Consider the following 72,089-nt stretch of genomic DNA (forward strand, 5'->3'; position numbering starts at 1 on the left):
CTTCTACTGCTAACAAATAATGAAAACAACACATCAAAGGTCAAAGGTCAAAGAGAGAAACAAAGAACCTGCCAGAGGACAAACGACGAGGTGAAACAGCCAATGAGGTCGAGCCACAGTGACGGGATGAAACGACAGCTGATATTTATTATTATTATTATTATTGTCTCATCAAATAAAAACACAAAGTCTTTGTTTTCTTTATTTTCTAAATATTATGAACCTGAACGAGAAAACAACAAACTATAAAAACTATAAACATGAAGATCTGACAACTTTATTAAAAACCATCAAAAAAACGCTGACGTGATGTGAACAGTGATGTCAGCAGTGATGTCAGCAGTGATGTCAGCAGTGATGTCAGCAGTGATGTCACTGGCTGCATGAAGCAGGAAATGGATGAGGAAAGTGATTGGTGACACAGTAGTTGCTAGGCAACCAGGCAGCGACGACTGTTTCTACCTGAGAGTCTCGAGGAGGACGCAGTACGGAGACAGCAGAGGGACAAAAGGTCAAAACACACAGCAGAAAGAAAATGAGAATAAACAATCATCAGACGTCGCTATGCTAGTCAGTTCCTTCAGTCTCTGCCATTTAGCAGCTTTGCTGGAGCTTTTGATTGTATGACATGATCTTCCTCAGCAGTCATGTTCGGAGGAAGTTCTTCAAATCTACTTTTCCAGTTTCTACACTTTCATTTAAACACCTGATGACATCATCTGTGACACGTTTCCTCACCTGCTTTTATTCTCTTTGCCCTTCAGTCGGGGGTCATGACCTTTGACCCCCTGTGGCTCCCAGGTCACCGTGTCGCCCTGCACCTTCAGCTCCGGGTGAGCCGTCGCCGCATCGAAGCCAAAGTTATACGCTGGAATAAAACATGAAGAAGAATTCAGAATTTATGATTGGTTGTTTATACAGCAGTCACATGACACACATAATCAATAATTACATCACATGACACACATAATCAATAATTACATCACATGACACACATAATCAATAATTACATCACATGACACACATAATCAATAATAACATCACATGACTTACACACATAATCAATAATAACATCACATGACTTACACACATAATCAATAATTACATCACATGACTTACACACATAATCAATAATTACATCACATGACTTACACACATAATCAATAATTACATCACATGACTTACACACATAATCAATAATTACATCACATGACTTACACACATAATCAATAATTACATCACATGACTTACACACATAATCAATAATTACATCACATGACTTACACACATAATCAATAATTACATCACATGACACACATAATCAATAATTACATCACATGACACACATAATCAATAATTACATCACATGACTTACACACATAATCAATAATAACATCACATGACTTACACACATAATCAATAATTACATCACATGACTTACACACATAATCAATAATAACATCACATGACTTACACACATAATCAATAATTACATCACATGACTTACACACATAATCAATATTGATATGTATTGATTTGTATTGATTTGTATTGATATGTATTGATATGTATTGATTTGTATTGATATGTATTGATTTGTATTGATATGTATTGATATATATGTATTGATTTGTATTGATGTGTTGATTTGTATTGATATGTATTGATATATATGTATTGATTTGTATTGATATGTATTGATATATATGTATTGATTTGTATTGATATGTATTGATATATATGTATTGATTTGTATTGATATGTATTGATATATATGTATTGATTTGTATTGATTTGTATTGATATGTATTGATTTGTATTGATTAGTATTGATTTGTATTGATATATATGTATTGATTTGTATTGATATGTATTGATATGTATTGATTTGTATTGATTTGTATTGATATATATGTATTGATTTGTATTGATATGTATTGATTTGTATTGATATATATGTATTGATTTGTATTGATATATATGTATTGATTTGTATTGATATGTATTGATTTGTATTGATTTGTATTGATATATATGTATTGATTTGTATTGATATGTATTGATTTGTATTGATATATATGTATTGATTTGTATTGATATGTATTGATATGTATTGATTTGTATTGATATGTATTGATATGTATTGATTTGTATTGATATGTATTGATTTGTATTGATATATATGTATTGATTTGTATTGATATGTATTAATATGTATTGATATGTATTGATATGTATTGATTTGTATTGATATATATGTATTGATTTGTATTGATATGTATTGATTTGTATTGATATGTATTAATATGTATTGATTTGTATTGATATATATGTATTGATTTGTATTGATATGTATTGATTTGTATTGATATGTATTGATATGTATTGATTTGTATTGATATATATGTATTGATTTGTATTGATATGTATTGATTTGTATTGATATGTATTAATATGTATTGATTTGTATTGATATGTATTGATATGTATTGATTTGTATTAATATGTATTGATATGTATTGATATGTATTGATTTGTATTGATATGTATTAATATGTATTGATATGTATTGATTTGTATTGATATGTATTGATTAGTATTGATATGTATTGATATGTATTGATATGTATTGATTTGTATTGATATGTATTGATTAGTATTGATTAGTATTGATATGTATTGATTAGTATTGATATGTATTGATTAGTATTGATATGTATTGATATGTATTGATATGTATTGATTAGTATTGATTTGTATTGATATGTATTGATTAGTATTGATATGTATTGATTAGTATTGATATGTATTGATATGTATTGATATGTATTGATTTGTATTGATTAGTATTGATTAGTATTGATATGTATTGATATGTATTGATATGTATTGATTAGTATTGATATGTATTGATTTGTATTGATTAGTATTGATATGTATTGATTTGTATTGATATGTATTGATATGTATTGATTTGTATTGATATGTATTGATTAGTATTGATATGTATTGATTTGTATTGATATGTATTGATTTGTATTGATATGTATTGATTAGTATTGATTTCTATTGTTAGTTATATTTACTTTTATGAATGATCCACTAAATAAACAATAAACAACATTCACTCGTTTGTTTACCTATGGTTTCTATGGCGACAGGCTCAGAGAACTCGCCGGCGGCGGCTTTGTTTCTCGCTCGAACACGAACGACGACGAAGCGAGAATCAAACTTCAGACCTGAAACACAAAAACAAAAAATAAATTAAATTAACGATTTTATCTCACAAATAAAAAACAGATTCAAACAAGAAGAAACAGAGAACACCTGCTTCACAGTGACCTTTGACCTCTCACCTGTGACGGTGACCTTTGACCTCTCACCTGTGACGGTGACCTTTGACCTCTCACCTGTGACGGTGACCTGTGTCTCTCGGATGTCGTGGATTTTTTCCCAGCATGCCTCTCCTGCAGCTCTCAGCGAACTGTCCTTGTTTGTTTTTCGGTATTCGAGTTCGTAGCGTTCGATTCGCCCGCCGCCGCCGCTGCCACCACCACCGCCACCGTCACCGTCGACAATAACCTCACTGGACGGTTGCCAGGCAACTGTGACAGCGTTGTCACGGACGACACAGCTGGAGGCGTCGATCTCTGGAGCTCTGGGAACTGTGAAAAATATATACCTCAAATCAAAGTAATCAATAATCAATAATTTGTTCAGGAGCTTTTGACCGTGTCACATGGTCCTCCTCAGCAGATGGAGTTAACTCAGTTGCCATGGAAACTGTAGATCTTTGAACTTTCCTTAATTCTGAGAACATTTGGACTAAAAGACACTAAACAAGAGTCTGGAAAGACCATGGAGTCAAAAGCTCTGGAACAACAGAGTAAGTGGACCTTGAGTTCAGATTCTTTGACAAATTTAAAACAAAAGAAGAAGAAGAAGAAGAAGAGTGACGAGACGAAAAACGTCAGTAAACATAAAAACATAAAATCAAACACGTTAAAGAATAAAATCAAAAAAAATAACAAAATGTTAAAAAGTAAACAAACATTTTATAAACAACAACAAAACAAACACGTTAAAAAATGCCTCACCTGGCAGGAAGTGAAGTCGCTGAAGCCCCGCCCTCTCCACGCTGAAGTCGACGGTAAATTGCGACATGTTCTCCGACACCGCCGGACGAGTCGTCAGCCGGAACGCCGGCGCCATGGTTACCCTGGTAACAAGGGGGGGCGGGAAGTCCAGCGGGTGGGCGGGGTTGAAGTGTTAATTCCAGGGGGCGGGGTTAGGAATGTTAAAGGGGCGGGGTTAGGAATGTTAAAGGGGCGGGGTTTATAACTGTTAACTTTTTATTTGTTAGTTTAAATTTGTGTTAATGTTTCAAAATAAATCAACAAAAAATAAAAACAAAAATAAAAATAAAAATAAAAATAAAAATATGATCAAATGATAAAATACAAAAACAGAAAGAAAAATAAATAAAATATAAAGACAAACATGTGACGTCATTAATACAAATAAAAACAACAAAGAATGAAAAACAGAAAAAAAACATTAAAAACATGAAAATGTGAAAAAACTCAACAGTGAATTATTGAATAAATAATAATCAATAAATAAAAACAAACCTTTCTTTGATTTGTTTTGCAGCCTGAAAGAAAAGATTGAAAGGAAATAAAAACATGTTAATGTTTAGTTAAACTAGAACTGATCACTTTCATTGATTTATTGATGATTTTCACATCAGTTTTAACCTTCAGGAATTCTTCTTCGTTGGTGATGTTCAGTGTTTGATTTGCGAACTCGAGCAGTTCTTCACACGACAGCAGAGCGAACTTTCCCTCCGACAGCTGCTTCTGCAAAACAACAAACGACTCAGAAACAAACTGGAACATTTATCAGAAAACGATCAATAACTGACAGGAACGACGTCACAAAGTATTTGGACATAAAAATGTTTTAAACAGTTTAAAAGATTTATTTGTTTATTGTTTGTATGTTTACAGAATATTAAATTCTCTACCTGGAGCTCCGCCTCCTTCCTCTGCTTCTCCTCTTTGATGGCGCCGCGAAGCTCCACCCCCTTCTCCTCGAGGGCGGAGCTTAGTCGTTCAAGCTCCGCCTCCAGCTCTGATGTCACCTTCCATGACTCCTCCTGATTGGACAGGCAGAGTTAATTTAAATTATTTTTAGTTGTCGCCCCTCCCCCCTCTCTAAGCCCCTCCCACCTCCGTTCCCTCTCAGCCTATCAGCTGCTGACCTGCAGTCCCGTTAGCGTGGTGTCAACTGTTTCCAGGAAGGTTTGGAGCTCTTCGTTCTTATTGGCTAACGTGCTGATGATCCTGCGCAGAGCTTCCTGTTTACCACAACAACAATAAAATGTTTATAAACAGAAAAAACTGAATAAAAACTAATTTTACAGACACATCGATTAAAAAACAAAACACACATTTTTAGTCAAGAACAAACTGCGTCCAGTTTCTGATCCGTTCTGTTGGATCTCAGGCCGACAGGCATTTCAATCATTTACAGGTTGACATTTGATTCCTACAAGAAACTCATCAATCAGCTCAGTACAGTCAGATGTTCTCATCTGTTCATAAAACCACCACAGCCGACGCTGCAGTCGCTTTATCATCATTAATATCTCCACTGACAATAACTCAAAGGACCTCGGAGGGCTGATGGTCTTTCTGCTCTGCCATCACTAATCTGAGCCATCGCCCAGTAATAATAATCATAATAATAATAATAACATATAATAATAATAATAATAATAACATATAATAATAATAACCATCAATAGATTCTGATGAGCTGGAAATACACTTCAACTGTAAAACACTTCATGAGTGATTATAGTCCTGCTGACAGCAAGCAGCAGAGAAAACCCTCTAATATCTAATACTGCACTCATCAATACACCTGATTACCATCGATCAATACACCCGATTACCATCAATCATCAATACACCCGATTACCATCACTCATCAATACACCTGATTACCATCAATCATCAATACACCTGATTACCATCAATCATCAATACACCCGATTACCATCACTCATCAATACACCTGATTACCATCAATCATCAATACACCCGATTACCATCACTCATCAATACACCTGATTACCATCAATCATCAATACACCTGATTACCATCACTCATCAATACACCCAATTAACTCAACATCAACCTGCCCGAAACTGACAATCAATAAAAAAATATATTAGAAATGTCAATATCTAATATCTATATCTAACAACTAATCACTCGGTCCAGAAGATCAATCAGAGCAATAAGGACCCAACTTTACCACCAAGTTACCGATCAATCTCATTAATCAATATACGAAAATCATGGCCACAGGTTATAAACATCCATGATCGATCCAGACCGAACCGAACCGTGTTAAAGGCCTCCGGTAACACGCAGAGTATCTAACATCATGTAAGTAATAACACAACCTGAACATTCGCGCCAAACCTCTGCTCACTACTGCAACATCCAGTCTGTACCAGGGTCACGGTGGGGCTCCACCCCCCTACCCCCCCCCCCCCCCCCCCCCCCCCCCCCGGACAGAACAAACAACCAACCCAGCATCTAACGGGTCCGCAGTGACGTCAGCAGACGGTTACCTGATGTTTAAGGTGAGCAGCTAATTAGCATCTCGCTGCTAACTGGTGGTGAATGTTTCAAGCTGCGGGTGTTTAAAGGAGGAAGGTTTCAGGCTTCATATTGTAATTTAATTTAACAAATGAGCTTTGAATATTTTATATCTTCTAAGATTTTATTTAAACATTGAATGTTGAATGTTGGACAAAAGTTCCTTGTTGTGTTTTACCGGATAAACAAAGTTTTATTTGTCTTCCGGTGTTTTATTTGCTTATCTGGAACCGAACCGACAGTTCTGAGATCCTCAAACATGTCAATAAAGTTTGTTTGAATGAACAGCTGATCCTCGCTGATGCTAACAGCTAGCAGCTAGCTAACCCTCTCTGTGTGTGCTCTGAGAGTCTCCTGCCCTCGGCACACTGATCAGATGTGATTATTGATCATCGATCGATCAGATTCAGATTCTTACCTTCTGAGTGTCCATCACCTGAGAGAGAGAGACACACAGAGAGAGAGAGAGAGAGAGAGAGAGAGGGAGGGGGGGACGGAGACACCGATAGGAAGTGTCTATGTGACACTATGACTTCCTGTGTGGAGTGTCAAAATAAGAGTCTGAATCTTTGCGATGTTTTCCTGATTAATAATAATCAATAATAAAAACCAATAATCTTATTTCATAAATAAAGACAAAGTGTTCAGATGATGTATTAAAACATGTAAAACAGATAAAGCACATATCCAACAACATTATTGATTAATTCTAATAATTTTAGACAGTTTCTATAAAGCTTTGACTTGTTTTGGACATTAATGTAGAAAAGTTGTTCTTACATGCTAATAATAAGTCTCCATCTATTAATAACAGCTCTATTAATTAAACTTTGATGTAAAACGACTGAGAGGAAGCTGCCCGATGTCTCCTCACCTCTTCCTCTTCCTCTTCATCACGCAGCTTTAAACCAATCATATTAAAACGAGCACACTGACAGATATTCCTGTCGCAGAGCAAGAGATGATCATTAGCCGATTAGCACATGACTCTGCTCTTCTTTTAAAAGACTTGATATCATTCATGTGTTCTTGAAACTTTACCTGAATGTAAACAAATGTGAATTATTGATTATTAAAAGGCTTGATTGGTTGGTCGATCAGTTTCAAACATACAGTCACATACTTTATCAATAAAGATCAAAAACTACACGTACTTTAAATTTTAGTCCAAACAAAGGAAATGTGAGTTTAAATAACGGCAGCAGAGTGTTTACTTTCATATTAATGATAAAACAATCAAAGACATAAAGCAGCAGAGAATCATAAACACATATGAGAAGGAGGCCTCAGGTTCAGTAATAATATTGATTAGGTGAGTCAATCATTCAGCAGTTTTATTTAGTGATCAGAAACAGTTTGTTACCGTTTGTCTGTTATTTAACTTTCAGCGTCTGTTCTTCTTCTGACGGAACCGACTCACCTGTTTAACAAAATAAAAGCAGTCGGAGGAATCGGAGGTGTTGCGGCTCACCTGCTGGACAGGTGACGTAACTGACTCTCTGGCTATGAAGAACTTTATTCTGAAAGAGTTTGCACTCGGCAGGTCAGGTCTAGAAATGATTTTACTTTGAAATGAGCGTTGTGTGATTCTCTCACTGAGAATCTGGGAATATGATGATGATGAAGATGAAGATCTGCAGGTTTATGTTGATAATATTATCTGTAATTTACTGACTGTCTTAAAGATCAACACAACAAATGTAAACCAGTATTTCATAATTAAATTTTACATTCCTGATGCAAATTTACTAAAATAAAACCAGTAAATGGAGACAAATATTCAGACAATAACTGTTAAAGCTGTGAGACTCTATTTATATTCAACTATATTTATATTCAATTATATTTATATTTATTCATATTTATATTCAACTATATTTATATTAATTCATATTTATATTCAACTATATTTATGTTAATTCATATTTATATTCAACTATATTTATATTAATTCATATTTATATTCAACTATATTTATGTTAATTCATATTTATATTAATTAATATTTATATTTATTCATATTTATATTCATTGATATTTATATTAATTCATATTTATATTCATTCATATTTCTTGTTTACACTAAAATTACAAACTATTTTTTAATTTATTTTTCTTTTATTTACTTGTTTATCTTTTATTTTAGCTATTTGTGTTTCTTTATATTTCTGTTTAATCTGATATCTTATTGTTTAATTATATCTTTGTATTGTTATAAGAACTAATAGAGGTAAAAACAATTGTTTTTATTGATTTCTGATCAGTTACTGATAAAGTTGATCATATACAAACTAAATGTTCCAACAAAATAAAAGCCTCCATGGAATCTAGCTGACTTTCAGAATAAAAGCTTCAAAGGAAACAAAGAGGCCTTCAAAATAAACTGTTTTTTTCTTTTATTTAATAATACGTGAGCTGATTCAATTGTAGACAATCGATCAATCAATAAATCAAAGGTTTGGTTGATAATCTGAGCTGAATGAGGAATCGGAGGTGTCGCGGCTCCTCTGCTGGACAGGTGACGTCACTGAACCTCCGATCTCAACTTCCTGTCTCAGCAAAAATCCCACAATCATTGATCAGTTAGTTAGTTTACAAATACGCACTTTTATTGATTCACTAAACTCACCACAGTCACAACAACACGACACCAGCTGCAGCGTCAGTCATTGATTATATCGTCTCCATGGATATTAAACAGTGTTGTGCTGCTCTCTTCATTGACCAGCATCGTTACTGTCAATCACCAGCATTGATACTGTCAATCACCAGCATTGATACTGTCAATCACCAGATGCTGCTGATCAATCAAACCCTCTTCCATCAGAGACGGGGTTCCACAGGGGTCTGTCCTCGGTCCACTGCTGTTTACATTATACATAAATAACAGAATTCCTCATAATCAATACATCAATGTCCATTTTTTGCAGATGATACGGTTTTATATGTCCCCCCCCCTCCCCCAGCTCAGACCCCGACTCGTCTCCAGTCTGATGGTTTCCAGTTATGACTCAGACTGGTTTTAAATGCAGCCATGAACCTCCAACCGCAGCCTCACAGGTTTACTGTCCTCCCTCACCGTGAACCAGGACCCGCGTCTCCTTCACAGGACGCCAGTCAGGTGAGGAACCAGGTCATTATTCGGTGGGATACTTGGACGTCCTCCGTGTCCGTTAGAGATCCGGTCCCGGACCCTGAACCATCAGGTCCATCAACAGTCACTCTCGTTTCATCTCTTGACCCAAACTTGACACTTTAACTATAAACCTTATTCAGCAGAGGCCACGTCTGAGCAGAAACACCCTAACCCTGGTCCTGGTCCTGGTCCTGGTCCTGGTGCTGGTGGATAATGGGCTCATGGGTTAATTTGCACCTTTTCTCCTTTCTGTGTGTTTTTTGCAACCTGTTGTTTGTCCTGCAGTCACGTTTTAATGCTTCAAGTTATTAAAGCTGCCTGATAATTAAACAAACCTTCATATGAAGCCTCGTTACACAGACACACATCACCTGAAAATGATTCAATCCAATAAACATTCAGGTTTATATGGTTTGGAGCTAGAAATAATAATAAGTGAGCAGTGTAGTTCTGACTGTATAATTCATCTGGTTCTCATTTCTCTTCCTCTGATAAAGTATCTGGATTTTATTGGAATCAGTTGATCTTCGTCTGCTGGATTTGACTTTAAAACTACAAAATTTTCATATGAATTTACGAAACTCAAAACTCTTTTTTAACTTCATCATTTAGTGATAAGAAGCTGTTGAGTTTCCAGTAAACAGACGGAGCAGCACGTATTTTAGAAGTGGACGGTTTCATCTTAATGTGTATCGTGTTGTGATGAAGAGGAGCGGTCTCCATCTGTTAAACCCTGTCCCCTCCCATCTATAAAGGATCCACTACCAGGACTCTTCTACAGAGCTAAACCTGTTCATGAAGGCTTTCAGGTTCAGATCAGTTCTATTTGCTGACCTGTTAAAGTCGTCTCTGAACAATATTAACCAGCCAACCAGTATGTTCTCTTCAGAATAAAACTTCCTGTCGTCTCCATCAACATCGGTCTCCATGACGACTAGATCTTTACATTTAATACTTGGCACATAAAGCAAACAGGACGTCTCCATTCAACCTGTTTATAAGGCAGCCGCTCACTTCTCATGTCTTTTATTTTGGTAGGGATGATGAGGCTGACATCTGCAGGTCTCAGAGCAGAGTCGGTATGATGGACATGATGGCGAGCGACAGGAAACTCTTCATCATAACACAAGCTGCTCTGCGTCCCGTCGTAGTTGTGATCGTTAGCATCGTTACCTCTCGGCTACTTTTTTACCTCTCTGCCGTCTTTGCAGCGGTTTCATACTGGTGCAGCCTCATACTGGTGCAGCCTCATACTGGTGCTGCTTCATACTGGTGCAGCCTCATACTGGTGCAGCCTCATACTGGTGCAGCTTCATACTGGTGCAGCCTCATACTGGTGCTGCTTCATACTGGTGCAGCTTCATACTGGTGCAGCCTCATACTGGTGCAGCCTCATACTGGTGCTGCTTCATACTGGTGAAGCTTCTTACTGGTGCAGCCTCATACTGGTGCTGCTTCATACTGGTGCAGCCTCATACTGGTGCAGCCTCATACTGGTGCAGCCTCATACTGGTGCAGCTTCATACTGGTGAAGCTTCTTACTGGTGCAGCCTCATACTGGTGCAGCCTCATACTGGTGCTGCTTCATACTGGTGCAGCTTCATACTGGTGCAGCCTCATACTGGTGCAGCCTCATACTGGTGCTGCTTCATACTGGTGAAGCTTCTTACTGGTGCAGCCTCATACTGGTGCTGCTTCATACTGGTGCAGCCTCATACTGGTGCAGCCTCATACTGGTGCAGCCTCATACTGGTGCAGCTTCATACTGGTGAAGCTTCTTACTGGTGCAGCCTCATACTGGTGCAGCCTCATACTGGTGCGGCGTCCATGACGACGTGTTGGGGGTGCAGGTTCGTTAGCAGCCGTTGCTTCAGTAGATGTGACGTCTGATTGACCAGAAACACCTGAACACACGTTCACTTCAACACAAACACCGACGAGACAAAACGATGAGATTCTACAATTAAATCAGAATATTTAAACAATATAAATTAATATTTTGAGGTAAAAGTGAAAATGTTTATTCTGAGGAGAAAGAGGGAACGTCGTCACATTTTAAGGGCAAAGTTGATGTTTATTCTTTATTTCACATCTTGAAAACTTATTTCTCACAATATTTCTGTTGTTTATGTTTATTGTTTATGTTTATTGTTTATGTTTAGTGGATGTGATGCAGCAGCAGCTTGTGTTCACATGAAAACCTTCATCATTCAGGTTTTTGTCCCTTCAGAGCCTCCGTACGGCTCTGATGAAACCGGAGAAACAAGAAGCAGCAGCCACGTTTGCACCTAAAATGTTTATCTTTATTGTTCGTTATCTGTTTAACATTTCGACTCGTTTTCCTTCAGCTTCAACAGAGAAACAGTGAAAACCAACTGAACAAGAAAAGTTACAGCCGTGAATAAAACTGTGGAAACTTTTTGGCAAAAAAAAAAAATCACTTTTCTTTTTAAATTATGTGCTTTTAAAGTTAAAAGGTTTAAGGTTTTACAGCAATAACTTACGTTTTACAGTGTTATTTGTTTCCAAGGCGATACAGAGCGGGAAAGTTTCCGCCGGCGGACGACAAACAGAACGACTCGAACTCACGAACGAGTTTCAGTCGACCGGCGGGAAACTTTCCTCCCCGGAATAAAAGCAGGTTGTGAGTCTGGAGGTCGGTTCAGGAACAGATTTCTGTCTTCAAAGAACGAAACAAACGATTCGATTTAATCATTTAATAAAGTTTTAGATTCCTGAACGCAGCCGAATCCAAACATCCGGGAGAAGAACTCTGAATATTCCCGCTTTAATTTGTCAGAAGCGACGGATCGAAGGATCGACGATCGTTTGATCGTTTGAAACGTTTCGAAGACAAAAATCTGTTCGGAACCAAAAACCTTCAAATAAGAAAAACTTCCAACAGAGCAGAAGGAGCTCAGACGCTACAGCTAGCAGAAACATCGTTATCATCATCATCATCATCGTCGTCATTATGTCACCATGGTAACTGTCATTGTTAAGGTAGGGGGCGGGGCCATGCAGGGACAAAGGCAGAGAGGGGCGGAGCTAAGCGCTACACATCATTTTAGTGGTATAAAAACATAAAAAGTTCATTTGTAAAGTTTTTTCTCGTCGATTAAAGAAGCTTGACTGACAGGTGAGAGGAGCCAATGACGGGAGGAGGGGAGGTGGGGGGGGCGGGGCTAGCACTTAAATACAGACTCACTTCCTGTACAGTTCAGTTCACAAACACTTTGACGTTTCTCCTCCGTATTTACACGACTGTCTCAGCTTTGGCCGCCGTTTTGTGTCCCGTTTCTTTTCACACTGACGTCACGATGTACGAGCCGCGTTCACCGCCGCCGCCGCTACCGCCGCCGCTACCGCCGCCTTCTCCACCTTTCGGCTCCCGTTTCTTGGTGACGGGGGTGGGGATGAGTGAGGGCCGGGTGGGCGTGGTGGACGATGACGTGGTGGTGGTGGGCGTGGCCGTGACGTCGGCGCTGCTCTTCCTCGGGCTCGGCGTGTAGTTGAAGGGGCTGACTCGGGCCGCCACGGCGCCGCTGCGCTGCTGACTGCGCTGCTGCTGTTGTTGGCGTTCAGGCGGCGGCGGCGGCGGCAGCTTGTCGTCGAGGCTCTCGCAGCTCCGGCGCAGGTTGAGGTTGGAGGAGGAGGAAGAGGAGGAGGAGGAGGGGATCTTGCTGGGGGCGGGGCTGTCGATGACGGGCGGGGCGTTGGCGGCGGTGGGAGAGCGAGCTGAACAGGAAGAGGAGGAACGCGGGTTGTTGACGGGACAGTCCTCCAGACGCACCCACACGTCCTCCGGTTGGTCGCCGCCGCTCCTGGCGGCCGACGAGTCGCCGCCGCTCTTCGCCTTCCTCCATGTTCCCTTCGACCTGGCGGCGCTCTCCTCCTCGCTCCGCCCCTTCTCGCTGGACTCCGACGAGGCCGACAGCACCGAGGACGAGCTTCCTGTCCGCTTCCACGTCCCGACGCGTGGTAACGACGTCGAGTGTTTGCCGCCGTTTCCTCCGCCGCCGCCGCCGCCGTTCTCCCGCTTCCACGTGCCGGTGCGACTGAAGCGTGACGACGTCGCTTCCTGTGGGCGTGACGGGCTCTCCGAGTGCGAGCGGTTGACGTCGTGTCTCCTCGTCGTCGCCGGCAGCGGCGTGTCCGGGCTGGACGGAGACTCGAGCGCCGCCGCCGCCGCCGACTCCTCCAGCTTCCTCTTCAGCGTCGGACTCGGCGCTTCTTTGATGAAGGTCGACTGACGGACGAGCGTCGGCTTCTCGGGCTCCGCCTTCTGCTTCTTGGCCGCCGTGGAGCCGCCGACCCTCGACGCGGACTCGCTCCTCGGGATGCCGCCGCCGCCGCTCCTCACCGCCGCGGCGCTCTGTTTGGCCGGTCTGGAGGCCGACGAGGACGACGCGCTCCCCGGAGACGCCGTGCGAGGCAGCTGCGACAGCTTTCCTCCTTTCTGATTGGCCGCCGATGAAGAGCGAGACGGCGTGGAGTCCCGTGACGACCCGCCTCTGTCGGCGCCGTCGCCGCTTCCCGGAGCTTTCGCCACGGCCGCCGCTCTGGGTTTGCTCCGCCCCCTGGCTGCGGGCTCCGCCCTCGGCTTCCCGGTGATCAGACTCCTGTAAACCTTCTTCCCGCCTCGCAGCGCCTTCGTCTCCTCCTCTTCGTCGTCCTTCTTCTTCTTGGCCTCCAGCGTGCTGCGTTCTCCCGGCTTCAGGATCCTCGCTCCTCGCTTCGCCTCCTCCTTCTCCTCCGCTTCCTCTTCTTCTTCTGCGTTGTTGTTCGGCGCCGGCAGGCGGAACGGCGAGCCGACGGATTTGAGGGACAGAACCGAGTCCGAGTCTGATGAGGGTTGGCGGGACAGAGACGAGGCGGCGGCGGCGGCGGCGGCGTTGAGGCTGCTGACGATGGAGTTGGCGCCTTCTTGGATGGCCTTCCAATCAAACGACTCGGAGTCGGGGGAGGCGGGGCTTCTCGGCGCCTCCGAAGGCTCCTCTTCAGCCAGAATGCCTTCATCTATTTTGGGAACAGGAAGCTGCGTGGCGGCGGTGGCGGGGACGGCGGCGGCGGAGGCTTTCTTCTTCTTCTTGGGCATGGCGGAGCTGATGCACTCCTGCAGCAGGTCGTCCTCCGAGTCGATGCTCAGCGAGCTGAGCGACGAGTTCCTGGAGAAGCAGACGGGCGTGTCCTCCACGTGGAACGCTTTGGGGGCGTAGCCGCTGGCCGCGGGGGGGCGGGGCTTCGACTCCGCCTGTGGCGGCGGCGGAGGAGGAGACTTGGCCGCAGCTTTGCCTCCATCTTGTTTCTCGGGCGGCGGCGGCGGCGGCGGAGCGAACTCCTTGTTGTTGTTCTCCTGGTCGATGTCGCTCAGCGAGCTGAGGGACGAGTTCCTGGAGAAGCAGACGGGCGTGTCCTCGATGGCGAACTTCTGCTTCTCGTCCGGCGCCGGCGGGTTCGTCGCCAGTTTGGTTCGAGGGAAAACCGCCGCCGTCTGCTGTTTCCTCTTCCTGCCTTCTTCTTCTTTTGTTTTCTTTTCCTCTTCGTCCTTCTCGACGCCGCCGTCGTCTTCGTCGAAGTCGAGCGAGCTCAGCGAGTCGTTGCGTGAGAAGCAGCACGGCGTGCCCTCGATGGGCGTGTAGTGTCGCGGCGAGTCGAAGGCGAATCCCGGCTTCGCTTTGGCGGCCGTCGCCGCGGCGACGCTGTACGCCGCCCGCTGGGGCATCGGCTTCACCGGCGACGTCGGCTTCTTCTTCTGCTGCTGCGGGCCGAGAGGAGGCGGGACCGGAGGAGGGAGGGGAGGCGGGAGGGGCGGGGTTTGGAGGTGCTCGCCGTTGGCCGCCGCCGCTCTGACGGGCTTCCTGGGTTTAGCTTTGGGCATGGCGGCGCTGATGCACTCGGCCAGGATGTCGTCGCCGTTCTCGCCCTCAGGAAGTCCCGCCCGCCTCCTCTGGGAGGAAGTGGGCGGGGCTACGGGTATGACCGCCGCTGCCTCCTCGTTGGGCGGAGAGTCGATGGTGAGGTCGCTGAGCGAGGTGGCGGTGGAGAAGTTCAGCGGCGTTCCCTCCACGCAGTAGACTCGCGGCACCTCCTCCGGCGGCGGCGGCACGTCCTTCCTCTGCTGTGATTGGCCGCGGCTCTGAGGCGGGAAGAGCTTGTAGACGGGAAGCTGGCTGGGTTTCCGTGGCGCCGCTTGTTGCTGTTTCTTTGGTTTCCGTGACGACTTGGGCATGGCCATGTCGATGCACGCCGCCAGGATCTCGATGTCGTCGTCGTCGTCGGATTCGTCGAGGATCTGTTTGGCCTCCTCCTCCTTCCTCTCCTCGCCGCCTCCTTCCTCCTCCTCTTTCTTCTTCATCATCTCCGCCGCGATGTACGGCTCGTCCAGACTGAGCGCGCTCAGACTGGAGGCGCGGGAGAAGCCGTGCGGCGTGCTCTCGGTGGCGAAGTGCAGCAGGACGTCGGCGCTGCTCTCCTCCTCGTCCTTCTTCTTCTTCGCCTTTTCCTCCTCTTTCGTCTTCTGAGTCGGCGGAGGGAGCGGCGGCGGCGTCTTGGCGCGGCTCGGCGGCATGGTCTGTCCCGGGCTGTCGGGCAGGTCGCTGGGGCTGACCACGCCGCTCGGCACGCCGCTGCACGGCTCGCTGGAGCGCACGGAGCTGGCGATGGAGGAGGTGGAGAAGCTGTCGAGGGAGCTGACGGACGTGCAGCGGCTGAACATCAGCGGCGTCTCCTGAGCGTACGGCTGCTCCGGAGGACTTTTAGGAGTCCTGGCGCCCGACGAGGTCACGTGATGGTGGTGATGGTGGTGGGTGTGGCCGTGATGGTGGTGGTGACCTCGCCTTCCGCGCGTGGAGGGAACGGCGGCGGCGGCGGCGGCGGTCGCCGTCTGGCTCTCCGCCTCCTTCTGCTGCCGCTGCTGCTGCTGCTCGTGCGCGTCCTTCTCGCTCACAGGAAGTGTCGGGTAGTCGTTGCCGCCGCCGCCGATGACGCTCCCGCCTCTCCTCTTCCTGCCGATGACGTCGCCGTCCTCCTCTTCCTCCTCCGAGGAGAGCGAGGACAGAGAGCTGCCTCTGGAGAAGCAGATGGGCGTGTCCTCCACGCAGTACGTCTGCGTCATCTCCTGGTTGCTTTTCGGCACCGCCCGATTGGCTGGGGGAGGGGGGCGGGGCTTGCTGGCGGAGGAGGAGGGCGGAGGGGGCAGCGAGGCGGCGGCGTTTTCTTCCGGCTTGAACAAAGGCTTGCGAGGAGCGTCGGCGCCGTACTTCAGGCTGTAGTCGATCGGCTGCTCGCTCGCCGAGTCGCCGCCGTAGTTTGACGTTCCCGTGACGACGACGTAGCGCGACGGCGGTACAGACATCATGCGACCGCCGCTCGCCGCGGAGTCGCCGCCGTCGTTCCTCCTCCTCAGCCTGGCGTCCTGCTCGTCGTCGTCGTCGCTCTCGATGCCGCCGCGGTGACTCGGACTCTGTCTCCCAGAATTCAGCTGTTCGTCGGAGTACTTGAGGCTGTAGTTGATGGGCGTGTCCAGCTCCGCGCCGTCGTCGTCCGCCATGTGGTTGGCGCTGCGGATCTTGTGCGCCAGGTCGGCGGGGTACTTCCTGTAGACGCAGCACCTGTTGGCTCCGCTCTCGTCCGACGAGTAGAACGGCTCCGACGACGACGGTTTGGTTTTGCCGCGGTTTCCGTAGCCGTCGGCGCTCGTCACGCTGTTCAGGCTGTCGCTGGACGCTCGCACGCTGGGCGAGAACACCGGCCGAGCGTACGCCGCTTCCTCGCTCGTCCTCTTCGATCCGTCTCCGTTTTTAGGGCTCGACAGCACCGGGGTGTTGGCGTACGAGCGTGTCGTGCTTCCTCCTCCTCCGCTGGCGCCGTTGCAGCCCCGCCCCTTCCTGTGCGCCGCCTTGGGACTCAGGTTGTCGATGTTGTCAAACGTCTCTGACAGCTGCTGGGCGTCCAGCTCCTCGATCAGCGCCTTCTGTTTGCGGGCGTGCAGCGAAGGGGCGCCGGCGCCCGGCGACACCACGCTGGCGTCCTTGTAGCGCGCCGGCCGGTTGGCCATCAGGTTGCGCAGGGCGGCGGCGCTGCCCATGGCGATCATCTTGTGCCGGGAGTGGATGAGGTTACGCAGCATGCCCACCGCGCCCAGCTCCCATAACGCCTCCTGGTCTTTGGCGTCTCGCGCCGACAGGTTCCAGAGCGTCCCGCAGGCGTTGGACACGATGGTCAGACTGTGAGACTTCAGGTGCTGCAGCAGCGTCGGCAGGCAGCCGTGTTCACGCAGGATCTGCCTGCAAGACGAGACGCAGGGAGAAGGTGAGTGTTTTGAGTGTTTAAGGTGACGCAGCGAGTGTTACGGGTGCGAACGGCCGGCTCACCTGTGTGCCTCGTTGGTGGCGATGAGGCTGGAGACGTTGCGCAGGATGCCGCCGCCGCTCTCGATGATGGCGAGCGTGTTGGTGTGGCTGCGGTGCGTCAGCGTTCCCACCAGAAACGCCAGAGCGCCGTCCACCGCGCAGATGTCCGCCTTGTTCTCCGTGCAGTGAGCCGACAGGTTCCAGAGCGCGCTCAGTACGGACTTCAGAGTCGACTCCTGACAGAGAAGAAGAAACACGATGAAGACCGGGTTCTGGAGCGCGCTCAGTACAGACCGCAGCATAAAGTGAAACCAAACCGATTTATTTACCTTTTGGACCTCGAGAGCGCAGCCCATCAGCGCTCGCACACTGCCGACCTCACGCAGCGTCTTCTTACTGTTGACATCAGCACGCCACGACAAGTTCCTCAGAACGCTGGCGATCACCTGCAGACAACGACACAAGATTCAGGAAACAGGAAACATCAAAGAGAACAAACAGAGAACACGTTTATATAATGTTGCTGTCATGGCGGCAACCAAAGCAACGGCCGCTGGAGCAGCGAACGAGTCCAGCAGGACACAGCAACGTGACATCACAGCAACATGACATCACAGCAACGTGACATCACAGCAACATGACATCACAGCAACGTGACATCACAGTTATGACATCACAGCAACGTGACATCACAGCAACGTGACATCACAGTTATGACATCACAGCAATAAAATAAAAACATGAAACAGAAAAACGTCTAGAAAACAAAGATCAAAGACAAAAAAGGAAAAATTTTCAAGTTCCACAAACATGTTTCAGCCTGTTGCCGCGGCAACACGATCGTACCTGCTGCAGGTCTTCACTCTCTGACTTCAGCTGGGCGACCATCGCTCTCATGCAGCCCTTCATGGAGCACAGCGTGGCCTGATGGGAAAACAACCGTCCCGTTATACGTTTTAAAGGACATGAAGGTTTGACACATGAATGACGAGCGTTTGTGTGTTTTCCTCTGACCTTATTGGCTACATCTCCAAAGGTGAGGTTAGTGAGCGCCATGCCGGCGTACCGCCGCAGCGTGACGCTGTAATGATCGCTGCTCAGACCGAACATCTCGCAGTCCACCTGCAGCAGCTCCGCCACCGCCTGCAGACCGCCTGCAGGGACAGAAAGCCCACAGAGAGACAGATAGATAGAGACAGAAGCAGCACGTTGTTAACAAGTTGGTGAGATATTTATAAAACCTCAGTCAGTCTGTTGTCGGACTCACCGAGCTCGTTCATAGCGTGTCGATGTTCCTCGTCGAAGGAAAGCTTCATGAGGACGCAGACGGCCGGACAGATCTGATGCTCCACTGGAGACGGCACTGCACACAGAAACATACGCTACGTTAACATACAGAGAGGAGACGCCACTACAGGAGGAAACTTCTGATGCTTATTTTAATTAATTCTAATGTCAATAAAGTTTTGAACGTGTCTCCTGATTGGTCTGTGTCTATGACATCACTCACTGGGGTTGTCCTCCTGGTCGACGCCCCTCTCGTGGTTCTCTTGCCAGCTCCAACACGCCTCGCAGTAGTGACGCACCTGCTCCAGCAGGTGGAGCACTCTGATCTCCCGCCGCCCCCTCTTATCGTCTGGCTGACTGTGTACGATGTTGTGCAGCGCCGCTGACGCTCGTGCTCGCGCCTCTTTGCTGCCGCGAGAGTTACCTAGGTAACAGGAAACAACAGGAAACAACAGACAGCTGTGACAGTAACACGACAGACACATAACATCATGACATCTCTCCGCAGCGAGCTTTTATATCAGGTACAAACCAAGGCCCCACACGGTTACCTAGCAACAGGGAGTCTTTGTCGTTGCCATGCAACAGCTGGATGAGCAGCGGCAGGCAGCCGGACTGACGCATGGCGATGCACGAGTCCTGTGAGCTCGACATGGCGAGCAGTGTCCGCGACATGTCGTCCTTATCGTGAGTTCCCAGCATGGACAGAAGACTGTAGACCATCTCCACCTGCAGGGGGCGACACAGAGGTCATTATTTACAGTGTAGACCATCTCCACCTGCAGGGGGGCGATATAGAGGTCATTATTTACAGTGTAGACCATCTCCACCTGCAGGGGGCGATATAGAGGTTATTATTTACAGTGTAGACCATCTCCACCTGCAGGGGGCGATATAGAGGTCATTATTTACAGTGTAGACCATCTCCACCTGCAGGGGGCGATATAGAGGTCATTATTTACAGTGTAGACCATCTCCACCTGCAGGGGGCGATATAGAGGTCATTATTTACAGTGTAGACCATCTCCACCTGCAGGGGGCGACACAGAGGTCAGTGTGTTGTGAGCAGGTAGGATCACTCACCTTGGTTCCCAGGTGGCTGGTGATTCGTCGAGGCACAGAGTAACTCGTCTCATTGGCCGGCTCATGATCCAATCGGCTGCTGGAGCTCTGGAAGACAAACACAAAAAAAAAAGATTGAAATTAAAGCTGCAAGCAGCGATGATCAGGCCCTCGCACCTTCACGCATGGCGGGATACGCCGCAGTCAAAGGACTGTTACTGCGAGCATGCGGATGTGTTCAGGACTGGGCTCTTACTGGTCGTTGCACCAAGAGTTAAATATCACTTCCTGTGTCCATTAGCTAGAGGTAGCCACTAGCTAACATTAGCTAACAGTTATTTAATCAGTACAAGCAGCTGAACGCTGTACAGAATAAGAACTAATACACGTTGTGTTTTAAAGTGTACCAGTCACACACTCTCCTGCAGGCTCTTGGAAGTGAATGATTAAATGTTAGCATTAATACAACTTCCTGTTCGTCTTTATGAGCGGCTCATCGTCTGTCTCTGTATTTGGCAGTTTGATATATTCGGCAGTAGAGATGTCGGACGATGTTTTGGACTCATTTTCACTCGTCATCAGTTTATTTCCACATTTAACACGTTACAGGATCCTTCAGGAAGTCCTGCAGGTTAAACTGGACTCTAACACGCTCACTATGAACACACTTTAAGATGCTCGCTAGCCTAGCAACATTAACGCTACAAACAACCCATAATGCAACACTCCGTGTAGGAGTCAGTTTTACACATCTGATAATACATCCATGTCGTGAACACGTGATTAATGAACAACTAACACCTGAACGAGATGCTCACCTGAGCCCCGGCCAATCCGCTGCTGTCGCTTGGCCCCTGAGCTTCCTCTACCTGCAGAGAGAGAGAGAGAGGACAGGTGAGACCAGGTGAAGGTGAGTCATGACGCTCACACTGCTGCAGGTGTGAACGGTCTGAAGGTAGAGGTGAGAACAGGTGAGGTTACCTGCAGACGAGCTCCCAGTCTCAGGATGTCTTTCTCTATCTGCTGAATACGAGACACCCGAGCCTGAAACACACACAGGTAGAGACAGGTGAGGGTGTGTGTGTGTGTGTGTGTGTGTGTGTGTGTGTGTGTGTGTGTGTGTGTGTTTAACAGGATTCAGCCTCACTGATCCTTCTCTTGGGTTTAATAAAGTTGGAAACGCTTTGAGCACAACAGAGATCCTTTAAAATGTTGGAGCCATTTTCACTTCCAAGAATTATTATTGTTGGACTAATTGTCTGATGTGCATGAGATTATATTTGCCTGTTTACCAGCATCAAACAGTTTAGAACTGAAGTCTTCCTCTGCTGGCCTTTAATAGGCACTGTGATGTCACCTGTGTAGTAGCGATGGAGGTGATTGAGACACAGGCGGCCATGATTAGACGGGAGCGGCATCGTCTTTTGACCACAAACACTGTTTTATTCTCTAGATAAAGTTTGTGTTGACTGCTAATGTTTGTGTGCTGCACACCTGCATTACAAAAACACAACAATCGCCCAGCTAGAAGCTTTATTCTGTCAGAGCTGCTGAAACACGTCACCACGTTTTCCCCGTCAACACTTTCACGTTCCTGCAGGTCGTTCAGGTCGTCAAACTCAACCTCAGGTTCAAATCAAACACAGTTTAGACACACAGCAGCACATCATCTGCCAAAGGTTACACAGGTAACGTGACCTCTGCCAAAGGTTACACGGGTAACTTGACCTCTGCTAAAGGTTACACAGGTAACCTGACCTCTGCCAAAGGTTACACGGGTAACGTGACCTCTGCCAAAGGTTACACGGGTAACTTGACCTCTGCTAAAGGTTACACAGGTAACCTGACCTCTGCCAAAGGTTACACGGGTAACGTGACCTCTGCTAAAGGTTACACAGGTAACCTGACCTCTGCTAAAGGTTACACAGGTAACCTGACCTCTGCTAAAGGTTACACAGGTAACCTGACCTCTGCCAAAGGTTACACAGGTAACGTGTCCTCTGCTAAAGGTTACACCGGTAACGTGACCTCTGCCAAAGGTTACACAGGTAACGTGTCCTCTGCTAAAGGTTACACCGGTAACGTGACCTCTGCCAAAGGTTACACAGGTAACGTGTCCTCTGCTAAAGGTTACACCGGTAACGTGTCCTCTGCTAAAGGTTACACGGGTAACCTGTCCTCTGCTAAAGGTTACACAGGTAACGTGACCTCTGCCAAAGGTTACACGGCTAACCTGACCTCTGCTAAAGGTTACACAGGTAACCTGACCTCTGCTAAAGGTTACACGGCTAACCTGACCTCTGCTAAAGGTTACACAGGTAACCTGACCTCTGCTAAAGGTTACACAGGTAACCTGACCTCTGCTAAAGGTTACACAGGTAACGTGACCTCTGCCAAAGGTTACACAGGTAACCTGACCTCTGCTAAAGGTTACACAGGTAACGTGACCTCTGCCAAAGGTTACACGGGTAACGTGTCCTCTGCCAAAGGTTACACCGGTAACGTGTCCTCTGCTAAAGGTTACACCGGTAACGTGTCCTCTGCTAAAGGTTACACAGGTAACGTGTCCTCTGCTAAAGGTTACACAGGTAACGTGTCCTCTGCTAAAGGTTACACAGGTAACGTGTCCTCTGCTAAAGGTTACACAGGTAACGTGTCCTCTGCTAAAGGTTACACAGGTAACGTGTCCTCTGCCAAAGGTTACACCGGTAACGTGTCCTCTGCTAAAGGTTACACCGGTAACGTGTCCTCTGCTAAAGGTTACACAGGTAACGTGTCCTCTGCTAAAGGTTACACAGGTAACGTGTCCTCTGCTAAAGGTTACACGGATAACGTGACCTCTGCTAAAGGTTACACAGGTAACGTGTCCTCTGCTAAAGGTTACACCGGTAACGTGACCTCTGCCAAAGGTTACACGGGTAACCTGTCCTCTGCCAAAGGTTACACGGGTAACCTGACCTCTGCCAAAGGTTACACGGGTAACATGACCTCTGCCAAAGGTTACACGGGTAACGTGACCTCTGCCAAAGGTTACACAGGTAACATGACCTCTGCTAAAGGTTACACAGGTAACCTGACCTCTGCTAAAGGTTACACAGGTAACCTGACCTCTGCTAAAGGTTACACAGGTAACCTGACCTCTGCTAAAGGTTACACGGGTAACGTGACCTCTGCCAAAGGTTACACGGGTAACTTGACCTCTGCTAAAGGTTACACAGGTAACCTGACCTCTGCTAAAGGTTACACAGGTAACGTGACCTCTGCCAAAGGTTACACGGGTAACTTGACCTCTGCTAAAGGTTACACAGGTAACCTGACCTCTGCCAAAGGTTACACGGGTAACGTGACCTCTGCCAAAGGTTACACGGGTAACTTGACCTCTGCTAAAGGTTACACAGGTAACCTGACCTCTGCCAAAGGTTACACGGGTAACGTGACCTCTGCTAAAGGTTACACAGGTAACCTGACCTCTGCTAAAGGTTACACAGGTAACCTGACCTCTGCTAAAGGTTACACAGGTAACCTGACCTCTGCCAAAGGTTACACAGGTAACGTGTCCTCTGCTAAAGGTTACACCGGTAACGTGACCTCTGCCAAAGGTTACACAGGTAACGTGTCCTCTGCTAAAGGTTACACCGGTAACGTGACCTCTGCCAAAGGTTACACAGGTAACGTGTCCTCTGCTAAAGGTTACACCGGTAACGTGTCCTCTGCTAAAGGTTACACGGGTAACCTGTCCTCTGCTAAAGGTTACACAGGTAACGTGACCTCTGCCAAAGGTTACACGGCTAACCTGACCTCTGCTAAAGGTTACACAGGTAACCTGACCTCTGCTAAAGGTTACACGGCTAACCTGACCTCTGCTAAAGGTTACACAGGTAACCTGACCTCTGCTAAAGGTTACACAGGTAACCTGACCTCTGCTAAAGGTTACACAGGTAACGTGACCTCTGCCAAAGGTTACACAGGTAACCTGACCTCTGCTAAAGGTTACACAGGTAACGTGACCTCTGCCAAAGGTTACACGGGTAACGTGTCCTCTGCCAAAGGTTACACCGGTAACGTGTCCTCTGCTAAAGGTTACACCGGTAACGTGTCCTCTGCTAAAGGTTACACAGGTAACGTGTCCTCTGCTAAAGGTTACACAGGTAACGTGTCCTCTGCTAAAGGTTACACAGGTAACGTGTCCTCTGCTAAAGGTTACACAGGTAACGTGTCCTCTGCTAAAGGTTACACAGGTAACGTGTCCTCTGCCAAAGGTTACACCGGTAACGTGTCCTCTGCTAAAGGTTACACCGGTAACGTGTCCTCTGCTAAAGGTTACACAGGTAACGTGTCCTCTGCTAAAGGTTACACAGGTAACGTGTCCTCTGCTAAAGGTTACACGGATAACGTGACCTCTGCTAAAGGTTACACAGGTAACGTGTCCTCTGCTAAAGGTTACACCGGTAACGTGACCTCTGCCAAAGGTTACACGGGTAACCTGTCCTCTGCCAAAGGTTACACGGGTAACCTGACCTCTGCCAAAGGTTACACGGGTAACATGACCTCTGCCAAAGGTTACACGGGTAACGTGACCTCTGCCAAAGGTTACACAGGTAACATGACCTCTGCTAAAGGTTACACAGGTAACCTGACCTCTGCTAAAGGTTACACCGGTAACGTGACCTCTGCCAAAGGTTACACAGGTAACATGACCTCTGCTAAAGGTTACACAGGTAACCTGACCTCTGCTAAAGGTTACACGGGTAACCTGTCCTCTGCTAAAGGTTACACGGGTAACCTGACCTCTGCCAAAGGTTACACGGGTAACCTGACCTCTGCCAAAGGTTACACGGGTAACATGACCTCTGCCAAAGGTTACACGGGTAACGTGACCTCTGCCAAAGGTTACACGGGTAACCTGACCTCTGCTAAAGGTTACACAGGTAACCTGACCTCTGCTAAAGGTTACACGGGTAACGTGACCTCTGCCAAAGGTTACACGGGTAACCTGTCCTCTGCTAAAGGTTACACGGGTAACCTGACCTCTGCCAAAGGTTACACGGGTAACGTGTCCTCTGCTAAAGGTTACACGGATAACGTGACCTCTGCTAAAGGTTACACAGGTAACGTGTCCTCTGCTAAAGGTTACACGGATAACGTGACCTCTGCTAAAGGTTACACAGGTAACGTGTCCTCTGCTAAAGGTTACACCGGTAACGTGACCTCTGCCAAAGGTTACACGGGTAACCTGTCCTCTGCTAAAGGTTACACGGGTAACCTGACCTCTGCCAAAGGTTACACGGGTAACGTGACCTCTGCCAAAGGTTACACAGGTAACATGACCTCTGCCAAAGGTTACACGGGTAACGTGACCTCTGCCAAAGGTTACACGGGTAACCTGACCTCTGCTAAAGGTTACACAGGTAACCTGACCTCTGCTAAAGGTTACACGGGTAACGTGACCTCTGCCAAAGGTTACACGGGTAACCTGACCTCTGCTAAAGGTTACACAGGTAACCTGATCTCTGCCAAAGGTTACACGGGTAACGTGACCTCTGCTAAAGGTTACACGGGTAACGTGTCCTCTGCTAAAGGTTACACCGGTAACGTGTCCTCTGCTAAAGGTTACACGGGTAACCTGACCTCTGCTAAAGGTTACACAGGTAACCTGATCTCTGCCAAAGGTTACACGGGTAACGTGACCTCTGCTAAAGGTTACACGGGTAACGTGTCCTCTGCTAAAGGTTACACGGGTAACGTGTCCTCTGCTAAAGGTTACACAGGTAACGTGACCTCTGCCAAAGGTTACACAGGTAACCTGACCTCCGTCGAAGGTTATACGGGTCAAACTGAATGAAAGTCTGCTGTTGACAGAAAAGTGATATTGATCGTATTATTGATCTGATCAGGTGGGTACCTGAGCTCTCCTCTCCATCTCCTGACAGGAGCCAAGCTGCTCCTCCATCGCTGAACGAATCTGACGAGCCTCAAACTCCAGCTGACGGCGACTCATATCAGTCTGCAGAGTGAACTAACACACACACACACACGCACGCACACACACACACACACACACAACACACACACGCACACACACAACACACACACACGCACACACAACACACACACACACACGCACACACAACACACACACGCACGCACACACACACACAACACACACACACACACAAACACACGTTAGAAATAATCTGGTTCTTTGATAAAAAGTCGAAGCTAACAGGAGAACTTTGACTCCAATGGTGCATTTCACTAACAAACATCCAATCACAGAGCATCATGTTCTTTGAGCTGAAGATCAAAGCTGCAAATAAACAGACGTCGAGTGTAAAATGTTTGGTGTCAAAACAAACTGTATCTGTACATTTTCAGTGAGCGGCAGACTGTCGATCCTCTTGGTGAGATTCTGCAGCTGAGCATAGTACCAGTCCTTCTCCTTCTCCTCCTTCTCCAGCTCAGCCAATAGCAGAGACCTGTCAGCAGCAGCAGCCAATCACAGAGCAGAAAACAGAGAGAGGGAAAAATCAAACACAACAGACAAAAACTTCAAACAGTACACATAAAAGAATAAATCCAGTACTGTTTTAACTCTGTAACAGTAGATGAAGCAGTATTGATACTGACACAGATTTGTGTTTTTGGTATTTGTTGTATTACAGTCAGTATTTCCTCTGTATTCATTCAGCAGCGGCGCACCGTCGCTACAAAATCATGAGTGTCACTGCTAAAATTTCACACGATCATTAATATCAATGAGTTACTAATGATTTTCACTCGCACACTGTGCAACACAATAACCCTCGACGTTATTGTGGAATTGTTTTGAGTCGTCCTTCCTCTCTTCATTCTTCAAGAAGACGTCTACGTGAAAGTTACAAGAGCAGTGTCGCTCCGTCAAGTAATGAGGCAGCGCGTAATGTGTGTGAACGTAGCATAGCGGTGGTACAGTAGTAATAGCGGTAGTTCAGCAGTAATAGCGGTGGTACAGTAGTAATAGCGGTAGTTCAGCAGTAATAACGGTGGTACAGTAGTAATAGCGGTGGTACAGTAGTAATAACGGTAGTTCAGCAGTAATAACGGTGGTACAGTAGTAATAGCGGTAGTTCAGCAGTAATAGCGGTGGTACAGTAGTAATAGCGGTGGTACAGTAGTAATAACGGTAGTTCAGCAGTAATAACGGTGGTACAGTAGTAATAGCGGTAGTTCAGCAGTAATAACGGTGGTACAGTAGTAATAACGGTGGTACAGTAGTAATAGCGGTAGTTCAGCAGTAATAACGGTGGTACAGTAGTAATAGCGGTGGTACAGTAGTAATAGCGGTAGTTCAGCAGTAATAACGGTAGTTCAGCAGTAATAACGGTGGTACAGTAGTAATAGCGGTAGTTCAGCAGTAATAGCGGTGGTACAGTAGTAATAGCGGTAGTTCAGCAGTAATAGCGGTGGTACAGTAGTAATAGCGGTAGTTCAGCAGTAATAGCGGTGGTACAGTAGTAATAGCGGTGGTACAGTAGTAATAACGGTAGTTCAGCAGTAATAACGGTGGTACAGTAGTAATAGCGGTGGTACAGTAGTAATAGCGGTAGTTCAGCAGTAATAGCGGTGGTACAGTAGTAATAGCGGTGGTACAGTAGTAATAACGGTAGTTCAGCAGTAATAACGGTGGTACAGTAGTAATAGCGGTAGTTCAGCAGTAATAACGGTAGTTCAGCAGTAATAACGGTGGTTCAGCAGTAATAGCGGTAGTTCAGCAGTAATAGCGGTAGTTCAGCAGTAATAACGGTGGTACAGTAGTAATAGCGGTAGTTCAGCAGTAATAACGGTGGTACAGTAGTAATAGCGGTGGTACAGTAGTAATAACGGTAGTTCAGCAGTAATAACGGTGGTACAGTAGTAATAGCGGTAGTTCAGCAGTAATAGCGGTAGTTCAGCAGTAATAACGGTGGTACAGTAGTAATAGCGGTAGTTCAGCAGTAATAGCGGTAGTTCAGCAGTAATAACGGTGGTACAGTAGTAATAGCGGTAGTTCAGCAGTAATAGCGGTAGTTCAGCAGTAATAACGGTGGTACAGTAGTAATAGCGGTAGTTCAGCAGTAATAGCGGTAGTTCAGCAGTAATAACGGTGGTACAGTAGTAATAGCGGTAGTTCAGCAGTAATAACGGTGGTACAGTAGTAATAGCGGTAGTTCAGCAGTAATAGCGGTAGTTCAGCAGTAATAGCGGTGGTACAGTAGTAATAGCGGTAGTTCAGCAGTAATAGCGGTAGTTCAGCAGTAATAACGGTGGTACAGTAGTAATAACGGTGGTACAGTAGTAATAGCGGTAGTTCAGCAGTAATAACGGTGGTACAGTAGTAATAGCGGTAGTTCAGTAGTAATAGCGGTAGTTCAGCAGTAATAGCGGTGGTACAGTAGTAATAGCGGTGGTACAGTAGTAATAGCGGTGGTTCAGCAGTAATAGCGGTAGTTCAGCAGTAATAACGGTGGTACAGTAGTAATAGCGGTGGTTCAGCAGTAATAGCGGTAGTTCAGCAGTAATAACGGTGGTACAGTAGTAATAGCGGTAGTTCAGCAGTAATAGCGGTAGTTCAGCAGTAATAGCGGTAGTTCAGCAGTAATAACGGTGGTACAGTAGTAATAGCGGTAGTTCAGCAGTAATAGCGGTAGTTCAGCAGTAATAGCGGTAGTTCAGCAGTAATAGCGGTAGTTCAGCAGTAATAACGGTGGTACAGTAGTAATAGCGGTAGTTCAGCAGTAATAGCGGTAGTTCAGCAGTAATAGCGGTAGTTCAGCAGTAATAACGGTAGTTCAGCAGTAATAACGGTGGTACAGTAGTAATAGCGGTAGTTCAGCAGTAATAGCGGTAGTTCAGCAGTAATAGCGGTAGTTCAGCAGTAATAACGGTGGTACAGTAGTAATAGCGGTGGTTCAGCAGTAATAGCGGTAGTTCAGCAGTAATAGCGGTAGTTCAGCAGTAATAACGGTGGTACAGTAGTAATAACGGTAGTTCAGCAGTAATAGCGGTAGTTCAGCAGTAATAACGGTGGTACAGTAGTAATAGCGGTAGTTCAGCAGTAATAGCGGTGGTACAGTAGTAATAACGGTAGTTCAGCAGTAATAACGGTGGTACAGTAGTAATAGCGGTGGTTCAGCAGTAATAACGGTGGTACAGTAGTAATAACGGTGGTACAGTAGTAATAGCGGTGGTTCAGTAGTAATAACGGTAGTTCAGCAGTAATAGCGGTGGTACAGTAGTAATAACGGTGGTACAGTAGTAATAACGGTAGTTCAGCAGTAATAGCGGTGGTACAGCAGTAATAACGGTGGTACAGTAGTAATAACGGTGGTACAGTAGTAATAGCGGTAGTTCAGCAGTAATAACGGTAGTTCAGTAGTAATACCGGTGGTACAGTAGTAATAGCGGTAGTTCAGTAGTAATAACGGTAGTTCAGCAGTAATAGCGGTAGTTCAGCAGTAATAACGGTGGTACAGTAGTAATAGCGGTAGTTCAGTAGTAATAACGGTAGTTCAGCAGTAATAACGGTAGTTCAGCAGTAATAGCGGTAGTTCAGCAGTAATAGCGGTGGTACAGTAGTAATAACGGTGGTACAGTAGTAATAACGGTGGTACAGTAGTAATAACGGTGGTACAGCAGTAATAACGGTAGTTCAGCAGTAATAGCGGTAGTTCAGCAGTAATAACGGTGGTACAGCAGTAATAACGGTGGTACAGTAGTAATAACGGTGGTACAGTAGTAATAGCGGTAGTTCAGCAGTAATAACGGTAGTTCAGTAGTAATAACGGTGGTACAGTAGTAATAGCGGTAGTTCAGCAGTAATAGCGGTAGTTCAGCAGTAATAACGGTAGTTCAGTAGTAATAACGGTGGTACAGCAGTAATAACGGTAGTTCAGCAGTAATAGCGGTAGTTCAGCAGTAATAGCGGTAGTTCAGCAGTAATAACGGTAGTTCAGCAGTAATAGCGGTAGTTCAGCAGTAATAGCGGTAGTTCAGCAGTAATAACGGTGGTACAGTAGTAATAGCGGTAGTTCAGTAGTAATAACGGTAGTTCAGCAGTAATAACGGTAGTTCAGCAGTAATAGCGGTAGTTCAGCAGTAATAGCGGTGGTACAGTAGTAATAGCGGTAGTTCAGCAGTAATAGCGGTAGTTCAGCAGTAATAACGGTGGTACAGTAGTAATAGCGGTGGTTCAGCAGTAATAGCGGTAGTTCAGCAGTAATAGCGGTAGTTCAGCAGTAATAACGGTGGTACAGTAGTAATAGCGGTAGTTCAGTAGTAATAGCGGTAGTTCAGCAGTAATAACGGTGGTACAGTAGTAATAGCGGTAGTTCAGTAGTAATAGCGGTAGTTCAGCAGTAATAGCGGTGGTTCAGCAGTAATAGCGGTAGTTCAGCAGTAATAGCGGTAGTTCAGCAGTAATAACGGTGGTACAGCAGTAATAGCGGTAGTTCAGTAGTAATAGCGGTAGTTCAGCAGTAATAACGGTGGTACAGTAGTAATAGCGGTAGTTCAGCAGTAATAACGGTGGTACAGTAGTAATAGCGGTAGTTCAGCAGTAATAGCGGTGGTTCAGCAGTAATAGCGGTGGTTCAGCAGTAATAGCGGTAGTTCAGCAGTAATAGCGGTGGTTCAGCAGTAATAGCGGTAGTTCAGCAGTAATAACGGTGGTACAGTAGTAATAGCGGTAGTTCAGCAGTAATAGCGGTGGTACAGTAGTAATAGCGGTAGTTCAGCAGTAATAACGGTGGTACAGTAGTAATAGCGGTGGTACAGTAGTAATAGCGGTAGTTCAGCAGTAATAACGGTGGTACAGTAGTAATAGCGGTAGTTCAGCAGTAATAGCGGTAGTTCAGCAGTAATAACGGTGGTACAGTAGTAATAGCGGTGGTTCAGCAGTAATAACGGTGGTACAGTAGTAATAACGGTGGTACAGTAGTAATAGCGGTAGTTCAGTAGTAATAACGGTAGTTCAGCAGTAATAACGGTAGTTCAGCAGTAATAACGGTAGTTCAGCAGTAATAGCGGTAGTTCAGCAGTAATAGCGGTGGTACAGTAGTAATAACGGTGGTACAGTAGTAATAACGGTAGTTCAGCAGTAATAGCGGTGGTACAGTAGTAATAACGGTGGTACAGTAGTAATAACGGTAGTTCAGCAGTAATAGCGGTGGTACAGTAGTAATAACGGTGGTACAGTAGTAATAACGGTAGTTCAGCAGTAATAGCGGTGGTACAGTAGTAATAACGGTGGTACAGTAGTAATAACGGTAGTTCAGCAGTAATAACGGTGGTACAGCAGTAATAACGGTGGTACAGCAGTAATAACGGTGGTACAGTAGTAATAACGGTGGTACAGTAGTAATAACGGTGGTACAGCAGTAATAACGGTGGTACAGTAGTAATAACGGTGGTACAGTAGTAATAACGGTGGTACAGCAGTAATAACGGTGGTACAGTAGTAATAACGGTGGTACAGTAGTAATAACGGTGGTACAGTAGTAATAGCGGTGGTACAGTAGTAATAACGGTGGTACAGTAGTAATAACGGTGGTACAGTAGTAATAGCGGTGGTACAGTAGTAATAGCGGTGGTACAGTAGTAATAGCGGTAGTTCAGCAGTAATAACGGTAGTTCAGTAGTAATAACGGTGGTACAGTAGTAATAGCGGTAGTTCAGCAGTAATAACGGTAGTTCAGCAGTAATAACGGTAGTTCAGCAGTAATAGCGGTGGTACAGTAGTAATAGCGGTAGTTCAGTAGTAATAACGGTGGTACAGTAGTAATAACGGTAGTTCAGTAGTAATAACGGTGGTACAGTAGTAATAGCGGTAGTTCAGCAGTAATAACGGTAGTTCAGCAGTAATAACGGTGGTACAGTAGTAATAGCGGTAGTTCAGTAGTAATAACGGTAGTTCAGCAGTAATAACGGTAGTTCAGCAGTAATAGCGGTGGTACAGTAGTAATAACGGTGGTACAGTAGTAATAACGGTGGTACAGTAGTAATAACGGTAGTTCAGCAGTAATAACGGTAGTTCAGTAGTAATAACGGTGGTACAGTAGTAATAGCGGTAGTTCAGTAGTAATAGCGGTAGTTCAGCAGTAATAACGGTAGTTCAGTAGTAATAACGGTGGTACAGCAGTAATAGCGGTAGTTCAGTAGTAATAACGGTAGTTCAGCAGTAATAGCGGTAGTTCAGCAGTAATAACGGTAGTTCAGCAGTAATAGCGGTAGTTCAGCAGTAATAGCGGTAGTTCAGCAGTAATAACGGTGGTACAGTAGTAATAGCGGTAGTTCAGCAGTAATAACGGTAGTTCAGCAGTAATAACGGTAGTTCAGCAGTAATAGCGGTAGTTCAGCAGTAATAACGGTAGTTCAGCAGTAATAACGGTGGTACAGTAGTAATAGCGGTAGTTCAGTAGTAATAGCGGTAGTTCAGCAGTAATAACGGTAGTTCAGTAGTAATAACGGTGGTACAGCAGTAATAGCGGTAGTTCAGTAGTAATAACGGTAGTTCAGCAGTAATAGCGGTAGTTCAGCAGTAATAACGGTAGTTCAGCAGTAATAGCGGTAGTTCAGCAGTAATAGCGGTAGTTCAGCAGTAATAACGGTGGTACAGTAGTAATAGCGGTAGTTCAGTAGTAATAACGGTAGTTCAGCAGTAATAGCGGTAGTTCAGCAGTAATAACGGTAGTTCAGCAGTAATAACGGTAGTTCAGCAGTAATAACGGTAGTTCAGTAGTAATAGCGGTGGTACAGTAGTAATAACGGTGGTACAGCAGTAATAACGGTGGTACAGTAGTAATAACGGTAGTTCAGCAGTAATAACGGTAGTTCAGTAGTAATAACGGTGGTACAGTAGTAATAGCGGTAGTTCAGTAGTAATAGCGGTAGTTCAGCAGTAATAACGGTAGTTCAGTAGTAATAACGGTGGTACAGCAGTAATAGCGGTAGTTCAGTAGTAATAACGGTAGTTCAGCAGTAATAGCGGTAGTTCAGCAGTAATAACGGTAGTTCAGCAGTAATAGCGGTAGTTCAGCAGTAATAGCGGTAGTTCAGCAGTAATAACGGTGGTACAGTAGTAATAGCGGTAGTTCAGTAGTAATAACGGTAGTTCAGCAGTAATAGCGGTAGTTCAGCAGTAATAACGGTAGTTCAGCAGTAATAACGGTAGTTCAGCAGTAATAACGGTAGTTCAGTAGTAATAACGGTGGTACAGTAGTAATAACGGTAGTTCAGTAGTAATAACGGTGGTACAGCAGTAATAACGGTAGTTCAGTAGTAATAACGGTGGTACAGTAGTAATAACGGTAGTTCAGCAGTAATAGCGGTAGTTCAGCAGTAATAGCGGTAGTTCAGCAGTAATAACGGTAGTTCAGCAGTAATAACGGTAGTTCAGCAGTAATAGCGGTAGTTCAGCAGTAATAACGGTGGTACAGTAGTAATAGCGGTAGTTCAGTAGTAATAACGGTAGTTCAGCAGTAATAGCGGTAGTTCAGCAGTAATAGCGGTAGTTCAGCAGTAATAGCGGTAGTTCAGCAGTAATAACGGTAGTTCAGCAGTAATAGCGGTAGTTCAGCAGTAATAACGGTGGTACAGTAGTAATAGCGGTAGTTCAGTAGTAATAACGGTAGTTCAGCAGTAATAGCGGTAGTTCAGCAGTAATAGCGGTAGTTCAGCAGTAATAGCGGTAGTTCAGTAGTAATAGCGGTAGTTCAGCAGTAATAGCGGTAGTTCAGTAGTAATAACGGTAGTTCAGCAGTAATAGCGGTAGTTCAGCAGTAATAACGGTAGTTCAGCAGTAATAGCGGTGGTACAGTAGTAATAGTAGTAGTTCAGTAGTAATAGTAGTAGTACAGTAGTAACAGCAGTAGTAATAGCAGTAGTTCAGTAGTAATAGTAGTATAGTCTGCAGTACCTCTCCTTCTCCAGCTCCTCCAGGCACCGGTCATGGCTGTCTCTGCCTGCAGACGGCAGCCCTCTCCTGGGGAAGGGGGCGGTTGTCGGGGGCCCCGGAGCTCCAGAGCCTCCAGCGGCTCCTCCAGGAGTTCCAGAGCCAGAAGAGGCAGAGCTAGACGAGGACGAGGGGGGCAGAGGAGGCCTCGATCTGGGCTTAAAACCTGCAGACTCCAGGCTCATCTCTGGAGGAGGAGGGAAGGATGGACGTCAGATAACAGTGTGTTTGTTTGTGTGTGTGCGTGTGTGTGTTTGTGTTTGTTGTTTTTTCCCACCTTTCAGTCTCTCGATGAGCTCCATCTGAGAGCCGGACGTCTCTCCAGACTCTTCTTCTATGGTGCCCTGCAGCTGCTTCAGCACTTCCTGTTTATGAAGGGGGGGAGGGGGGGGGGGGGGTAACAGTGTTAGAGCAGTCTGATGTGACCATTAAGTTCTTTAATCATTTTAATAACACCACACAAGAGTCTAATAACAGAAGGTTATATCAGAACATTATGAACAGAAGTAACGAGCTTAACGTTGACGAGTAACGACATAAAAAACAGAAACTCATCTAGAACCAGAAACTCTCTGCATGTCTCTCTCTCTCTCTCTCTCTGATGTTCCCGGTGTCTCTCGCCCGGTGTTCACAGTAAATATCGAGGCGTCGTTCACTCACCACGATGAGCCGGCAGCGTTCATACAGCGACATGATGGAAACTAAGAACAACACGCTAACAACACGCAGCCTGCCGACGTGTTCTGCTCACTGACAGAAAACAGGAAGCAGGAAACAGGAAATGGGAAGTGAGTGTGTTTGGAGAGGAAGAAGCAGGAGAGGACAACACTGCTTTACTGACAAGTAGAACAATAAAACTGGAAAACATCTGAGACAAATATAAACTGAACACAAACTCACGACTGTCTGCTGAAGAAACACAGAAACTGATTTAAAGCCAGAAACATGAAATAAACAAAGATCAATGATTCAACACAGAATCAAATAATCAAATAAAATGATATGAAAAAAAGAAAAAACAGAAGACAAACAGAGGAATAAAGGAAAAGAACAAAATAATTAAATTACAGTTAAAGACTGATGGAATAAAAAATGACAGAAATGAAGAACTAGAAGAGAAATGACTAAAAACAAACGTGAGGAGAGAAGAAAGATAAAAAACTACAAATGTAAAAATCAGGACGAACTGAGAAAAAGACGAAAACAAGAAAAACTAACGAAAGAAAGAAAAGAAGAGAAAGAAGAAGAAAAGCGAGCAGCAGAGACGACAGACGGCTCACTCTGATGGGTTTCCTGAATCCTCTCTATCAAACCAAAGATCCTCAAACACACAGACATCTCACTCTGAGCAACAACAACGAGCCCATTCTGACGCACAGAGCAGCGCGTGATTGGTGGAAAATACCACAGGTCTATTCTGGGCTGAAGGGCGAGAGACACTGAGTTTATATGACAGAGAGAGAGAGAGAAAGGGGCAAGAGACACTGAGTTTATATGACAGAGAGAGAGAGGGGCGAGAGACACTGAGTTTATATGAGAGAGAGAGGGGGGGCGAGAGACACTGAGTTTATATGACAGAGAGAGAGAGAGAGGGGTGAGAGACATACACTTGATATAACAGAGAGAGAGAGGGGCGAGAGACATACACTTGATATAACAGAGAGAGAGAGGGGTGAGAGACATACACTTGATATAACAGAGAGAGAGAGGGGTGAGAGACATACACTTGATATAACAGAGAGAGAGAGGGGCGAGAGACATACACTTGATATAACAGAGAGAGAGAGGGGCGAGAGACATACACTTGATATAACAGAGAGAGAGAGAGGGGCGAGAGACATACACTTGATATAACAGAGAGAGAGAGGGGCGAGAGACATACACTTGATATAACAGAGAGAGAGAGAGGGGCGAGAGACATACACTTGATATAACAGAGAGAGAGAGAGGGGCGAGAGACATACACTTGATATAACAGAGAGAGAGAGAGGGGCGAGAGACATACACTTGATATAACACAGAGAGAGAGAGAGGGGCGAGAGACATACACTTGATATAACACAGAGAGAGAGAGAGGGGCGAGAGACATACACTTGATATAACAGAGAGAGAGAGAGGGGCGAGAGACATACACTTGATATAACAGAGAGAGAGAGAGGGGCGAGAGACATACACTTGATATAACACAGAGAGAGAGAGAGGGGCGAGAGACATACACTTGATATAACACAGAGAGAGAGAGAGGGGCGAGAGACATACACTTGATATAACACAGAGAGAGAGAGAGGGGCGAGAGACATACACTTGATATAACACAGAGAGAGAGAGAGGGGCGAGAGACATACACTTGATATAACACAGAGAGAGAGAGAGGGGCGAGAGACATACACTTCATATAACAGAGAGAGAGAGGGGTGAGAGACATACACTTCATATAACAGAGAGAGAGAGAGGGGCGAGAGACATACACTTCATATAACAGAGAGAGAGAGAGGGGCGAGAGACATACACTTCATATAACAGAGAGAGAGAGAGGGGCGAGAGACATACACTTCATATAACAGAGAGAGAGAGGGGTGAGAGACATACACTTCATATAACAGAGAGAGAGAGAGGGGCGAGAGACATACACTTCATATAACAGAGAGAGAGGGGCGAGAGACATACACTTGATATAACAGAGAGAGAGAGAGGGGCGAGAGACATACACTTGATATAACAGAGAGAGAGATGGGCGAGAGACATACACTTGATATAACAGAGAGAGAGATGGGCGAGAGACATACACTTCATATAACAGAGAGAGAGATGTCAGGAGAACAAATACCAGTTTACCATAATAATCCCATCACTGGACATAGTTCAGAGTTATATAAAACCAGAACAACATCAGGCAGTGAATTCACTACAAGAAAAAGCTCAAAGAGCTCTAAATTCCAGTAATGATCTGGTTTATGATGCGTGTCGTCCTGCTCGCCGCGCCGTCTGGTGGTGAAGGCTGGCGTCCAGTCTGGCGTCCAGTCTGGCGTCCAGTCTGGCGTCCAGGCGGTCATCATAACGAATCCCGTCTTTACAAACGCCAACAGACGCCTGAAGACTGTGTCTGTCCCCCAAACCACATAGAGACTGTGTCTGTCCCCAAAACCACATAGAGACCGCGTCTGTCCCCCAAAACCACATAGAGACTGTGTCTGTCCCCAAAACCACATAGAGACTGTGTCTGTCCCCAAAACCACATAGAGACCACGTCTCTTTAAGAGAATTAAATGTGGACTCTTGAACATTAGATCTCTGTCATCTGAAGCCGTATTAATAAACGATTTAATCTCAGATCATCATATTGATTGATTGTCTTACTGAAACCTGGCTGTGTCATGAAGAACATGTCAGTCTAAATGAATCCAGTCCTCCCAGTCATATTAATACTCATATTCCTCCAGACACTGGCCGAGGAGGAGGAGTCACAGCCTCATTATCAACTCTAGACCTGAACTTCATTATAACTCATTAGAAAGTCTTGTTCTTAGTCTCTCAGCCAACCTGGAAAACTTTACAGCCAGTTCTATGTGTTATAGTGAACCGTCCTCCTGGTCCGTACTCTGAACTCTGATCTGAATTCTCAGAGTTTTTGTCGTATTTAGTCCTTAGTACAGATAAAGTAATTATAGTAGGTGATTTAATATTCATGTGGACGTTGATAGTGACAGTCTCAGCACTGCATTTATCTCATTATTAGACTCAACTGGCTTCTCTCAGTGTGTAAATAATCCCACTCACCGTCTCATTGGTCTCATTATGTCCTTTAACTTACACATCACACTAATCTCAAGGACGGCCTTTTCACACTCACATCATATCTTCCTCACGCTGTTGTGCCTTGTTCACCACCTGCCTTCAACAACACTGAGATCATCTGCTGCTGCTTTATTCACCAGAGATTCACCAGCTGAAAGCAAACGCAGCCTTCATCAGTGACGCTCTAAACTACTGATAGAAGTCAGAGAAGAAGCTCACTGGACGTCTCTCAAAGAAAACTAAAAACTTATTTCTTAACTTTAACCTTTAACGAGCTTTCATCTCCGTCACACTTAAACACTGCTGCACCTCATTTTATACATTCTGTGTTTTAACTTTGTTTTTATTTATTTTATTATGTATTCTATTTTCTTCTATTTTATTTTAATTCCTGATTATCAGGCTGAGTCTCTACAGACTCTCCAGCTGCTCCAGAATGCAGCTGTTCTGACTGAAACTAGGAAAACGGATCATATTTCTCCCATTTTATCTCCGCTGCATCGGCTTCCTGTAAAATCCAGAATCCATGTTATGGACGGCGTGGTCCTGCCTCGACACGGCGCCTGCTATTATTATTATTATTATTATTCTTAGTCATATCTCTGTTATTATTATTGTTGTTATTATGTCTCTCCCTCCCCAACCGGTCGAGGCTGATGGCGTCCACCTAGAGTCTGGTTCTGCTGGAGGTTTCATGGAGGAATGTTGGGTCTCTGTAGATCACAGAGTTCGGTCTAGACCTGCTCTATGAGGACAGAGTCCTGAGTGCTTCACAAATAACACTGACTTGAAATTTAATTGAACTCTACATATGTGTCTCAGTACTCAGTAGTACTCAGTAGTACTCAGCAGTACTCAGCAGTACTCAGCAGTACTGACCTTCATGTTGGAGGCCTCCGTCTCCAGCTTGGTCAGGTGGTTGGAGTTGTCCTGCAGTTCCTGTCGCAGGTTCGAGTTCTCCATCTTTAACACCTCCACCTGCCTCAGCAGCTGGTCGTACGACGCTGCCGCCATCTTGGAACACTGACGTCTGACCTGCAGAGACACCAAGAAAAGGAAGCATCACAGACCGCACCACAGACCTCACCACAGACCTCATCAGACTGCACCACAGACCTCATCAGACTGCACCACAGACCTCACCTTAACCCTGCAGTACCAACACTATTGTTGAGTGTTTAACACGATCAATCAGTTGTATGTTGAGATGAATGAATGAATGTGTGAGTGAGTGAGTGAGTGAGTGAGTGTGTGTGTGTGAGTGTGTGTGTGTGTGTGAGTGTGTGTGTGTGTGTGTGTGTGTGTGTGTGAGTGTGTGAGTGTGTGTGTGTGAGCGTGTGTGTGTGTGTGTGTGTGTGTAGAAGCATCATGTGATGTTTCTTCTGTTCATCACAAACACTGATGTTAATGTGTGACGGTCACATGTTTCATACAAACACCAGCTGATCTCACACATCTAACACACTCACTCACTAATAACACTCACACACCCGCTAATAACACTCACACTCACTAATAACACTCACACTCACTAATAACACATACACACACTAATAACACTCACACTCACTAATAACACTCACACTCACTAATAACACATACACACACTAATAACACTCACACTCACTAATAACACTCACACTCACTCACTAATAACACTCACACTCACTAATAACACTCACACTCACTAATAACACTCACACTCACTCACTAATAACACTCACACTCACTAATAACACATACACACACTAATAACACTCACACTCACTCACTAATAACACTCACACTCACTCACTAATAACACTCACACTCACTCACTAATAACACTCACACTCACTCACTAATAACACTCACACTCACTAATAACACTCACACTCACTAATAACACATACACACACTAATAACACTCACTCACTAATAACACTCACACTCACTCACTAATAACACACACACACACTCACTAATAACACTCACACTCACTAATAACACATACACACTCACTAATAACACTCTCTCACTAATAACACACACACTCACTCACTTATAACACATACACACTCACTAATAACACTCTCTCACTAATAACACACACACTCACTCATTTATAACACATACACACACACTAATAACACTCACACACACTAATAACACACACTCACTAATAACACACACACTCACTAATAACACATACACTCACTAATAACACATACACACACTAATAACACATACACACTCACTAATAACACGTACACACTCACTAATAACACACACTCACTCACTAATAACAAATACACACACTAATAACACATACACACACTAATAACACTCACACTCACTAATAACACTCACACTCACTAATAACACACACTCACTCACTAATAACACACACACACTCACTCACTAATAACACTCACACTCACTCACTAATAACACTCACACTCACTCACTAATAACACACACACACACACACTCACTAACAACACATACACACTCACTCACTAATAACACATACACACTCACTCACTAATAACACACACACTCACTCACTAAACACATACACACTCACTCACTAATAACACACACTCACTCACTAACACACACACTCACTCACTAATAACACACTCACTCACTAACACACACAGTCACTAATAACACTCACACTCACTCACTAATAACACACACACTCACTAATAACACTCACTCACTAATAACACTCACACTCACTCACTAATAACACTCACACACACTCACTAATAACACTCACACAGTCACTAATAACACTCACACAGTCACTAATAACACACACACACTAATAACACACTCACACTAATAACACACACACACACACACACACACACACACACTAATAACACACACACACTAATAACACTCACACTTACTAATAACACATACACACTCACTCACTAATAAAACACACTCACACTCACTAATAACACACACTCACTCACTAACACACACACTCACTAATAACACTCACACTCACTAATAACACACACACACTCACTAATAACACACACTCACACTCACTAATAACACACACTCACTAATAAAACACTCACACTCACTAATAACACACACTCACACTCACTAATAACACACACTCACACTCACTAATAACACACACTCACACTCACTAATAACACACACACTCACTAATAACACACACTCACTAATAACACACACACTCACTAATAACACACACTCACTAATAACACACACACACACACTCACTAATAACACACACACACACACACACACACACTCACTAATAACACACACAAACTCACTAATAACACACACTAATAACACACACACACTCACTAATAACACACACACACTCACTAATAACACACTCCCTAAATAACACACACACACACACACACACTCACTAATAACACACACACACACACTCACTAATAACACACACTAATAACACACACACACTCACTAATAACACACACACACTCACTAATAACACACACTCATACACTCACTAATAACACACACACTCACTCACTAATAACACACACACTCACTAATAACACACACACACACACTCACTAATAACACACACACTAATAACACACACACACTCACTAATAACACACACACACTCACTAATAACACACACACACTCACTAATAACACACACTCATACACTCACTAATAACACACACACACACTCACTAATAACACACACACACTCACTAATAACACACACACACTCACTAATAACACACACACACTCACTAATAACACACACTCATACACTCACTAATAACACACTCACTAATAACACACACTCATACACTCACTAATAACACACACTCACACACTCACTCAATAATAACACACACTCACACACTCAATGACACACTCAATCACTAATAACACATTCACTCACTAATAACACACACTCACTCAATAATAACACACACTCAATGTCACACTCACTCACTAATAACACACACACTCACTAATATACACACACACAATAATACACACGCACACAATAATACACACACTCAATAATAATACACACACACTCAATAATACACACACTCACTCACTAATATACACACACACACACACACTCAATAATACACACACTCACTAATAATACACACACTCACTAATAATACACACACTCACTAATAATACACACACTCACTCACTAATAATACACACACTCACTAATAATACACACACTCACTCACTAATAATACACACACTCACTAATAATACACACACACACTCACTAATAATACACACACACTCACTAATAATACACACACACTCACTAATAATACACACACACTCACTCACTCACTAATAATACACACACACACTCATTAATATACACACACTCACTAATAATACACACACACACTCACTAATACACACACACACACACACACACACACACTCACTAATAATACACACACACACTCACTAATATAAACACACACACTCACTAATAATACACACACACACTCAATAATACACACACACGCACACACACACACTCACTAATATACACACACACACACACACTCACTAATAATACACACACACACACACACTCACTAATATACACACACACACACTCACTCACTAATAATACACACACACACTCACTAATAATACACACACACTCATTAATAAACACACACACTCACTAATAAACACACACACACTCACTAATATACACACACACACTCACTAATAAACACACACACACTCACTAATATACACACACACACTCACTAATATACACACACACACACACACACACTCACTAATAAATACACACACACTCACTAATATACACACACACACACACACACACACTCACTAATAAATACACACACACACACACACACACTCACTAATATATACACACACACACACACACACACACACTCACTAATAATACACACACTCACTAATAATACACACACACTCACTAATAATACACACACACTCACTAATATATACACACACACACACTCACTAATAATACACACACACACTCACTAATATATACACACACACACACACTCACTAATATATACACACACACACACACTCACTAATATATACACACACACACACTCACTAATATATACACACACACACACTCACTAATATATACACACACACACACTCACTAATATATACACACACACACACTCACTAATATATACACACACACACACTCACTAATAATACACACACACACTCACTAATATATACACACACACACACACACACACACACACACACACACACTCACTAATAACACACACACACTCACTAATAACACACACACACTCACTAATAACACACACACACTCACTAATAACACACACTCATACACTCACTAATAACACACTCACTAATAACACACACTCATACACTCACTAATAACACACACTCACACACTCACTCAATAATAACACACACTCACACACTCAATGACACACTCAATCACTAATAACACATTCACTCACTAATAACACACACTCACTCAATAATAACACACACTCAATGTCACACTCACTCACTAATAACACACACACTCACTAATATACACACACACAATAATACACACGCACACAATAATACACACACTCAATAATAATACACACACACTCAATAATACACACACTCACTCACTAATATACACACACACACACACACTCAATAATACACACACTCACTAATAATACACACACTCACTAATAATACACACACTCACTAATAATACACACACTCACTCACTAATAATACACACACTCACTAATAATACACACACTCACTCACTAATAATACACACACTCACTAATAATACACACACACACTCACTAATAATACACACACACTCACTAATAATACACACACACTCACTAATAATACACACACACTCACTCACTCACTAATAATACACACACACACTCATTAATATACACACACTCACTAATAATACACACACACACTCACTAATACACACACACACACACACACACACACACTCACTAATAATACACACACACACTCACTAATATAAACACACACACTCACTAATAATACACACACACACTCAATAATACACACACACGCACACACACACACTCACTAATATACACACACACACACACACTCACTAATAATACACACACACACACACACTCACTAATATACACACACACACACTCACTCACTAATAATACACACACACACTCACTAATAATACACACACACTCATTAATAAACACACACACTCACTAATAAACACACACACACTCACTAATATACACACACACACTCACTAATAAACACACACACACTCACTAATATACACACACACACTCACTAATATACACACACACACACACACACACTCACTAATAAATACACACACACTCACTAATATACACACACACACACACACACACACTCACTAATAAATACACACACACACACACACACACTCACTAATATATACACACACACACACACACACACACACTCACTAATAATACACACACTCACTAATAATACACACACACTCACTAATAATACACACACACTCACTAATATATACACACACACACACTCACTAATAATACACACACACACTCACTAATATATACACACACACACACACTCACTAATATATACACACACACACACACTCACTAATATATACACACACACACACTCACTAATATATACACACACACACACTCACTAATATATACACACACACACACTCACTAATATATACACACACACACACTCACTAATATATACACACACACACACTCACTAATAATACACACACACACTCACTAATATATACACACACACACACTCACTAATATACACACACACACTCAATAATAATACACACTCACTAATAATACACACACACACTCACTAATAACACTCACACTCACTAGTAACACACACCGGGGTGCAACCGTCTCAGACCACCAGTGAAGTTAATTTATTATGATCAGCTGAGCAGTTTGAGTCAAAGTTGAGTTTCAGAGAGTCTCAGTTGTGTTTCATCAGACTGACTGTTCGGCCTCCAGCTTAATGCAGCTGATGTGAGGTGTGAACGAGTAGAAACACCAACAACGTGAAAGAAACTAACAGTCTATCAGGCACAGATGTTATCAATAATAAGTACTATAATACTAAATAAATGTTCTTTTCTCATTCCAAAGTAAAGTGGATCGATCATATTGAGCTCTTAGATTGTTTATTTTCTGTCTTCAGTTCTGATGTCTAGTGTCGCTTCACAATCACCAGTCTCAGAGCAGATGAGACTAACTGGTTTTGAGCTGCATGTGTAAGTATTTCCTCTGTTTCATGTGTGTAACGACAGTCATTATGTGTTGGGCTCTGAGCGCTTCCAAAACACGGGTGAGCGACGCTCAACAATGCACCTGAACGCCTCGTGTGGAGTCACTCGCTGCTGATCTGCTAAACACGCAGCTAACGCTACGCTATGTGTCTAGACATGAGCTCAGAGTGTCCGTTCCCGATTAAAGTCTCCGTTTTCTCTTTTTAGAGCACTTTTCTCAGACTCGTCTCGTCTCTGCTGTCTCTGACATGCTGGAGTCAGTCGGCAGAGCCCTGAAGCTCCTCCCTGCACAGAGCAGAGCAGCTCATTGATCGCTGGTTTATTCAAAGTTTATTAATATTAACCGTATCGCGTGTCCAAACTGCCCCAAATTGGACAGTGCACTCCCTTTGTTCCCCAGCCATACACCTGCCAAGTCTGGAGTTGATCTGATGGACATTTCAAGAGATCCGTGAAGGACATACAAACAGAGATTCCTTCCTTTAGTAGACAGATGACAGCAGAACTCGAGCTGCATGGACTCCACAAGTTTGTATAAACCTGATGAGCAGTGTTATCCCAGCAGGATGTTCCACAGAGCTTCCTGTGTTGAGGTCAGGTGACTGTGGAGGGAAGTCCAGGACAGTCGGGACGCCTCGGTCTTCTTCGGTCTTCAGTAGTTGTTGCAGAGCTTTGAGGTGTGATGAATCCTTCCAGCATGAAGATGCAAACCAGAGGGTCCAGCATGTCTCTGAAGAACGGAGCGCTGCTCACTTCACTGTCCAACAGGTGAACACCGGCTGCAGGTTGAGTTATTGAACGAGCCTCTGATGAGTCAATCAAAGCCGGCTGATTGACATCTGAACGCTTCAATGGAAGGAAGACACACAACTCAAGGAAATCTGACTTTTGGTACAAAGCAGTTAAGTTGGTCAATCCACAAATTTGCTTAAATTTGATTGCTGACCTAGAGATGAGCCAACGCACGGCTCGACTCGACTGTTCCGGTTTCCATCAGGCAGCAGGTACCTGGTACTGGTTTTGGTTTTGGTATCACCTCCATGGACGTTCCAAGTCTTCTCTCATCTTTTTTAAAATGAGTTCAACTTCACTTTTAACGCTATCGAATTATATATATATATATATATATATATATATATATATATATATATATATATATATATATATATATATATATAATATATATATATATATATATATATAATATATATATATATACATACATAGACACACACACACACAACTAGAAATGACAAACGTACGCTTGATGAATTAAAAGTAAGATTATGTGCGTGCATGAGGAGACACTGAGATAAAGTGTAGAGTCAGTTAATCTGGATTTACAGCTCTTGGTGTGGTCAGCAGGATGTTCAGTAACGGCTCTTCTAGAGGATTTTATAGAGTTCACTGAGTGAAAACAGTTACATAATGGAGGAGGCCAAACCATGTAAAATGTTAGAAATGTGACAGTCACAGTAAACTGTAACACATGACATGAACATAGTGTGGAGTCAGGTTATCTGCAGAGTTTATTAAGCTGAAGCTAAAAGCAGCTCTGGATCTGTTACAATAACAACAGATGACTCGTTCTCACGGCCACATTTTACTCTGCAAATGTCTTTAAATACTGAATATGTTCAATAAATATGACTCAGTCATGATGTTTCATTTCTGTTTATTTTCTGAGACAACAGGTTTAAACTCTACTGGACCAAAGTAGAGCTGCAGAGATTAGTCGATTAATCGATTAGCTGTCAACTATTACATTATCACCAAATATTCTGATAATTGATTCACTGTTTTGAGTCATTTCTGTAAGAAAAAAAAATCAAAGTTCTCTGATTTCAGCTTCTTAAATGTGAATATTTTCTAGTTTCTTTAGTCTCTATGACAGTAAACTGAATCTGACATTGGAGGACGTCGTCTTTGGTAGTAAACAGTAAACTGAGACTGTTCCAGCTGTTCTCAGTCATTATTTACACGTCACTGATGACCATTCATCATAAATCTCACTGTGGAAATATTCTGTGAAAGCACCAACAGTCACCCCGATAACACTGTCATAATATTAATATCGAGGTATTTGGTCAAAGACATTGTGATATGTGATTGTGTCCGTGTGGCCCATCGTTAGCTGCAGCTCTAACACAAAACAACATGTTTACGTCTCAGTGACGGCGCCCTCCAGCTGCCGTAGTGATGATGACACACAAAGCCGTCATGTGACGTCATTACTAGAGATGTCAACAGTTAACTGTTAATCAGCTTACACATGTTGGTCTGTAGGTTTACATACATGTATGTATACATACACACACACACACACACACACACACACTATATATAGTATCGGTGTGAAACTACTGACTTCTGCACCAAGTGTTGCATTATGGGCTGTTTGTAGCATTAATGTTGCTAGGCTACACGCTTATAGTGAGTGTGTTAGAGTCACTGTTTGGTTAGTCCAGTTTAACCTGCAGGAGTTTCTGAGGGATCCTGTAACGTCTTTTTCTGCCGCGGAGTCCAAAACGTCTCCTGACGTCTCTACTGCACAAACTGAATATATCAAGCTGCCAAATACACTGAGACAGACAACGAGCCGCTCAAAAACACAAACAGGAAGTCATATTAATGCTAACTGCCAGAGAACATCATTATAGATCACTTCCTGGAGCCTGCAGGAGAGTGTGCAGGTATGTAACTATACTATGATGTAAGTTATATTCACGTTATAACGTTATTTTTCCATAAACAGCTGTTGGAAAAGGGGGGGGGGGGGGTCGCCTTATAGTCACATTTTTATTTATATTGGTACCTCGAGCCTGAGTATGTTACGCCATCAAGAGCTACTGTGACTAAACACACTGGAAGACTTTGAGAATAAGAAGCTAAAAGTCAAGCTAACGTAGCTCTGACCACCGACTGCTGGACCCGGTTAGTCATCGATCGGTTAACGGGAGTAGAAACTGACATCAATAATCAATACAGAGCAACAAACTCCACGAAGGAAGCTGGTCAACCAAACATCAGATCGCTGTTCACTTCCTGTTCACAACCAACAGCCAACACTATCGTCCTCTAACCGAAACCACCTGCTTGTTACTGTTGCCATGACAACGAAGGTCTCCTAACTTTAAAACACCTGTTTTTGAGATGCTCGACTGTGACGTTGTTACGTAACGTCGTGTTTATTGTTTCTACTTTCGAAAATAAAATCTGCATTAAATGTCCAAAAATCCTGAAGCAGTTCTAATCTGTAACTGGGATTATACCTCGGTGAGTATTTGGGTACTGCATAACACGTACACAGTACCACATATACACAGTACTGCAACTGAACCCCACTGTACTGCATAACACGTACACAGTACTACATACACACAGTATTGCAACTGAACCCCACTGTACTGCATAACACGTACACAGTACTACATACACACAGTACTGCAACTGAACCCCACTCTACTGCAGTACTGCATAACATGTACACAGTACCAGATATACACAGTACTGCAACTGAACCCCACTGTACTGCAGTACTGCATCACTCATACACAGTATTACATATACACAGTACTGCAACTGAACCCTACTGTACTGCATCACATGTCCACAGTACTACATGTACACAGTACTGCAACTGAACCCCACTGTACTGCAGTACTGCATCACATGTACACAGTAATGCAACTGAACCCCACTGTACTGCAGTACTGCATCACATGTAAAGAGTACTACATCACATCTACAGAGTACAACATCACATCTACAGAGTACTGCAGTACTACATCACATGTACAGAGTACTGCAGTACTACATCACATCTACAGAGTACTACAGTACTACATCACATCTACAGAGTACTACATCACATCTACAGAGTACTGCAGTACTACATCACATCTACAGAGTACTGCAGTACTAAATCACCTCTATAGAGTACTACATCACATCTACAGAGTACTGCAGTACTAAATCACATCTACAGAGTACTACATCACATCTACAGAGTACTGCAGTACTACATCACATCTACAGAGTACTACATCACATCTACAGAGTACTGCAGTACTAAATCACCTCTATAGAGTACTACATCACATCTACAGAGTACTGCAGTACTACATCACATCTACAGAGTACTACATCACATCTACAGAGTACTACATCACATGTACAGAGTACTACATCACATCTACAGAGTACTGCAGTACTACATCACATCTACAGAGTACTACATCACATCTACAGAGTACTGCAGTACTACATCACATCTACAGAGTACTACATCACATCTACAGAGTACTGCAGTACTACATCACATCTACAGAGTACTACATCACATCTACAGAGTACTGCAGTACTACATCACATCTACAGAGTACTACATCACATCTACAGAGTACTGCAGTACTACATCACATCTACAGAGTACTACATCACATCTACAGAGTACTGCAGTACTACATCACATCTACAGAGTACTACATCACATCTACAGAGTACTGCAGTACTACATCACATCTACAGAGTACTACATCACATCTACAGAGTACTGCAGTACTACATCACATCTACAGAGTACTACATCACATCTACAGAGTACTACATCACATCTACAGAGTACTGCAGTACTAAATCACCTCTACAGAGTACTACATCACATCTACAGAGTACTGCAGTACTACATCACATCTACAGAGTACTACATCACATCTACAGAGTACTGCAGTACTAAATCACCTCTACAGAGTACTACATCACATCTACAGAGTACTACATCACATCTACAGAGTACTGCAGTACTACATCACATGTACAGAGTACTACAGTACTACATCACATCTACAGAGTACTACATCACATCTACAGAGTACTGCAGTACTACATCACACCTACAGAGTACTGCAGTACTACATCACATCTACAGAGTACTGCAGTACTAAATCACCTCTATAGAGTACTACATCACATCTACAGAGTACTGCAGTACTACATCACATCTACAGAGTACTGCAGTACTAAATCACCTCTATAGAGTACTACATCACATCTACAGAGTACTGCAGTACTACATCACATCTACAGAGTACTACATCACATCTACAGAGTACTACATCACATGTACAGAGTACTACATCACATCTACAGAGTACTGCAGTACTACATCACATCTACAGAGTACTACATCACATCTACAGAGTACTGCAGTACTACATCACATCTACAGAGTACTACATCACATCTACAGAGTACTGCAGTACTACATCACATCTACAGAGTACTACATCACATCTACAGAGTACTGCAGTACTACATCACATCTACAGAGTACTACATCACATCTACAGAGTACTGCAGTACTACATCACATCTACAGAGTACTACATCACATCTACAGAGTACTGCAGTACTACATCACATCTACAGAGTACTGCAGTACTACATCACATCTACAGAGTACTACATCACATCTACAGAGTACTGCAGTACTACATCACATCTACAGAGTACTACACAGAGTACTACAGAGACTCCTCAGTTAAACAGTTACTGCGTCATCAGTTATTGATCCATCACTGATCAATGGAAACGATCAGATCTGTCCTTCTTCTCTCCTCCCTCCGTCTCCTTCATCCATCCTCCATCACCGGTCGGCCATTTTCTCTCCCTCCATCTCCATCCCCCCCCCCCCTCCCCCCCTCCCTCCCTCCCCCCTTTATTCTCTCTTTCTGTTACACAAATTTAATCCAGCAAAGAAGAAAAGCAGCAGAGAACAACAGACAATGACAGAGGAAAAAAAACGACCCCCCCACCCTTCCTGCCCCCCCCCACAGGGAGGGGAGGGGAGGGGAGGGGGGGGGGGGACGGGGAGGGGGGGATGGGGTCGTCTTGACACAAACACACACAATAGAAATAATAAAAACATTAGAAATAAATAGAAGCAGACAGAGAGAAAGAGGATAAATGTGCAGAGAAAATGGCAGCTCACCCCATCGCTGCCTCCATCACCTCCTCCTCGCTCCGACTGTCTGACAGAGAGCAGTCAGCTGGGCCGGCCAGCAGCCAATCAGGAGCCAGACACACACAGAGAGGGGGGAGGGAGGCCCCCTCCCCTCCTCCTGCTCCCAGCATGCTTTGCTGCTGCTGCTGCTGCTGCTGCTGCAGGCAGACTGACCGGGTTACTGATGTTCACACATACACACACACACACACACACACACACACACACACACACACACACAGATACACACACACACACACACACACAGATACACACACACACACAGATACACACACACACACACAGATACACACACACACACACACACACAAAGATACACACACACACACACACACACACACACACACACACACACACACACACAGATACACACACACACACAGATACACACACACACACACACACACACAGATACACACACACACACAGATATACACACACACACAGATATACACACACACACACACACACACACACACACACACACACACACACACACAGATACACACACACACACAGATACACACACACACACACACACACACAGATACACACACACACACAGATATACACACACACACAGATACACACACACACACACACACACACACACACTGCAGTCTGATCAATACTTTGATCTATTTTCTATGTACAGTTGAGGTTATTTTACTTTTTGATCTGTCTGATGATTTGAATCATTAATGGATCAATAACATAAGGAGTGAAAGATGTTCATTCCACTTTCCTGTCAGCGGAGTTATTGATCCATCTGTCAATCAGCTAATCAATCAGAAAGATGTCATATCATGAATCTTTGTTTATGGATCAAATCAGATCAGTTATGACGTCATGGAGAAAATAAAATAATGTAACAACTGATCACTGTGAAAATATGCAGGCTGATACACTTATTGATCTGAAAACATATTGATCAGGATGACAACATGATTGATAAAGTTCCTCTGTAAAAACAAACCATCACTAAGAGGTTATTATTAATAAATGGTGATCAATAATAATTATTATTATTATTGATTTCTTCACTTCCTGCACTTGTATTCATAGTATTTGTGTGTACTATGTATTACAGTAGTGGTACTAGCTGTAGGTATATTCATAGTATTGGTGTGTACTGTGTATTACACTAGTGGTACTAGCTGTAGGTATATTCATAGTATTTGTGTGTACTGTGTATTACAGTAGTGGTACTAGCTGTAGGTATGTTCATAGTATTTGTGTGTACTGTGTATTACAGTAGTAGTACTAGCTGTAGGTATGTTCATAGTATTTGTGTGTACTGTGTATTACAGTAGTGGTACTAGCTGTAGGTATATTCATAGTATTTGTGTGTACTGTGTATTACAGTAGTGGTACTAGCTGTAGGTATGTTCATAGTATTTGTGTGTACTGTGTATTACAGTAGTGGTACTAGCTGTAGGTATATTCATAGTATTTGTGTGTACTGTGTATTACATTAGTGGTACTAGCTGTAGGTATATTCATAGTATTTGTGTGTACTGTGTATTACAGTAGTGGTACTAGCTGTAGGTATATTCATAGTATTTGTGTGTACTGTGTATTACACTAGTGGTACTAGCTGTAGGTATATTCATAGTATTTGTGTGTACTGTGTATTACAGTAGTGGTACTAGCTGTAGGTGTATTCATAGTATTTGTGTGTAGTGTGTATTACACTAGTGGTACTAGCTGTAGGTGTATTCATAGTATTTGTGTGTAGTGTGTATTACACTAGTGGTACTAGCTGTAGGTGTATTCATAGTATTGGTGTGTACTGTGTATTACAGTAGTGGTACTAGCTGTAGGTATATTCATAGTATTGGTGTGTACTGTGTATTACACTAGTGGTACTAGCTGTAGGTGTATTCATAGTATTTGTGTGTACTGTGTATTACACTAGTGGTACTAGCTGTAGGTATATTCATAGTATTTGTGTGTACTGTGTATTACACTAGTGGTACTAGCTGTAGGTATATTCATAGTATTTGTGTGTACTGTGTATTACACTAGTGGTACTAGCTGTAGGTATATTCATAGTATTTGTGTGTACTGTGTATTACACTAGTGGTACTAGCTGTAGGTGTATTCATAGTATTTGTGTGTACTGTGTATTACACTAGTGGTACTAGCTGTAGGTATATTCATAGTATTTGTGTGTACTGTGTATTATATATTCTGTGGTTTTACATGAAAACAACATTCAACAACACGTCCACAGTTTAAATCAAATCTTACAAAATAAAAGTATTGATACTCAGTTGTTAAAGTGCAACATGAGGCAGGATTCCTTCTTCCTTTAAACATGAGTGAATACAACAAATCATCAGAACACACAAACACACGTCTGTCCTGCAGCTTGTTGGTCGAACCACAAACAAACATTCAGCAAGGAACCAGCAGACGAACGAGCAGATCGTACGAACAGAGACGTACGAGCAGATCAAACGAACAGAGACGTACGAACAGATCAAACGAGCAGATCAAACGAGCAGATCGTACGAACAGAGACGTACGAGCAGATCAAACGAGCAGAGACGTACGAGCAGAGACGTACGAGCAGAGACGTACGAGCAGAGACGTACAAGCAGATCGTACGAGCAGAGACGTACGAGCAGAGACGTACGAGCAGAGACGTACGAGCAGAGACGTACGAGCAGAGACGTACGAGCAGATCAAACGAGCAGAGACGTACGAGCAGAGACGTACGAGCAGAGACGTACGAGCAGAGACGTACGAGCAGAGACGTACGAGCAGAGACGTACGAGCAGAGACGTACGAGCAGAGACGTACGAGCAGAGACGTACGAGCAGATCAAATGAGCAGAGACGTACGAGCAGAGACGTACGAGCAGAGACGTACGAGCAGAGACGTACGAGCAGAGACGTACGAACAGAGACTTACGAGCAGATCAAATGAGCAGAGACGTACGAACAGAGACGTACGAGCAGAGACGTACGAGCAGAGACGTACGAGCAGATCAAATGAGCAGAGACGTACGAGCAGAGACGTACGAGCAGAGACGTACGAGCAGAGACGTACGAGCAGAGACGTACGAGCAGAGACTTACGAGCAGAGACTTACGAGCAGATCAAATGAGCAGAGACGTACGAACAGAGACGTACGAGCAGAGACTTACGAGCAGAGACTTACGAGCAGATCAAATGAGCAGAGACGTACGAACAGAGACGTACGAGCAGAGACGTACGAGCAGAGACGTACGAGCAGATCAAATGAGCAGAGACGTACGAGCAGAGACGTACGAGCAGAGACGTACGAACAGAGACGTACAAGCAGAGACGTACGAGCAGAGACGTACGAGCAGAGACGTACGAGCAGAGACGTACGAGCAGAGACGTACGAACAGAGACGTACGAGCAGATCAAATAAGCAGAGACGTACGAGCAGAGACGTACGAGCAGAGACGTACGAGCAGAGACGTACGAGCAGAGACGTACGAACAGAGACGTACGAGCAGAGACGTACGAACAGATCGTACAAACAGAGACGTACGAGCAGAGACTTACGAGCAGATCGTACGAACAGAGACGTACGAACAGATCAAACGAGCAGAGACGTACGAGCAGATCGTACGAACAGAGACGTACGAGCAGAGACGTACGAGCAGATCGTACGAACAGAGACGTACGAACAGAGACGTACGAGCAGAGACTTACGAGCAGATCAAACGAGCAGAGCCAGAAGAGCATTTCAGTGTCCGACCCACAACTTCAAGGCTTTCATTTTTTATTTAAAATTCAAACTTTTGTACAGTACAGACTACAGCGTGTCAGTAAATGTACAGTACAGACTACAACGTGTCAGTAAATGTGCAGCAGACTGCAGCGTGTCAGTAAATGTACAGTACAGACTGCAGCGTGTCAGTAAATGTACAGTACAGACTACAGCGTGTCAGTAAATGTACAGTACAGACTACAACGTGTCAGTAAATGTGCAGCAGACTGCAGCGTGTCAGTAAATGTACAGTACAGACTGCAGCGTGTCAGTAAATGTGCAGTACAGACTGCAGCGTGTCAGTAAATGTGCAGTACAGACTACAGCGTGTCAGTAAATGTGCAGTACAGACTACAGTGTGTCAGTAAATGTGCAGCAGACTGCAGCGTGTCAGTAAATGTACAGTACAGACTGCAGCGTGCCAGTAAATGTGCAGTACAGACTACAGCGTGTCAGTAAATGTGCAGCACAGACTGCAGCGTGTCAGTAAATGTGCAGTACAGACTGCAGCGTGTCAGTAAATGTGCAGTACAGACTACAGCGTGTCAGTAAATGTGCAGTACAGACTGCAGCGTGTCAGTAAATGTGCAGTACAGACTACAGCGTGTCAGTAAATGTGCAGTACAGACTGCAGCGTGTCAGTAAATGTGCAGTACAGACTACAGCGTGTCAGTAAATGTGCAGTACAGACTACAGCATGGCAGTAAATGTGCAGTACAGACTACAGCGTGTCAGTAAATGTGCAGCACAGACTGCAGCGTGTCAGTAAATGTGCAGCAGACTGCAGCGTGTCAGTAAATGTGCAGCAGACTGCAGCGTGTCAGTAAATGTGCAGTACAGACTGCAGCGTGTCAGTAAATGTGCAGTACAGACTACAGCGTGTCAGTAAATGTGCAGTACAGACTGCAGCGTGTCAGTAAATGTGCAGTACAGACTACAGTGTGTCAGTAAATGTGCAGTACAGACTACAGCGTGTCAGTAAATGTGCAGCACAGACTACAGCGTGTCAGTAAGTGTGCAGCACAGACTACAGCGTGTCAGTAAATGTGCAGCAGACTGCAGCGTGTCAGTAAATGTACAGTACAGACTACAGCGTGTCAGTAAATGTACAGTACAGACTGCAGCGTGTCAGTAAATGTACAGTACAGACTGCAGCGTGTCAGTAGATGTACAGTACAGACTACAGTGTGTCAGTAAATGTACAGAACAGACTGCAGCGTGTCAGTAAATGTGCAGCACAGACTGCAGCGTGTCAGTAAATGTGCAGCACAGACTACAGCGTGTCAGTAGATGTACAGTACAGACTACAGCGTGTCAGTAAATGTGCAGCACAGACTGCAGCGTGTCAGTAAATGTACAGAACAGACTGCAGCGTGTCAGTAAATGTGCAGTACAGACTACAGCGTGTCAGTAGATGTACAGTACAGACTACAGCGTGTCAGTAAATGTGCAGCACAGACTGCAGAGTGTCAGTAAATGTGCAGTACAGACTGCAGCGTGTCAGTAAATGTACAGTACAGACTACAGCGTGTCAGTAAATGTGCAGCACAGACTACGGCGTGTCAGTAAATGTGCAGCACAGACTGCAGCGTGTCAGTAAATGTACAGAACAGACTACAGTGTGTCAGTAAATGTGCAGAACAGACTGCAGCGTGTCAGTAAATGTGCAGCACAGACTGCAGCGTGTCAGTAAATGTGCAGCACAGACTGCAGCGTGTCAGTAAATGTACAGTACAGACTACAGCGTGTCAGTAAATGTACAGAACAGACTACAGTGTGTCAGTAAATGTACAGAACAGACTACAGTGTGTCAGTAAATGTACAGAACAGACTACAGTGTGTCAGTAAATGTGCAGAACAGACTGCAGCGTGTCAGTAAATGTGCAGCACAGACTGCAGCGTGTCAGTAAATGTGCAGCACAGACTGCAGCGTGTCAGTAAATGTACAGTACAGACTACAGCGTGTCAGTAAATGTACAGAACAGACTACAGCGTGTCAGTAAATGTACAGAACAGACTACAGTGTGTCAGTAAATGTACAGAACAGACTACAGTGTGTCAGTAAATGTACAGAACAGACTACAGTGTGTCAGTAAATGTACAGTACAGACTACAGCGTGTCAGTAGATGTACAGTACAGACTGCAGCGTGTCAGTAGATGTACAGTACAGACTGCAGCGTGTCAGTAGATGTACAGTACAGACTGCAGCGTGTCAGTAGATGTACAGTACAGACTGCAGCGTGTCAGTAGATGTACAGAACAGACTGCAGCGTGTCAGTAAATGTGCTCACAGTAAAGTCTGTGTGTACTTCTACTTTTTCATCCAGCTTCGTAGTAAAGTGTAGTACTTGCTCACTCTGAGTAGAAGTATTGTGCTGTAAGTATTATTAGTATTGAAGTACCAGCGGCTGTAGTCTCAGTGGTACTAGTGGTAACCCTGCAGTAGTAGTATTAGTAGTACTGCAGTAGTATTGCAGTTGCACTGTACAGTAACAATAGCAGCAGCTCTGCTAGCTAGCTTCACCTGCTAACGGTACTTTCCCGTCATTTTAACGCCGCACACACAAACCGGTCCAGTTATTAAACACCCGCCGCAGCTGTCCGGTCCCGGTAATCCCGGTAACCGTCCCCGGGCCGTCCTGGGCCCGGCCGAACCGCCCGAACACCGACAGCCCGACCAAAACAAACGGTTAGCAACAGCTAGGCTAACGGGACGGCCGCTCTTACCTCCCGGTTCAGAGAAAAGTCCTCTTCAGACGGAGCAGCTTCACGGGAACATCACCGGGAAACACTCAGCCGTTAGACGAGCCGGCAGCGGCGGCGGGAGCCTCTCATGTCTCCGGTCAGAGCGGGAAAACAATTCAACAAAGTCCGGGAGAAGTTGAACTAACTCGGCCTCTCTGTTGTGGAGCTGCGGCCGGCCGCCATCTTGTGTGTGTGTGTGCGTGCGCGCGTGTGTGTATGTGTGTATGTGTGTGTGTGTGTGTGTGTGTGTGAATCATTAATTTCAGGGTGAAAACTTGGTTTAACTTTAAAGGACGAGTTCACAGTTTTTCAGACTGATGAAGCTGAATAGAAGCTTCACACAGACTTTAAATGACTGTGTGGACACACTGTGGATTTTATCCTCCATCACTTCCATTAAAACACATTTGAAGGATCTTTAATATCCAGTATGAACAGGAGGAATGATTACAGACACCTGACTGCTGGTTTAACTGGGAACACTGGTCCTTTAACGATCTCCAGACGTGTTCAGACAGATAATCAATCAGACTCCACATGCAGAGCAAAACCTTTAAATGTGTTTCATCCCCTAAATAAATCACAAGCACATACAGATCAATTCACAGCTGAACTGACCTTTATAAGTATTGATGTCAACATTCATGACTTTAATGTTTTAATTTGATGTTTTTACTGTTTTATTGTTACGTTTGTCTGATTGAGTTTCCGTTACTATGCGACAGACAATAAACGAACCTTGAATCTGAATAAAGATATTAGAACAGTGTGTGTCTGATCTGGTATTTCCATCGTCCTCCACACAGAGGATCCAGTGCTTTATTTTCACCTTTTCTCTAACTGGGAACATTGGTATTAAAGTGAAAGAGAAGAATTATCAGCACAATGTTCTTATATTTACTCAACATTTTAACTGTTATATGTTGTGAATCTGCAGTAACATTTATCTGTCAGTGTTTTCCTCTGAAATACACAATTATGTATTTTTAAGAACTTTTGTTTGTTATTTCAGTGTTTAATAAGTTAGAACAGTAACATAATTGAATATTTTTCATATCTAAGCATCATAATAATAATCATAATAGATCTGTTTGTGGTCTCAGGCGGTAACTGCCCGTCTTACCTGATGCTTAAGTCTTTGTTCACTGGAGGCTTCAAGTCTCCACATCACACATGACTGATGTATTTATATATGACAGGGTTTATTTATGGATTACAGACACGAACAAGATCCAACCGATGACATGTTAAAGTGAAAACACTGATTTCCAGCATGGTCCCAAGATTAAAAGACAAAGAGACATAAAGAAAAACATTCAACAAGTCAGTTTAATTTGTGTATCATGAATCACACATTAAGCTACGACTTCCTGTCCCCTAAAAACACTTTAACAGGGAAAAGTGTAAGAAAGCTCAGGAAGAACAGACAGGAAATAGATTATAATGGATCCATAATATACATGAAGAATGTGATGAAGAGGATGAAGAGCAGCTTCCAGGTGAGTCATGTGACCTCCATCACCATGGAGACCTGGCAGGAGGACAGACAAGAGAAGAGACAAGAGATGCAATGATGATCAATACAGTTCCAATAAACGGCGGCACTGAGGTACGTGAAGATTCCGTCCGTCGTGGCCGAACATCCGCTTGTCCCGGATGTTCTAGTTCACAATGGCTGCACTGACATTTCAAGTCAGTCCTCTGAACCACTGAAACAGGACTTCATGAAGCTCATTGACTTCTTCACAGTTCATGGCAGACGGCTATTTATTAGCGGACCCATCCCGGGTCGTTTTAGCCTCCACACCTGGCTGCAGTCAACCTGCGCAGCCCTCAACGTAGCTTTTATTGACAATTTTAACCTCTTCTGGAAACGCCCTGGCTTTTTCCGCCCTGATGGCCCAGGTTCACGCACTCTTACTGACAATATTCTCTACTCGATCTGGAACTCTCCCTGACTATCACCGATCACATGACCTCACCTGGTCACTTCCAGTCCGCTACCATCCTAGTTTTTGTGTCTGCTTCTAAACCTCCACTCCCACGCCCATGGACATCCCAGTTAGAACCACAGACAGACCCGACCATCTTCTGCTTATAATAGCATTAAAAACTGCAGAAATCCAAATAACTTAATTCCAGTAACACCTGTTATCACATCTGAGCATCATCATCATGATCATCATCATCCGTATGCTCCAAACATAGCATGCTCTCCTCATCGCCCCATCCCAGTCATTACAAACCACAGACCTTGTAGACAGCGAGCATCAGAGAGCAGCTCTCACATTGACCTAGATCCTGTTTACACCAGGCTGGTACCTGTTGTTGGCCTGGATAAGGGGATCCAGATCCCCTGCCTGCAGTCACCCTGTCTCCGCAGAGGAGGGGTGAACCCCCGAAACCTTCAGCCGCTGGGTCGGGAACCCGGGACGGCAAGCGGGCCGACTCCAACCGAGACGGCCCTGATAAATGCTAGATTGCTAGAAAATAAGACATTCATTCTAAATGTTTTTTTTTGTTTTTAGATTTTCTGTGTGTGACTGAAACCTGGCTGAATGTCAGAGAGTTAAACTCCTTTTCAGAACTTTTACCGCTGGATTGCACATATTTTAACTCCCTGAGAACGACAGGGTGAGGGGGAGGAATAGTTTTTAAGAAAAGTTTTAACTGCAGACAACTACAGTCGCACTTTTACTCCAGTTTTGAACTGAATATGTTTGAGTTGGACCAATCGCATCTAGTACTGTGTGCTGTGATATATCGACCACCTAAATATAATATATAATAAGGACTTTCTCAATGACTTTTCTGATTTCTTGGCTGGTCTTATGACAGATTATGACAAGATTTTAATATTCATGTCTGCTGCCCTGAGAAGCCGTTGGTTAAAGACTTTCTTAATCTCATTGACTCCTTCAGTCTAGTACAGTCTGCGACAGGTCCTGTACAAGAGCATGGACACACACTGGATCTGGATTTGAAGTATGTGATGCAGTTTTTTCTGATCACATGCCTGTTTTATTTGAGAACTCCAGCAACACTTGTAGTGTGAAGAACAACTTTATTAGTTGACCGACGCGTTTCAGCTTGTGGCCTTTATCAGGGTCATCATAGAACACATTACAAACAACATTTGAATAAAGTAAGTTCAGTATGAAAAAAGGTAAAAAAAAAATTTTTTAAAAGTTCAAAAAATATAAAAGACAACCAATCATATACATCAAGACACATATCAGCCAATGGGGCATCTACAGAGATGGGTTTGATATATGGTCATGTGGTTTCAGGCCAATCAATCTGATTGGCCTTTATTTAAATGTTGCTTGTAATGTGTTTTATGATGGCCTGCCTGTTGACTTCTACAAATCCTTCTGGTCCGTGTTGGGTGAAGACCTGTTGGAGGTTGTCACAAGCAGCCTGGAGAGAGGACGGCTGCCTCTGAGCTGCAGGAGGGCGGTCATCACTCTGCTGCCCAAGAAGGGAGACCTGCAGGAGCTGAAGAACTGGAGACCTGTTTCTCTGCTCTGCACGGACTACAAGATACTGTCCAAGGTCCTGGCCAGCAGACTCAGAGAGGTGATGGCTTCTGTCATCCACACTGATCAGACATACTGCGTGCCCGGCAGGCTGATAAGTGACAATGTCACTTTAATTCGGGATGTTTTGGAGGTCTCCAGCTCATTGGCTGTAGACACTGGTCTGATTTCAATAGACCAGGAAAAGGCTTTTGACCGGGTTGAACACCAGTATCTTTGGCAAACTTTAGCTGCTTTCGGGTTCAACCCTGGTTTCATAGCCAAGATCCAGGTTCTGTATAGTGACATTGCGAGTATTGTGAAAATCAGTGGAGGTCTGAGTGCTCCTTTCAGTGTCCAGAGGGGGGTCAGGCAGGGCTGCTCTCTGTCCGGCATGCTCTACTCTCTGGCCATCGAGCCTCTGCTCCACAAACTGAGGAATGATCTGACTGGTGTTTGTTTTCCTGACTGTGATGCCTCTTTTAAACTGTCGGCGTATGCTGATGATGTCATTGTCCTGGTTAACACACAGAGAGATATTGATGTGTTAGTGAACACTGTTAATCTGTTTGGTTGCATATCCTCTGCTAAAGTAAACTGGGGGAAGAGTGAGGCTGTCATGGTGGGGGATCGGCTGGTGGATCAACTCAGGTTACCTGGAGGTCTGGTCTGGAAAAAAAGAGGGCTAAAATACCTGGGAGTTTTTCTGGGCAATGAAATGTTCTTACAGAAAAACTGGGACAATGTCTTAGAAAAGGTCAAAGGTCGGCTCATGAAATGGAAATGGCTTCTACCTAAAATGTCCTACAGACGTCGTGTTCTCGTGATTAACAATCTGGTCTCTTCTGCTCTGTGGCACCGGTTGGCCTGCGTTGATCCTCCAGCTTCTCTTTTATCACAGATCCAAAGGGTTTTGGTTGATTTTTTTTGGGACAGGTTGCACTGGGTACCTCAGAGCGTGCTGTTTCTTCCTAAGGAGGAGGGTGGACAAGGTCTGGTCCATCTGGCCAGCAGGGGCGCTGCCTTCCGCCTTCAGTTCATTCAGAGACTGCTCACTGGGCCCACAGACCTGGTGTGGAGGACTTTATCCTGCTGCATCCTGCAGCGGTTTGGTGGTCTGGGACTGGGTTTGTCTCTGTTTCTAATGGACTCCAAGAGGTTGGACGCTTCATCCCTGCCAGCCTTTTATAGAAGTGTCTTCTCAGTGTGGACTTTGCTGAGGAAGCAGAGGCAGGAGCGGGATGACTCTCTGTACTGGCTCCTACAGGAACCTGTACTGTTTGGAGGACTTTTGGATTGTCCCAGCTGGGGTGGACCTACTCTATCCAGACTCCTTCACACTGCAGGAGTTTCTACTCTGGGGCAGGTGGTGGAGCTGGCGGGACCTCGGTTGGATGATCCTGTTGGACTAGCTGCTCGGATGGGAGTGAGATCTACGCGAGTCATAAACCAGTTACTGAAACATTGGAAACAGAAGCTGACAGGACATCAATGCCTTCTGTTAACTGACTTTTGTGATGGCGCACTGCTGCCAAACTGTACGGACCCCTATCCCACCATTGGACTGTTTCCAGATTTCAAAAACTGTTCCGGTCCTTTACTTGAGCCTGTCGACCCTGTGGGAGCTTCTTTGGAGGACGCCTCAGGAAAGACGCTGTATAAGTTGATGGTTAAAACCTTGAACCAGAACAAACTGAATGGACACAGTGACACCCCGTGGAGGACTTATCTGGACTTAGACCCTGATGTCAAACCAGCATGGAGGTCTTTGTATAAACCTCCTTTAACAAAGAAACATGCGGACCTGCAGTGGAGGATCCTACATGGCATTGTAGCAGTGAACTCTTTTATCTCTGTTATTAATGCTGCTGTGGAGGAGAAATGCCCCTTCTGCAGCCAAAGAGAGACGGTGTTTCACTGTTTCTCAGAGTGCTCTCGTCTGACGGCTCTGTTTGTGTTGTTGGAAACCATTTTTAGCAGATATGGAGAAATTTTTATGAAGCAGGTTTTTATTTGTGGTTTTAAATACACTCGCCAACAGAAGAACAAGTGTCAGATATTGAACTTTGTTTTGGGACAGGCAAAGATGGCGGTGTATGTGAGCCGCAGGAGGAAGGTGGAGGAAGAGCTGAATGTTGATGTGGTTCCTGTTTTTGTCAGAATGGTGAAGTCCAGACTGCTGGTAGAGTTTAGTTTTTACAGAGCTGCTCATGACCTGGAGACTTTCCAGCTGATTTGGGGTTATGGGGGGGTGCTCTGCTCTGTAATAGATGGACAGTTGAGTTTTGGACATGTGCTGATGTAACTTTGATACCTGATATGTGATTATATTATGTATGTGTTAATGTAGTGTTTTATGTTTTTTCACAGTGTACATAGTGGTTAATAAATGTTGAGTTTAAAAATCAAATCTCTATGTCTCTCTCTCTCTATCTCTCTCTCTCTATATGTCTCTCTCTATGTCTCTATGTCTCTCTCTCTCTCTCTCTCTCTCTCTGGTTATTCCCTGTTGAAGTTTACGCCCTCTTTCTGTTCTCCTCGTGTCGCAGCTTCTTTTCTCCGTCTAAAGGTATTTATTGTGACTTTATTGTGTTTGTATTGTGACAGTTTTCCCTGTTTGACTCTTGAATGACTCTTTGTTCATCTTGTTAGTTTAGTTCCAGTAGAAACAGCAGAAATCTGTAGTTCAGAACTCTACTAACAGTCAACACAAATCAACACGGTGGAAGTTTTCCTTTATTTTAGCGTCACTGTTCAAAGTGTCCAATAACAGCTGACAGTACTGAGTCAGTGTTCACAGATCAATAACTTCCAACATTTGTCTAATTTGTGGAGAAAAACAACAAGCTGCTCTGTCTGTATTAGTGACAGCTTCAAGTTCAAATAACTTTATTTGTTATTTACAAGGAGAAACACAGAGAACATGTGGGTCACATGCTGAGTAAAAACAGAGTTACAGTCCATAACAAGTACAAACATAGAAGTAAAAACAAGTAAAATATCTTAATATTAGTGGTGCAACGGATCGTAGATGATCCGTGATCCGTACGGATCGACGAGGCTGATGTTGGCCTCCAGGTGGAATTTTCCGGCATAACGCCTGTAGATGCCGGTGTTCAGTCATTTTCGAGCTAATTCATGAAATGAAAAAATGAACAAATACGGGGAAGATGAAATGAGAATGATCAGTAGAGTGCAGTTGTCCTAAATTTTGAGCATTTTAACTGTATCATATTTTTTTACAGATTATAAACTGATTTTCAGTCTTATTGTTATTTCTGCCTGTTTGCTGACGTCTTATCTGCTCCCCCCCCACCCCCCCACCCCTTAGACCCGTCCCAATCGGAGGCTGTGAATCGGATGCCAACTTCAGCCCCGTTACGGATCGCCCCCGCACAGTTCGGCACGCCTGTGAACTGCAAAATTTGATGTGTCATTTAAGACAAACAGCTGTAACTGCTGTAAGTACAAGTCATGGGCAGACAACGTGTCGCTAACAGGGATTTTGAAGAACAACGATCAAACCAGCATCTAACGGGTCTGAAGTGACGTCTGCAGGTTTGTTTACATGATGTTTGATGTGCTGCAGCTGAGCAGCTGATTAGCATCTAGCTGCTAACTGACGTTAGTGGTGAATGTTTGGTGGCTCGTTCAACAAGCTGCAGGACGAGACGTGTGTTCATGTTTCTAAGTTATCATCAAGGTTTGATGACGTGGACAGAAGCTGTTTCATTCACTAACGTGTTTAAAAGAGGAAGGTATCAGGCCTCATATTGCAATTTAATTTAACAACTGAGCATTGAACATTTTATATATTTTAAGATTTTATTTAAACATTGGACATCTCGAATGTTGTTTTCATTGAAGACCATGCGCAGAAGGTCCTTGATGTAAGTGTTTTACAGAATAAGGAAAGCAAAGTTTTATTTGTCCCTTTTTTTTTCTTTTTTGCTGATCCGTAAAATGATCCGATCCGTGACTGAAATCCGTGATACGATCCGAACCGTGAGTTTTGTGATCCTAGTTAATCTACAACATAAAGACTGGGTGTGGCAGTGGAGATGTGTGCTGTAACTCCTTTCCTCTGACTTTAATGAACAGCTGTGTCTGTCACACAGCAGCAGCATCCATACCTGTGTCTCCAGACTGGGAGACAGCGGTAAGTATTGATTAGCACAAATACTTAGTGTCATTATATTTAGATGGATTATTAGATCACATGTTGGTTGTATGAAGGGTGGAGGATATTAGAAACAGCTGTGTGTGTTTGTCATGTGACTGAGAGGAATGATGAGAAATAATGTGTTGTTGTGTTTGTGTGAAGGTGTTTCTCTGCTATGGATCAGTGTGAGGACAGAGAGGAGGGAGTCCCTCCCTCTAAAAGCTCTCTGTGTGGGGAACATGACAGCCAGACCAAAGCTCAGAGGTGAGATGAGGATCTCTAACTGTCCATCACTGTTCTCCACCATCATTATTCACACTCAAAACTCTGTGTGTGTTGTGTTGAAGAAAAAAGAAGCAGCACAGACCAGAACCTGGACTCAGACCTGAACCTGGACCTGGACCCAGTTGTATGTCCTTCAGGAGCGACCGGTCAAAGGATGCTGTTGTTCATTTTAAACAAGATCCTTTATCTGATAAAAAGTATGTTGTTGTCAATATTAAAACTATAAATTGTGCAGTATGTTAATCACAGGAAATGTAACTGAATATGTGACCTTTAATAAATGTATCATTGCTGTTTGGTTCAGGATCCATCAGAGACCAGAATCTCCTGGACCTCCATCCAGCTGTGTGTCCTTCAGGAGCGACGACTCAAAGGATTTTATTATTGACTTTAAAGGACGACGTCCTGCTGGTCAGAAGTAAGCTGTCAGTCAAACGTCTGTGATTCATGTCTGAATGTATGTTGTGACTGTTGAACACACTGTTTCTGGGGCTTCACTTATCAAAGCCTGTGATCCAGTTCAAACCAACAAGAACATGTGAGCTGATCAAACGTACTCGTTCAGACTAATTTACATACAGACGAGCCCCCAGATTGCCACATATGGTCAACACCTCCCTCTGAAAGGAGCTTTAATGTAGAGTTACTGTTTATGGACTAAAGCTGCAAAGCAGAAAAATAAAGACGAAGGACGTAATGAGGTTCAGATACTGTAGCGTCCAGGAGGTGTGTGGGAAAGCTTCCCAGCATGCACCAGGGCAACAGGTTTATGGACATAAGTTTCATTTTATGTAGATTCACTGGTCACTTTATTAGGAACACCAGTTCAACCTAATGCAACAACTTTATGATCAATTCTACTTTATGTTTATTATTGAGCTCGCAGTGCTGCTGGTGAACTGGACTGTATTATATTGATTAGTGTTCCTAATATTTTGTCCACCTCATTAACATACATGAAGGAACAAAATCAGTGAAACCAAACAGCTTTTTTTACATTTCTATAATCCACAGTGACAGATCAATAAATAAAGATACAGTTTGGGGTCACGTGATCAACTGATTCACTTCATATGATGATCAATAACAGAACAGACACTGGGAACAGCACCACTTTAACTGAGGTCATTGATTATAAATTAACTTTCAATTGTTGCACTTTTAAACAGCAGAACAGATAATAAACCTCAGTAATGTAAAGTATATTAGAAACCTTAGTAGTCTTAGTTAAATCAATTAAAATGATTGGTATATTAACACAACAGTTGATCATTAATGCAGATTGATTACAGTTGAATGTCATGAACAGTGATCAGTGACAGTAGAGTTGATTTATGTTGCTGTAATCAGTGTTAGCAAAGCTTACAATAACTTAAGCTGTCTGTCCACCGCTTTGACTACAACCTGGAGGATCTTTGATGCGTCGTCCTCAAACTGCAGCACGTCTTGCACTCGCTGGCTGAACTGAACCCAGACTTATTCTACTGCTCTGCTTGGGGCCGGAGCTTCTGGCATGTTGGAGGTTCAGGGCTCTCAGGGGCTTCTCTAGGACTAGTAAAGCTTTACCACTGCAGGGCTCATCTGGGTCTCTGTTCACATCCAAACATCACTTGAAGGACCTTCAGCTTGTGATCGTCTCTGTGTGGAGACATAATGGGCTCTATTTTTCACAGGCTCAGGGCCAGCTGGTCCAAACAGTCTTTATGCAGTTTTCCTGAGGAGCAAGTCTTCTTTTTGTGCGTCTGTGCACAAAAATCTTCTGACGAGGCGACAGGATCGATCAGGATCTACGGTGATTAATGTTCTGCATTTTCTAAACATCAGACTGGAAAACTGTTGCTCACAGATTCCGAGTTTAACAATAAATCGTTTAAAGTACCGCGGCGGTCCTCAGGATGCGTCCTGAGCTCCATCAGATCTGTCCAAACATTTTTATTAAATAAAAGTTCAGTTTAGAGAATCAAAATATTTCTTCTGTCATGCCAGGAGGATCTTTACAGTGAGCTTTCAGTTTTACCACTTACAGTAAAGTAAATATTAGCAGTAATCAGTTCTGCGTGTGGACGTGTGTCCATATAATCAGTGTGTAAAATAGCCAAACAAACAGAGTAGACCTACATCAACATCTTATATGCTGTGAACAAATAAAACATGTTGGTGAAAACATTTTAAAACAGGTTTAAACACAGTCCTGCTTACTTTACACAGCGTGGACACCTTCATTCATCATTTATATATTTGGACAAACTGATAGAACTTGTGCACTTTTCAAACACTAACCAGCTAATTTCCAAACCCAGTGTTGGATGTTTATTTATAGATATTGAAAGCATACATGAGGACTTTCAAATATGCAGATGAGGATAAGAACTGTGGAGTTTAAATGTATTAATTATTCTGTATGAATTGTTTGCACCGGTTTGCCAGCAGCTGCAGCACATGAGAACACATCAGCTTTATTTTCATTCTACCACTGTCAGCATGTTTGGACTGATGTATATTAATATTTGAGGAGTCCTGAAGGTGTATTTTGGAGCTTCAGCTGCTTCACAGAGGTGAACTCTTCTCTCTCACTCAGCCTCTCTCACCGTTTCACCTGCTGCTGTGTTTAAAGGTGATGAGAGGAGCTCATGTGATTGGTCATTATTGAAGCCCACCTGACTCCACCTGCATATACTGCATTCCTCCACTATTCATGTATTCAGTCTCTCCTCCATGTTACGCCTGGCTGAGCTCAGAGTGAGCCAGTGCTGATGGTCGGAGAAATTGTAAAAATGTTTTGGTCACACGCCACACGCCAGGAATTAAGACCTGGATCTGGATGTAGATCTGGATCTGGATCTGCGCCCTGTTTCAGGAAAATAGAGCCCAATGTGAGCTCATTCTTCATGATTCCTCCACAGAGTGGACCAGGAGAGCTCAGAGGTTCCCAGTGATCAGTCTGCCCAGCAGCATCAAACACACCTGGACTCCATATTTATGGTCTGTACATGTACAACAACTACTTTTACATCTGTTCTGTTCACAATCATCTCCAGACTGCACTTTGTAGACCAGTGGATTGTCAGTCTGTCCAACATGGATCTGATGTTTGCTTCATGTTTTCAGTTTGATGGTGTCATTCATATAGTATTCTGTTCCAGCTGCTGGAGGAGAACATCGTCACTTTTGTGAAGACCGAGCTGAAGAAGATGCAGAAGGTTCTGAGTCCAAATTACCCAGAATGCTTAGAGAGTCAGAGGGAGGATGAGGAGGTGTTGGACAGTAAGGAGGAAGAGCAGAGGAGGAGCAGCAGAGACGCATTTCTGAAGATCACACTGCACTTCCTGAGGAGAATGAAGCAGGAGGAGCTGGCTGACCGTCTGCAGAGCGGTAAGAGGATTTCTATAAAGATTTAACACGATGGATAAATGAGACATTTACTGACGTCTCAGGAGATGGAGGGAAATATGTTTATGTACTCATTCTTTTAGTCCAGTCAATTTATTTGTAGAGCAAAAGATCACTGTAGGAACAATTGAAAGTGTTTTACAGAGTGATAAAACAGTAAAAATGAGGTTAGATACAGGCAGACATTACACACACACACGTTCACACACATACAGTCTAGTTAAAAGCTAAACAAAACAAACCACAAATCATCTGCAAACTGTTTCATACTTCAGGAGCGTCAGCAATAAATAATCTGTCACCTGATGGAATGAACTCTGGGAAAGAAGAAGACTGTCCTGGTTACCTGAGAGCTCTGCCTGGCTGATAAAATGGAAGCATGTCAGATACTTTATATATTCAGGGGCCATTTAGTGCTTTATAGATCAGTTCTATAATGGTATCAGGTAGCCAGTGAAGCAGCTCTTTGGTTCTAGTCAAGATACAGACGGCTGCATTTTGGATAAACTGGAGGTGTTGAAGTGATTCAGCAGGACGAGCAGTAAAACAGACGTTACAGTAATCTAGTCTGCTGGTGACAAAGATATGGACAAGAGTCTCTGAATCTGCCTGAAAGATAAAACTACAGATTCTCAGGATATTTCTGAGATGGTGGAAAGATATTTTGGTGATTTTACTAATGTGTGAGTCAAGATTTAGATCAGCATCAATAATAACTCTGAGGTTGTTGATTTGGTCAGTGATGGTAAATGACTTGGACTCCAAGTAGGTGCAGACCTGCTGCCTCTGTGCTCTGACACCAAACACTGATTTATGTTTGTATCTGTTCAGCTGCAGGAAGCTTTTTGACATTCAGAGATCAATATCTTTCCAGCAGTTGATCAGTAAATCTAATAGGTTAATGTTATCCAGAGACAGTGAGATGTACAGTTGGGTATCATCTGCATAACTATGATAACTGATCTTGTGTTTTCTGATGACAGAGCCAAGTGGACTCCATACAGCATGTCAAATCTGTTAGAGCTGAATTTACCCAGAGAAACTGTGACAGTCCAGTGACAGATTTGAACCATTGTGGTAGAGTGTCGCACAGGCCAACCTAGCTCTCGAGTCTTTTAATAAAATGTTAAGGTCGACAGTATTGAAAGCGGAGCTCAGATCAAGCTTAACCAGCACAAAAAGATGTTTTGCATCAGTGATAAGAGTCATTAATAATCTTGACGAGAGCTGTTTCAGTGCTGTGAAGATGCTGGAAGCCAGAAGATAAACAACCTTCTCGATTATGTTACTAATGTTTAAAATGGGTCAATAGTTGCTTAAAATAGCAGGGTCAAGATTTTTGTGTTGTAATAGGTCTAATAACAGAGGTCTTTAATGAATTAAGAAACATTCAGTCTGGAGCGAACAGTTAACAATGGTAAGTATATCATCTGCTAGGTGGCAAAAAACAGATTTAAAAAGGTTGCAGGAAGAGATTCAAGGGGAGATGTGGATGATTTTATTTGGCTCATAGCATCAACAAGCTCCCTGGAGCCCACCATGGAGAAATGTTTGAAGGTGGTCTTAACTAAAGATCTTCTGAAGTCTTTGGGGAAATGAAACACTGAAATATTTGCTTCATACTTCATTCATTGATCTTATTTCTTGTGTGTTCATTCAGGGACTCCTGCTGACAGGTGTCAACGTAAACTCAAGTCTAACCTGAAGAAGAGGTTCCAGTGTGTGTTTGAGGGGATTGCTAAAGCAGGAAACCCAACCCTTCTGAATCAGATCTACACAGAGCTCTACATCACAGAGGGAGGGACTGCAGAGGTCAATGATGAACATGAAGTCAGACAGATTGAAACAGCATCCAGGAAACCAGACAGACCAGAAACAACAATCAGACAAGAAGACATCTTTAAAGCCTCACCTGGAATAGATGAACCAATCAGAACAGTGATGACAAAGGGAGTGGCTGGCATTGGGAAAACAGTCTTAACACAGAAGTTCACTCTGGACTGGGCTGAAGACAAAGCCAACCAGGACATACAGTTCACATTTCCATTCACTTTCAGAGAGCTGAATGTGCTGAAAGAGAAAAAGTACAGCTTGGTGGAACTTGTTCATCACTTCTTTACTGAAACCAAAGAAGCAGGAATCTGCAGGTTTGAAGAGTTCCAGGTTGTGTTCATCTTTGACGGTCTGGATGAGTGTCGACTTCCTCTGGACTTCCACAACAATGAGATCCTGACTGATGTTACAGAGTCCACCTCAGTGGATGTGCTGCTGACAAACCTCATCAGGGGGAAACTGCTTCCCTCTGCTCGCCTCTGGATAACCACACGACCTGCAGCAGCCAATCAGATCCCTTCTGAGTGTGTCGGCATGGTGACAGAGGTCAGAGGGTTCACTGACCCACAGAAGGAGGAGTACTTCAGGAAGAGATTCAGAGATGAGGAGCAGGCCAGCACAATCATCTCCCACATCAAGACACCAAGAAGCATCCACATCATGTGCCACATGCCAGTCTTCTGCTGGATCACTGCTACAGTTCTGGAGG

The 72,089-nt window shown here is 43.9% G+C and overlaps 3 protein-coding genes across 9 annotated transcripts in view; 1 reads left to right on the top strand and 2 right to left on the bottom strand.

Moving 5' to 3' along the window:
* LOC122968895 (FSD1-like protein) overlaps nt 1-7,231 on the bottom strand; it is a 10,640-nt gene extending 3,409 nt beyond the window's left edge. The window contains exons 1-10 of one of the 4 annotated variants that reach the window (XM_044334419.1): nt 7,094-7,231; nt 5,264-5,359; nt 5,027-5,158; nt 4,758-4,853; nt 4,632-4,654; nt 4,098-4,219; nt 3,411-3,665; nt 3,141-3,239; nt 739-868; nt 1-9 (exon numbers count right to left, since the gene is read on the bottom strand). The exon at nt 1-9 is cut by the window's left edge and continues 80 nt beyond it. In XM_044334419.1, coding sequence (XP_044190354.1) covers nt 1-9; nt 739-868; nt 3,141-3,239; nt 3,411-3,665; nt 4,098-4,219; nt 4,632-4,654; nt 4,758-4,853; nt 5,027-5,158; nt 5,264-5,359; nt 7,094-7,108 — 977 coding nt within the window. In that variant the 5' untranslated portion in view covers nt 7,109-7,231. Of the gene's footprint in view, nt 10-738; nt 869-3,140; nt 3,240-3,410; nt 3,666-4,097; nt 4,220-4,631; nt 4,655-4,757; nt 4,860-5,026; nt 5,159-5,263; nt 5,360-5,452; nt 5,512-7,093 lie in introns of those variants that run through there. The other 3 variants (XM_044334418.1, XM_044334417.1, XM_044334420.1) reach the window with 3 other exon arrangements.
* A 4,637-nt stretch (nt 7,232-11,868) lies between these two features.
* On the bottom strand, nt 11,869-58,426 carry apc (APC regulator of WNT signaling pathway). Of its 4 annotated transcripts, none has more exons than XM_044332744.1 (17): nt 58,175-58,426; nt 39,155-39,310; nt 34,758-34,845; nt 34,445-34,667; nt 26,882-26,990; nt 26,417-26,518; nt 21,496-21,558; nt 21,333-21,383; nt 20,536-20,622; nt 20,004-20,181; nt 19,676-19,876; nt 19,433-19,528; nt 19,180-19,319; nt 19,012-19,089; nt 18,495-18,611; nt 18,187-18,401; nt 11,869-18,099 (listed from the first exon to the last, which is right to left on the bottom strand). In XM_044332744.1, exons 2-17 carry the CDS (start codon nt 39,287-39,289, stop codon nt 13,116-13,118), a joined length of 6,867 nt encoding a protein of 2,288 aa, XP_044188679.1. In that variant the 5' UTR covers nt 39,290-39,310; nt 58,175-58,426; the 3' UTR covers nt 11,869-13,115. The 4 variants fall into 4 exon arrangements, with proteins under 4 accessions (XP_044188679.1, XP_044188677.1, XP_044188678.1 ...); XM_044332742.1 differs by having other exon boundaries at nt 26,417-26,530; XM_044332743.1 differs by lacking the exon at nt 58,175-58,426 and adding an exon at nt 51,664-51,751 and having other exon boundaries at nt 26,417-26,530.
* A 6,909-nt stretch (nt 58,427-65,335) lies between these two features.
* LOC122968122 (NACHT, LRR and PYD domains-containing protein 12-like) overlaps nt 65,336-72,089 on the top strand; it is a 311,421-nt gene continuing 304,667 nt past the window's right edge. The window contains exons 1-6 of the mRNA XM_044333107.1: nt 65,336-66,136; nt 66,220-66,354; nt 66,462-66,575; nt 69,061-69,139; nt 69,301-69,529; nt 71,208-72,089. The exon at nt 71,208-72,089 is cut by the window's right edge and continues 922 nt beyond it. Of these exons, the coding sequence (XP_044189042.1) occupies nt 66,048-66,136; nt 66,220-66,354; nt 66,462-66,575; nt 69,061-69,139; nt 69,301-69,529; nt 71,208-72,089 (1,528 nt within the window). The 5' untranslated portion in view covers nt 65,336-66,047. The remainder of the gene's footprint in view (nt 66,137-66,219; nt 66,355-66,461; nt 66,576-69,060; nt 69,140-69,300; nt 69,530-71,207) is intronic.

Source organism: Thunnus albacares, chromosome 18 (genome assembly GCF_914725855.1).
Source record: "Thunnus albacares chromosome 18, fThuAlb1.1, whole genome shotgun sequence".
In the NCBI taxonomy this organism is placed as follows: Eukaryota; Metazoa; Chordata; class Actinopteri; order Scombriformes; family Scombridae; genus Thunnus; species Thunnus albacares.

What these genes read in the sequence shown, in the direction of transcription:
- apc (XM_044332742.1), bottom strand. Translation starts at nt 39,289, where the DNA reads ATGGCGGCAGCGTCGTACGACCAGCTGCTGAGGCAGGTGGAGGTGTTA. An exon ending in CGGAGGCCTCCAACATGAAG is followed by an intron (nt 34,846 to 39,154) that starts GTCAGTACTGCT and finishes CTTCATAAACAG; the next exon opens with GAAGTGCTGAAGCAGCTGCA. An exon ending in AGATGGAGAGGAGAGCTCAG is followed by an intron (nt 21,559 to 26,416) that starts GTACCCACCTGA and finishes TGTGTGTTTCAG; the next exon opens with GCTCGGGTGTCTCGTATTCA.